We start from the raw sequence: 72089 nt of genomic DNA on the forward strand, positions 1-72089 counted from the left end.
AGTTACAACCTTCCCAATGAAGAATAGTCCCTCACAAAGTACACATGGTGCCTTATTTGAGAAACAGTGTACCAGATGCCTGTGGGATAAGGGCAACTGTATCTGTTTATTACTGAGCTGGGTATTTTATTTTATTTTAAGATTTTATTTATTTATTTGAGAGAGAGCAAAAGTGATCACAGAGGGAGAGGGATCACAGAGGCAGAAGGAGAACCAGACTGCTGCTGAGTGGAGAGCCCAGTTTGGGGTTTGATCTCAGGATCCCGAGATCACAATCTTTGAGTCAAAGGTAGATGCTGAGCTGGGTATTTTATATTGGATAGAAATTGTTGTCTGCCTCCTCACTTTGACTGTGTATGGTCCTGTGCCACACACAAAAGCGGAATGGTAAAATTATGGGATAACAAGTTAAAGAATAAGCAAAAATCACTTCAACTCGGTTGCCATCATTCCAAGGACAAGCAAAAAATTCCCATTACTCAATACTCATAGTTTTTTGAGAGAAAGTTCCTCTTTTGTTCAGAATTTGTTCAGAAAAGACAATGGACAAATGCATGTTATTTCTCTACCTTCTTATTATTGTTTTATATATATATATATATATATATATAGAGAGAGAGAGAGAGAGAGAGAGAGAAAGTACTATAGCCTTGCAGCATTGTATGCTGCAAATAGCATGAAAGGAGGGAAAATAAGAGGATTCTTGTCTTATGTCTGCTCTGGAACCATTGATTATTCCATAAACAGAATAAAAACCACACACTTTTGGTCTGCCTGAATCTTTGGTGGGTATCTTATTAGCTCATACTAAAAATGTTCCCTTCCCCTCCTAAATGCATTATCAACCTCAATATTGTAGCTCTGAGTCTGGTTATACATTGGGCCAACATAGAGGGACAAAGGATAATAAGAGCAAAATAGAATGTCATATAAGGCAGTGATGCTTTGACATCAGACACCTGAGTTCAAATTCTGGCTCTACCATTTACCAGCTCTGTCAACTTAGAAAGTTATTTAATCTCTTTGTGCCTGTTACCTCATCTGTAAAATGAGGGTAGAAACACATACCTCGAGGAGTTACAAGGATCAGGGAAATAATGTTAGGCAGAGAACAAGTGCTCAATAAGTATTGGTTGTAATAATAAATACAGTGATCCTCTCAGAGAAGTGTCCCTTCTTTTTTTTTTTTAAGATTTCATTTATTTATTTGACAGGGAGAAATGCAGTGAGAGAGGGAACACAAGCAGGGGGAGTGGGAAAGGGAGAAGCAGGCTTCCGAGAAGCAGGGAGAAGCAGGGGAGTGGGAAAGGGAGAAGCAGGCCTGCCGAGCAGGGAGCCCAAGGCAGGACTCAATCCCAGGACCCTGAGATCATGACCTGAGCCGAAGGAAGATGCTTAACCAACTGAGCCCCCAGGCGCCCCCGAGAGGTATCCTTTCTGATACCAAGCCAACGCAAACACAGACAGGCTAAGTCAGCCTTGGATAACCCATGTCTGGATAATCAGGGGGAATTGCCAGCCTATCTTCTAGCTCAGTAGAACCTTCCAGAAAGCACACGGGTGTGCACACACACACGCACACCCACACTCACACACATGCCAAGCAAAATAATGGGAAGGCAGTTCACATATAACTCAGAGTCAATCACATACATTCTTAAAGAAAATGTTTTTCATAAACAGCTTATTATTTGGGGGAAAATGTGATTCATAAATTTTCAGTTGAAGATATTTGGCTCAGATGCCAGTGCCGATAACAAATGCCATTTGGGGGACAGAGTCTAATATAGAGTGTCTTCCATAAAAAGGAAAAAATTAATTCCATTTTAGCCTGTGTCTAGAAAGACTATCTCACTCAGCTTTACAAGCGGATGGCAGTATCTCCAGTTCTGTGACTCTCAGGCCCTTCCCTAAGCCTGTTAGATCCCGCTGGTTAGCACTTTTGACTCATGATTGTGTTTGACAGCATCCCTTGATGGGTTCCATTCCTGCCTTCTTCCATGTACCTGCCAATAAACCACAGAGATGGAAAAACTAGAAAGTCAATTTCCCAGGCTCTCTTACAGCTACAATTCTGGATGTGCATTCCACACAGCCAACGAGATGCACTTGCACCTTCCAAATTTTGGAAGGTGCAAGTGCAACAAAGGCCATCTTCCTGCTGCTGTTTGCTGGTCGAGGGTCAGTGAGAGGGCGAGGAGGCAGCAGCTCTGTTGGCGGGGGTTGGAGAGCAGCTTCCAACCGTCTGGGTCCCAGTTACAGAGCTGCCTCCTGATCCCCAAGCTTCTAGTCCTTCCAAGATTTTATAAGCACTGAACCCTGACTGATAAAATTCCCTAGATGCTTTAAAAGCTGTTCCATCAAAGGCTTGAATAGTAGTGAGGCATGAACTCTATCTCCTCAGGGTCTGGAAATACAGCCGCAAATGAACCCTTTCAGACATTAAATGTCTAAGGCTCATGTTTTATTTCAGAAATTAATGCAAATCTTGAATTCTGATTCATAATTCATCTGTTTGTTTTCATGGAAAAAATGTTTTTAATTTTTTGCCTGCAAACAAAATATATGTTAGAGGAAAACATGCTATGCTTATTGTGTATCATAGATCAATGGTTCCCAAACCAGGATCAGAATATGCACAGAACATCCATAACTCTAGGCTCTTGGGTCCAGCACCAGACCTTCAGAATTAAAATCTGAATTAGAATCTCTGAAGATGCATGGTAGACCATGGAATCTGAATTTCTAAAAATTCCTTAGTTGGTTTGAAAATGATTTGTTTGGATCATCAGGAAAATATGTTCCTGGACTTGGTTCCCTCAGTTTCCCCAAAGACAATTTTTCAGTGATTGAGTTGTGATCTGATATTTTGCCTGCATTTCTATAGAGGGTAAATGGAGAAATATGCAAAGATTTCTGTGTCTTCTCTATACAATATAATAAAAAACATTGTCCAATATGTCACTCGGTGTTGCTTATACAAGATATCATATGATAAGTTTTTTTTTAATATTCCTCCTTTAATATAAATACAAACACAAATACAAACAACAGAGCTGACCTACTTGTCTTTTTTGTTTAGGAAGCAGAAAGCTCAGAGCTGAACTCTGCTCTCTGCAGTAGAGAAGTCATTCAATATTCCTGGTACAGTTATCTCAATCCTTCTAAATGGTTATCTCATTTCTTCCAAACAATTTGTTTTTTTCAATTTATACATTTATTTTTATTGTTCCATTTCAGGTCTTTTAATATTGCAAACAGCTTTGAATGTAGAAAGGATATAATTTATAATTTAATTAATTGGCATTCTTTGGTTTTAGTCTGTTCAAGATGAATGACAGAACTGATTATACTGAACAACAATTACATTCAGCATATGAAGGTCTCGGAGGATTGTGCCAACATATGCTCCCCTTGTATCATTATTTATTCAGACTACATTCTCATAAAAAAAATCCTTGAAGATGCAGGGGGAGAAGTTAAGGGTTCCTTTCTAAAGACATGCCTATTTTACTGTTTAGTCTGTCACTTGTAGTCATATTGCTAACTACTGGTAGCTCATCATCCTCAATAAGGAATTCTCCAACACTAATGATGTTTAGAAAGCAAAAAAAGAAAAGAAATGGTAAGAATTCAGTAAATGATACTTTAAACCAACTACAAACTGCTAACGCATCTTAAATGGACATTTTATTCTCCCTTGGTTGATTCTAATATGTGAGCCTTTAAAAAAAATCCATACCACACCGATAGCCAGATCGAGGCACTTAGCAGGGATTTTCTTTTGCAATCAAGTCAATATACAAGTTTTTAAGACATCCGTCTTCCAGGTTGTTTTCAATTCCTCAGAAAACAAAGCCAGCTCTTTGGTTAGTGAATCAAAAAGAGAGGAGTGTTAAGTGGTTTGGCTCTCAATTTGCAATATGAACAGCTTGCAGGAAGACTGGGAGCAAACCAACAGGCACAGGTGCCATGCACAACACAGTAGAAGTTTTCTGAAATCACAAGAAGCTTGGCTCATGTCACCATAAAAAATTTGAACTCTTTGGATAAATATTAATGAAGAGAAAGCTTTATATGGCTAGCATCTCCATTGACCAATAAACTATTTTTCTTTGGGAAGGGAAACAATAAACAGATGCAAACAACTGATTCTGCTTGGTAGGGAATTGCTTTATGTGACCACAAATATTTTGCTAAATACATTTGATCTCGGTGTGTGGGTTTGGGGAATAAGGTAGGGAGGAGGGACACGTTATGCCCCAGTCATACCTATGTCTTTTGACTCCCATCCATCTACATCCATGCATTCGTACATCAATCCACTTAACAAATACTCATTGCCAGGGCACTGTACTAAACTCACTTTCAGAGAACTTATTAAAGGAAAATGGTTTAAACTATTACCGACCCTGATGTCGTTAAGACATTGACCTAGTGCCACTTTCTTGAACCCCTCAACCTTCTCATTTGGAGGGTGATAACTGACTACTTTGAGACATGGTGAAAGTTGTGGATATTCTCACCAGAAAACTTGCTCCCACACACAACGTTTTAGATAGAGTTTAAGAGTTTTTTGGACCAAATTTGACAAAATGGTGCTTCAATCAAAGCAATCCATAGAATGAGACAGCCAAACAGCATTTTGTGCTCATACTTTTGTATAACTTTTCATATAAATGTATTCACAAAGCAAAAACATTCTTTTTGTTGGATTTCACATACTGCTTCTGAAATCAGAAAATAAGGTCACCTTAACAGAAGGCTGCAGAGAAACACATTCTAAGAGTGTTCCTCTTCTGCCATCTTGTGGATTTTTGTTGAAAAATATAGTAAAAAGCTGCAAGGGTATTTTTTCCTTCTCATTTTCAACACCGAAATACCCCTCACCTATGTTCACCAGCTGTTAACATCTAGCTACAACCAGTCCATATGGCTACACACCCACAAGCCCACTCTTCCTTTTTTTTCAAATCGTAGAAAAGTAGGCTACTTTCATCGTGACACTTCACCATGAAATGTTTCAGTATCTATTTCCCAATAAGATCCCCCTATTTAACTACATTAGCACACTCTGCGAAAAATCATAATAAATTCAATATCCAGCATCCAGTCTATACTACAGTTTCTTCTATTGTCTCCAAAATATCCTTCGTGACTTCTGTTTTTCCAATCCATGATCCATTCAAGACTCAGAGCATTTGGCTGTGTCTCTTTAGGGTCCTACAATCCAGAGCAATCCCAACTCCTTCTGTCCTTCATGACATCAAATCCTTTGAACAGTCCAGGTCAGTTGTCCTTCATCGTTCCTCACATTATAGAATTGCCCGTTTCCTCATGATGAAATTCAGGTAAAACATTTCCAGCAAGAACATCACATTTTTCTCATTACATAAATGTCACATAAATGACATTGTGTACCTCACACTGGATCTTAGTGGAAGCACTCAGTCAAATCACTACAGGCATTTGCAGGCTTGAGCACTTGGTTAAGGTGGTGGCCACTAGACTTTCCCATTGTAAGAGCACATTTACCCCCTCTATTAAAAGTAATCTGTGAAGTGATTGTTTGAGACACGTTCCCAAGAACGTTTTACTCAGTCATATTTGCATCAACTGAAGATCCTTACCTCAACCAATTATTCCTTCAAGGGTTACAAGACAGGATCTTTCTAACTAAACCATTCCTTTTATATTTAATAGCTGGCATTCTTCTGTAAAAATAAAAACAAAAACAGAGCTTTTCTCTTTTACTCTCTTCTTCTTTAATTTTAAGTGTCACCGTGGATTTCTGGATTTTACATAAGTCAATGTATTACACACTATGACCAACAGTGTTTTTTAAGTTTATTTATTTAAGTAATCTCTACCCTCAATGTGGGGCTCAAACCCATTGTCCCCGAGACCAAGAGTCACATGATCTACTGACTGAGATAGTCAGGAGCCCCTACCATTATTATTATTTTTTTAAGCTATCTTAATTTTTTCTTCAAATTTTTATTTAAATTCTAGTTAGTTAATATATAGTGTAATATTGATTTCTAGAGTAGAATTCAGTGGTTCATCACTTACATAAAACACCCAGTGTTCATCACAAGTGTTCTCCTTAATAGCCATCATCCATCTAGCCCATCCCCCACCTACCTACCCTCCAGCAACCCTCAGTTTGTTCTCTATCTTTGAAAGGTTTGTTTCTCTCTCTCTCTTTTTCCCCTTCATGTATGTTCATCTGTTTTGTTTCTTAAATTCCACATATGAGTGAAATCATATGGTGTTTGTCTTTCTCTGATTGACTTATTTCAATTAGCATAATATACTCTAGCTCTATCCACATCATTGCAAATGGCAAGATTTCATTCTTTTTGATGGCTGAATAACATTCCATTGTATATCTATACCACATCCTTTTTATCCATTCATCAGTCAATGGACATCGGGGCTCTCTCCATAATTAAGCTATTTATAATGCTGCTATAAACATCAGGGTGCTGCGCCCCCTTAAATCTGTATTCTTGTACTTTTGGGTAAATATGTAGTACTGTACTTGCTGGATTGTAAGGTAGTTCTTTGTTTAACTTTTTTGAGGAACCTCTGTACTGTTTTCCAGAGTGGCTACACCAGTTTGCATTCCTATCAGAAATACAAGAGAATTCCCTTTCTCTACATTCTCACCAACACCTGTTGATTCTTGTGTTGTTAATTTTAGCCATTCTGACAGGTGAAGATGGTATCTTATCATGGTTTTGATTTGTATTTCTCTAATGATGAGTGATATTGAACATCTTTCCATGTGTTTGTTGGCCATCTGAACGTCTTTTTTGGAAAAATATCTATTCCTGTATTCTGCCCATTTTTAATTGGATTATTTGGTTTTGGGGTGTTGAATTTGATAAGTTCTTTGTAGATTTTGGATACTAACTCTTTATCCCAGATCCCACTCTCTGATCTTTTTCTTAATTTGTGATCCAGCAAGACACTCAGGCTCATCTTGTACTTTCCTTAAAATCAGCTACTTCTTTAAGGAAACCTGATTCATCTTCGTGGGAAATGGTGTATAGAAACAAAGATCTGAGTGCTAGGCGTGTTCACTGCTACTGGAGAGTTTTTCTTCTTATATCCTTTTGATCAATGTACAGAGATAAGGGGAAATACATGCCTAAACATACACATACATTTTAATCATGAGTTCAGAAGACTTCTGTGATAGAGTAGCCTTCTAGCAGACCAATATTCTAACAAGAAAACTAGAAAAGTCAGGTTTTAAAAAATATCTTTTGTGAAGGAATCAAAGGACCACTGAGGCAGCCAAGATTTGAGAGAGCAAATCCAGAAAGAAGAGAAGCTCATTAAGGTAAGCCTTACTTTCTGCATACTATTTTCCCCTCAGGCTCTTTTTGGCATAGGGCATAAGACAAGCCAGAAGATCAGCTTTAGTTTGCCTCATGGGGCTCAGAAGTCTAAAAAAGTAAAGTTTGGAGTTGTCAAGGTAGCTAACAGTTGAGGGACCGAGATCCTAGAGAGAAAAAGAGGACACAAAATAGAACATAATTCATGGAACCAGTTTTCTTCTAGAGGTATTTACGGTTTAAGCTGCACAGAAAATAAGGGCAGAAAGCATCAGCAAAGCAGAGCAGTTTTGTGACAGGCTTACAGTGCTGAGAGAGCAAAAGAGGTTATAAAGTGCTACGTAGAAGAAGCCCTATCAAACAATCCTGATTTTTATTTGGAACTCCTAGAGGGCTACCCCCTAGAAATGGGGGTGAACCGGAGGCAAACCTGGACATTTAAAGAATGCAAACTACCCTAGAGTCAGCAAAGTCTATAGTTGAAATAAGGTGATCAGAATCTCTGCTTCCTGACAGAAGGGAGGGGTAAACCTCTCTGGAGGAAGATAACATGATCTGGAGCCCTTATAATTTTCCCACATAATATTGGGCATTTGATCAAAATTTACTGGCATACAAATAAACAAGACCAAGAGCAATAGAGAGAGGATAGAAACAGAAACATAGGTGATACTGAAGTTATCAGACACAGACTCTGGAATAATTGTGATGAATAGGTTCAAGAAAATAGATGGCAAGAGAGAAATTTTCACCAGAGAACTGGAAACTGTAATAAAAAGCCAAATGGAAAATCTGGAACAGAAAATAAAATAACTAAAACTAAGACCTCAACAGATGGATTTAACAGTAAATTGAACAAAGTTGAAAACATGATTTGTGAACTAAAAGGTCAATAGATAATATCTAGAAAGAAGAATGGGGAGCAAAAGGGATGGAAATGAGACATATGAGAGACATATGAGATATGGTAAAGAGTGCATTTGGGAGACCCAGAAAAGTGAGAGAATGGGTCAGAAGCAGCCCTTGAAAAAGCAGACAAATTCCTTGAGAAACACAATTCAATAAAACTGACACAAGAAGAAAAGAGTCTTGAAATGAAACTTGTTATTAAAAAGTTAAACTGCAGACCTAAATGGCTTCACTGGTAAGTTCTTTCAAACACTTAAAGAAGAAATAACACTGATCTTTAACAAACACTTCCAAAGCTCAGAAAAAAAGGGGATATTTGTTATCTTATTTTATGAAGCCAGCATAACCAAAACCTGAAAGAAATTATAAGAAATGAAAATCACATAATAATAATAATAAAAGGGGCAGGAAGGAAATTTGGGAGGTGATGGATATGTCTTTGGTCTTGATGGTGGTGATTGTTTCACAGGTATATACTTATCCCCAAACTCATCAAATTATATACATTAAATATGTACAGCTTTTAACATGTAAGCCATAACTTAATAAAGTAGCTTAAAAAGAAATGAAAATTATAAACAATGATATATATGTTTGAATCTAATCCAGTGATATTTAACAATGATTATACATCTCAACAAAGTGGGTTTATGGGAAGATCAATTAGTGTAATTAGGCATATTAACAAGAAAAGCTAGAAAATTATAGATGCAGAAAAGGCATTTAATAAATTGTACTCCTACTTGATGTTAAAAAAAAAACTCATAGCCAGAAACAAACAAACAAACAAAAACAAAACAAAAAAACAAACTCATAGATAACTTGGAAGCAAAGGCAACTTTCTTAGTCTGAGTAAATAGTGGCTCCAAAAAAAATCATTAATTTTTTATTTAAATCATTATTTTTTAATTTCCCCTGAGATCATGAATAAGACAAGGATATCAGCTAGCAATGCATCTATTTAATGCTGTCCTGGAAGCCCTAGACAGTGTAATCAAGCAAGGAAAACATAGAAAAGGCAAAAGGAGTAAAAATTAAGAAAGAATAACTATCATTTACAAAAGACATGATTACACATAAGAAATCCAAAAGAACCTACAAATAATGTGAACTAATAACTGTACTTAACAATATTGATATAAAGTTAAAATGTAAAAATCAATTTATATAGATCAGGACGAGTAAGTAAGAAAAATTTTTAATTTATAATACTACCTTAAAGACATCAAATAGTTAAGAAAAAATTTAACAAAAGATCTGTAAGATATTCACACTGAAAACTAGAAAATATTATTGAGAGAAATTAAAGAAAACCTAAATAAATATAGGGATATACCATGTTCATAGGCTAGAATCTCAATATTGTTAATACTGTTTTTTTTTTATAGGAAGTAGGATTTATTGGTGGGCATGAATAGGGAGAGGGCAGTGCCAAAGTTCTCAAGAGTGCAGAACCCGCCATTTGTCCAAAGGGACATGATTTGACCCCATAACCATCTTGGATGAACCAATTTAAAAATTGTGTACTTCAATATCTTCAAATTCATCCACATCAAACTTAGTAAAGCCTCAATTCCTGGAAGTGTGGATCTTCTGGTGGCCAGGGAATTTGAACGTGGTCCTGCATAGGGCCTCAATCACATGCTCTTTGTTCTGTAGCTTGGTACTGACAGACATGAAGACTTGGCCAATATGGACCCTGGCCACTGTGCCTTGGGCTTTGCAAAGGTATACTGCATACCTGTCTGGAGCCTAGTTTGGAGATAGCATAAGATCAGACATCAATGTCCACTGGAAAGGGCTATCTCCAAGGGCAACCCATACAATCAACAGGCTGCATACACGATCAAGGAGGGTACTGTTTGCTGCCATTGTACACTGGGACCCCATTGGGTACACTGTTAATATGCCAATTCCTCCTTGATTTATGGAGTCAATGAAATCCAAATAAAAACTGTAACTGGTTTGTTATGAAAACTGACAAGCCAATATTGAAATTTATATGGCTACATAAAAGGTCAAGAATAGCCAAGGCAATTTTAAAGAATAAAGCTGAAGGAATTACACAACCAGGTATCAAGACCTACTATACAGCTTTAACAAGACAGTGTGCTTTTGGGGTCAGCATAGATAAATACATCAGTGAAACAAAATAAAAAGTATAGGAACAAACCACAATTATATAATCTCCTTATTTTTGTATCTTTTTAAAACAGATTTTATTTATTTATTTGGCAGAGAGAGAGAGAGAGGGCACAAGCAGGGGGAGAAGCAGGCAGAGGAAGAGGGAGAAGCAGGCTCCCCACTAAGTGGGGAGCCCAATGTGAGGCTTGATCCCAGGACCCTGGGATCATGACCTGAGCCAAAGGCAGACACTTAACCAACTGAGCCACCCAGGTGCCCCTGATTTTTGCATATTTAGGTTATATCCTACTGAGATTATTCAGAGTCAAAATTTACTTGAATTCTTTCTCTGTGATCAAGTTATCAATCTGATACACAAGATCATTTGTTTTTGTATGCATTCAACTTAAGATTTGCTTTTCTTAAATCTTTTTTGGATATGTCAGATATGTACATGATTCAAAAGTCAAAACTATATTAAAAGAGTAGAAATTATTATTTTTTAAAGATTTTATTTATTTTAGAGTGAGATAGAGAGCATGAGTTGAAGGAGGGGCAGAGGGAGAGGGAGAGAGAGAATTCCAAGAAACACACTCTCTGCCTTCTTACCTATTACCATAGGTGAGTTTTCCCTGCTCCTGTCTAATGCCAGTTACATATCAGATCCCTCCATTCTCACCCACTGAAGCACATGATTCCAAAAAGTTTGCCTCTCTCTTCTGTATCATCAGTGTTTTATTCTGCATCAGGTCTTTCCCATCAGCATAAAAACATGCTGTTATTTCTCCCACGAGAGATACAGAGACTCCTTTAGGATGAAGATACTTGAGCAACATAGAGATGGGAAGGGAGATGGGGGAAAAAAATACACCTTCTCCTCTTAACGAAGAAATGGAGATATTCTCTGTTGATTATTTTGAAGTACACTCACCTGATAATGGTGCTTTCACCAGTGGTTCTCAAATTTTGGTGTGCAGCAGAACCACCTGAGGGCTTGTTAAAGTAAAGATTTCTGATTCTGTAGGTCTTGGAGTTGTATGTAGGTGCCAAGTTCTGCATTCCAACATATCCCCCAAGTGATACTAATCTTGCTGTCCCAGGAACTTCACTTTCAAAACTGCTGCTTAACTCCGTCTTTTTCCATTTGATATACCATGTCTTAACTCAACACAATCTGCATTAATTGAGCATTTGTCAGTAAACTTCAAATAGGAAAATGATCTCTTTCTTTTCCCATTATGAAATACACTATCTTAAGAAAACCACACTTCTCTTTATCTCAGTCCCCACCACCTACCAACTACTGCTTGATTTCTTTATTCCTCTCTGAAACAAAATCTCTTAAGAGTTGCCTATATCTGCTGTCTCTAATTCCTCTACTTAGTCTTCCTTAAACTCATGTGAAACAGACTTTGACTCCATCCACTCCACCACACTGCTCTCATCAAAGTCTACAATGACCTCAGTATTGATAAGCCTTCAAGTGTAAGCTCTCATCTTATTGACCTATTGGCAGTGTTTAGCCATGGATCACATCATCTTCTTTTCCTCCAGATTTCCAGAACATCATACACTTTGGGTTTCCCTCCTACCTCACTTGACATTAGCTGTCTCCCTTGCTGGTTCTCTTTTTCCCTACATCAATTTTGGTATGCCCCCAAAGATTACTCCATGGTCTTCTTCTTTATCTTATTCATTCTATCCTGTAGTTTTCAATACCATCTATAGCTGACAATTCCCAAATCTTTATCTTGCAGCCCTGGATTCCTGACCCCTATATCCAATGACATAGTCAACATCTCCATTGAGCATCTAATAATTATGTCAAATTCAACATGGCTAATTCGTGTTCATCCCTTCAAATCTGCTCCTCCTGCAGCCTTCCCTAGATCACTACTGAGAAAAATTCTATCCTTCCAGCTCTTCCTGGATTCCCTCTTTCTTTTATACCTCGTATCCAATCTGTTAGGATATCCTATCAACACTTCCTTCAAAATATCTGCAGAATCAGACCTTCTTTTATTTTTAAGATTTATTTATTTATTTGACAGAGATCACAAGTAGGCAGAGAGCCAGGCAGGGGGTGGGGAGCAGATGCCCCATTAAGCAGAGAGCCCAAAGCAGGGCTCAATCCCAGGACTCTGAGATCATGACCTAAGCCGAAGGCAGAGGCTTAACCCACTGAGCCACCCAGGTGCCCCAGAATCAGACCTTCTTAACATCACTTCTCACCTGATTCCACTCTGGTTTGACCTACCTACATTGCTGCAACAGGCTCATCACTGGTGTCACCGCTCCTCCTCTTGCCATTCTAAAGTTTATTCTCAACACAACAACCTAAGTGATTCTATTAAAACACAAGCCAGGTCCCACCTCTCTTCTGCTCAAAACCCCACACCAGCTCCCATCTCATACAGAGAAAGCCCAAGTCCTCACCATGGCCTAGAAGACCCTATCTATCCTCTGGCCCTGCCCACCCCTCTCACTCCTCACCTCCTACCCTTCCCCCTTGCTCTCTGAATCAGCCACCCAGGCCTCTTTGCTGTTCCACAAACATCAGGCACATTACTATCTTATGACCTTTGTTGTAGCTGTCCCCTCTGCTGGAATGCACTTCCCATGGATATCAGCTCAGCTAATGCCTTCACATCATTCCTCAAACCGTCCTTGCTTAATGAATTCTATCTTGACTATTCAGCAAGTGCAATCCCTTCAGAGCCACCCTGAACTGCTCTCCTTCTGCTCTACTTTTTAGTTTTTTCCATAGTATTTATGACATCCTAACATACCACATTATTTATTACGCCTATTGTTTCTTCTCTGTTTTATCCTTAACACATACTACATTCCAAGGAGAAATAGAAAGAAAGCTCTTCTCTCCATAAGACTCTGCCTGGTCTATGGGGCCAATCACAGGAATAGGCACTCTACTCACTTATCCATCACTAAGATTCTGCCCCTAGCAGCCAGACTCAAACCTAACCAGGCCCCATGCCAGATGTAATGAACCTATGAAAATGGATGCCTAGTTATGTCTAAATCTTAGTTTTTACTCAGATACTAACTTCTACTACATATAAAAATGTTCCATGCTCATGGATTGGAAGAATAAATATTGTGAAAATGTCTATGCTACCTAAAGCAATCTACACATCTAATGCAATCCCTATCAAAATCCCATCCATTTTTTTTAAAGAAATGGAACAAATAATCCTAAAATTTATATGGAACAAGAAAATACCTCGAATAGCCAAAGGAATATTGAAAAAGAAAGCCGAAGTTGGTGGCATCACAATTCCGGACGTCAAGTTCTATTACAAAGCTGTCATCATCAAGACAGTATGGTACTGGCACAAAAACAGACACATAGATCAATGGAACAGAATAGAGAGCCTAGAAATGGACTCTCAACTCTATGGTCAACTAATCTTCAACAAAGCAGGTAAGAATGTCCAATGGAAAAAAAGACAGCCTCTTCAACAAATAGTGGTGGGAAAATTGGACAGCCACATGCAGAAAAATGAAATTGGACCATTTCCTTACACGACACACAAAAATAGACTCAAAATGGATGAAGGACCTCAATGTGAGAAAGGAATCCATCAAAATCCTTGAGGAGAACACAGGCAGCAACCTCTCCGACCTCAGCCGCAGCAAATTCTTCCTAGGAATATTGCCAAAGCAAAGGAAACAAGGGCAAAAATGAATTATTGGGACTTCATCAAGATCAAAAGCTTTTGCACAGCAAAGGAAACAGTTAACAAAACCAAAAGACAACTGACAGAATGGGAGAAGATATTTGCAAACGACATATCAGATAAAGGGCTAGTATCCAAAATCTATAAAGAGCTTAGCAAACTCAACACCCAAAGAACAAATAATCCAATCAAGAAATGGGCAGAGGACATGAACAGACATTTCTGCAAAGAAGACATCCAGATGGCCAACAGAAACATGAAAAAGTTCTCCACATCACTCGGCATCAGGGAAATACAAATCAAAACCACAGTTAAATACCACCTCACACAGGTCAGAATGGCTAAAATGAACAAGTCAGGAAATGACAGACGCTGGCGAGGATGCAGAGAAAGGGGAACCCTCCTACACTGTTGGTGGGAATGCAAGGTGGTGCAACCACTCTGGAAAACAGCATGGAGGTTCCTCAATAAGTTGAAAATAGAGCTACCTTATGACCCAGCAATTGCACTACTGGGTATTTACCCTAAGGATACGAACGTAGTGATCTAAAGGGGCACCCAAATGTTTATAGCAGAATGTCCACAATAGCCAAACTATGGAAAGAACCTAGATGTCCATCAACAGATGAATGGATAAAGAAGAAGTGGTATATATATACAATGGAATACTATGCAGCCATCAAAAGAAATGAATTCTTTCCATTTGCGACAACGTGGATGGAACTAGAGGGTATCATGCTTAGCGAAATAAGTCAATCAGAGAAAGACAACTATCATATGATCTCCCTGATATGAGAAAGTGGAGATGCAACGTGGGGGGTTTTGGGGGTAGGAAGGGAGGTAGATAAACCAAAAGAGACTCTTAATCTCACACAAAAAAACTGAGGGTTGCCAGGGGTAGGGGGGTAGGGAGAGGGTGGTGGGGTTATGGACACTGGGGAGGGTATGTGCTATGGTGAGTGCTGTGAAGTGTGTAAACCTGGCAATTCACAGACCTGTACCCCTGGGGCTAATAATACATTATATGTTTATAAAAAAATAAAATAAGGTGATTGGATTAGACAACTTTTGGTCTTTTCCAATTCTAAATATTCTTATTACATTTACATTTAGCTCAGATGGTTAAAGTCCATTTTCCAATGCACTAGTTATTGCTAATGCTTTTTCCAAGTATGACCCTCTACTTAAAAAAATTGTAAGTCAAATTGTCTAAAAGCTATTCTGTAAGCTATTTTATCATGAACATGCATCCCAAGTCTGTCTATACTTGAGTGAAGGACTTAACATTCTGACTGAAAAATCATTCAGTTCATTGGGTGATTTTTTCACCCTCCAGTGAATCAACTGGTCATTTGACTAAATAGTCTAAATAAACCAAATATGGAAGAATGTTCTGGAAGGTCATCTCCTAACTGCAGCAAGACACTGTGGCCTACATAAAAGTGAAAATGAACAAGTATTTTCAGGCTATATTTACCTATCCATTGTCTAACACATTACTTGGCAAGGCATACAAATGTCAGTCAGCCCAAAACTCTTTTCCCAGACTTGGTGCTCAACTAAATCAAAGTAGACCGAATATTTGGGAGTTACAATGCTTTCCCTAGGTGCTGCTAGTCTACATGACCTAATTTTTGGTGTTATTTTTTTAAAAACTTTTATTTTGAAATAATTATAGATTCATAGGAAGTTGTAAAGATAGAACAGAGGGGTCCTACATATCCATCACCTAGTTTTACCCAATGGTTACATCTCACATACCCATAGTTCAATATCAAAACCAGGAAATTCACATCAGTACAATGTGTGTGCATAGTTCTGTCATTTTATCACATGTGTAGGTTCACTGTTACCATTACAGCAGTCCAGATACAGAACTACTCCCTCACCCCAAAGATCTCTTAGTGCTACTCCTTTATGGTTATAGTCGCCCCCTCCTCTCTACATTACCTGTGTTCAATTCTTGAAAGAATAAACTGTCCCAGGGGCACCCAAGTGCCTCAGTCGGTTAAGGTTAAGTGTCTGCCTTCAGCTCAGGTCATGATCCTGGGGTCCTGAGATGGAGACCTGTGTCAGACTCCCTGGTCAGCAAGGGGTTTCCTTCTCCCTCTCCCTCTGCTCTTCCTCTCTGCTTGTGTTCTCTCTCACACACATGTTCTCTCTTTCTCTCAAATAAATAAATAAAATCTTAAAAAAAAGAAGAAACTGCTGCAGATGGAATTTCCCTACTGTGACACACATATCTCTAAAAATTCCAAGAACAGATCTCCTTCATTTTCATAACCAAGAAACCCCTGACAACTCATCAAAGCTGCTTTGAACCTGAGCTCACAGCTATCAATCTGTTTTATTGCCATTTAAAACAACAACAACAACAACCGAAGATGTATCAGAGCCTTTCTAGGAATATTTAACATTCAAATATATCTTAATTAACTTATTATATTCTTGTTCTGGTTGAAGCATGGATTTTACAAAATCCCCTTAGTAAGTGATTGTTTAAAATGCCTGCTCCAATGACCTAGTTACATGCTCAATAAGACAATGCAACCTGGATCCAGGGCTCTGAGGAATAACATTTGATCCCTTTTTCTCTCCAATGTGAAAGAAGAGTCATACAGTGTAAAAAAAGAGAAAGAGCTATGGGTCATAAGTATCTAAAATACAAACCATCTCATTACAATGAGAACATTCCCTCTGGGTTATATCTCCCAATCTCCACCAGTTTTCTTCTCTTCCCCTACTCTACATCCTTCCACTTTTCCAACCTATCAGATTTCTTTTCTCCCTTACCCACAATAATCTCCCCCACTAAAGACATTAAAGTTAATTCTATCCACAGAAATTCTATTAGCTATCTCAAACATTTCAAAGATATGCATATATGATATTTATTTATAATAAAAATGATACTCAAGTATACATAGAGTTGTATCATCTTTTTCACACTACACGTGAATATTTTCCCATGTCATTAAACATTTCATTATTCTTTTTTTTTTTTTTTTTTTTTTTGGTCAGAGAGAGAGGGAGAGAGAGCGAGCACAAGCAGACAGAATGGCAGGCAGAGGCAGAGGGAGAAGCAGGCTCCCCGCCAAGCAAGGAGCCCAATGTGGGACTCGATCCCAGGACGCCGGGATCATGACCTGAGCCGAAGGCAGCTGCTCAACCAACTGAGCCACCCAGGCGTCCCAAACATTTCATTATTCTTAAAGATTTAATATGGAAAAATCTGTCAAAAGAGTAGATTGAGCTGAAGTAGACCCATGCCTTATGCTAAAAATATATAGGAATATTGGATAAAATACAATACTCAAATTTTAATACATAGATTAGTTTGAAAGGAAAGTAAATTTCCAGGGGTTATAAGGGAAGAAAGAAATCAGATCCAGAGTTAGGGTGACTGCTTGGGTTTAGCAAGTCCTGCATCCCAGAAAACCCCTCTGTTCTGGACAACCAGGACAGTGGTTTTCCTTGCCTAGAGCAGTAAAGTTAAGGGAAGCTGATATACAATAGACTTGTTATAGACTCTAAGTGCTGGATATAACACTCTTAACTGTCTTATTAGTCCCAATAGTTTGTTAATTCCCTTGTATTTTCTATGCAAATGAAAATACTGTTTGCAAATGATAGATTTCCTCTTTTAGTCTTTAAAAGATATTTGTTTCTCTTAAATGATTTCCTTGGCTAGGTGCTCCAGTATTATGTTAAACAGCTGTGGGAGTGTCTGGTTGGCTCAGTTGATGGAGCATGCTACTCTTGATCTTGGGGTCTTGGGTTTGAGCCCCACATTGGGGATAGAGTTTACTTAAACAAAACAAAACAAAAAATATATAGTAGCTGCCGTACCAGCCTTCATTTCCCTGTTCCTGACCTTAAAGGGAACACCTCTAAGTTGTCTTCATTAATACTTACTCTTTATTTTCTTTTAAACGGTTAAGGGAGTTTCTGTCTATTTCTAGTTTGCTAAGATTTCTTTAAATCATAAATTGGTGACAGGCATCTGGGTGGCTCAGTGTGTTAAGCATCTGCCTTCAGCTCAGGTCATGATCCCAGGGGTCTTGAGATGGAGCCCCAGGTTGGACTCCCTGCTCAGCGGGGAGTCTGCTTCTCCCTCGCCCTCTGCCTGCCATTCATTATCCCCTGCTTGTTCTCTCCCTCTGTCTCTCTCTCTCTGTCAAATAAACAAATAAATAAATGAAATCATATATGGATATTGATATTTATCAATTGCTTTCTTCTGAAAATCATGTAATTTTTCTCCTTCAGTTCATTAATGTAATTATATTCTTATGCATTCCAGCATTGAAACATCCTTGTACTGCTGGAACAAAGCCTACTTAATACATAGTTGGCTTCAGTACACACACACACACACACACACATGTGTGTAGGATTTTTGTCTCTATGCCCTAAGTTAAATTGGCTTCTAATATTCTTAATATTGTTGCATTATCTTCTGGTTGTGATCTCTATAGCACACCAACCTCATAAAGATGGGCAGCTTTTCCTGTTATTCTACTTTCTGAAACAATTTGTGTAAGATTTGGATTATCTGTTCCTGAAATTTTGGTAATACTCACCTTTTGAAAATGGGGCCTGACTCTGGGGGCAATAAGGGGAAAGTAAAGAGTGCAACTAGAAACCCTTACCCTAACCATCTGTAGGCCCTGGCCAACGTCTGCATTTCCCTTCGTGTATTAACCTTGCCCTAAGGCTTTTGAAGATTTGACACTGAGTTCCATTAATTTCTCCATCACTTTGTCGGCATTGGCAGTGAGTAAGGGACAGGGGGGACTAGGTAGGTAGAGATAGAGGGGCTATGTGATCACGCTCACAGAAATCCCAAAAATGCAGAGGTAGGTGTAAGGAAACCAGAGATAAGGGAACATACCAGACCACCTTGCCCCAGGTGTCTGAGAAGGGGAGTCTTATTTATGATGGTCTCCTGTGGTCAACAGAAAATAACCAGACTCTAAAAAAGAAGTAAGCCATCAAAAATGTTATCACTAGTCCTCAATCAATGGTGCAGCCAGTGGAGAAGTTAAAAAGATTTGAGTTTCCTGGTTAGCTTTCAATAAAAGACCAACACTACAAGTCCTCAGTGGCAACCCCGTTGGGACCCCTCTCACTCCTAACTTTTTCTGTAACCTTACTTAATAAAATTCTATCATTTTATTCACTCCCTTTGGTCTGCAAGTTTCATTCTTCAACTACATGAGACAAGAACCTTGCTCTCCCTGCTTCATTTTGGAGCCAAAACCAAGGATCACTCCCACTGAAGGGTGAGTAAAAGCAGCCTCTTTCCTCAAAAGAAGGAAATGTTGGCCTAACCCTACCCAGTTCTCTTTTCTGTTCATTTGCTTTTCTTAAATGGCTCTCTCCTACCTCAGGGACTTTGCCTATAGTAGGGCCCTTCCAACCTTTGAGGATCAGTATTCCCTTTTAATCAGGGATTCATTTCAGGATTTAGAATCACTTTTTATCCTCCACAGTTTCTTTTCAAAGCACCTGGGAATTTTGTGGGATCAATAGTTCAATAGGTCCTGCCAACTTTGTTATCTGGGAGAAGAATGTTGCCTAAGTAGATAAGACTTTTTCATTTAAAAGTGTCTTTGGCAAAAACTTAGTTGAAGAGGAAAATCTTTTCCTCGTTTAGGTGGACTGGTAAGACATATGTTTTTCTGTTAAGTATAACTTAGGTTTAGTCACTACCAGGAATTATAACCCAAGTTATCAGCAAGCAGGATTAGAGCTCTTTATATGATCAATTGGAGGCATCCCAATATTTCCTGGGCATTTACTATCCTTGGAATACTTTGGGCAGTAAGGAAGGAATTAGAAACCCCCGCCAATATTTTGATTGGTTGTATTAGCAGCTGGGGCTTTAATGGGTCATATAGATGAGTTTTTCTTGTTTCAACAACAAAAATATCAAAGTATGATGATGCTAAATCTCAGGGTCTGCACCCCTCAAACAGGGTCATGCTTACAAATGGGATCTCAGGTATAAGGACAGGAAAAGCCCTCGAGGGGTAAGGCAAGGACTCATAATTGAAATTGGCTTATAATTGGCCTGACTGCTGAGGTACCATCAAGCAAATTTACATGACCAAACAGTGAGAACTCAATCACAGAGCTCTTTTTTTATTTATTTTTTAAATTTCTTTTCAGTGTTCCATATGCACCACACCCAGTGCTCCATGCAATATGTGCCCTCCATAATACCCACCACCAGGCTCACCCAACCTCCTACCCCCATCCTCTCCAAAACCCTCAGTTTGTTTCTCAGAGTCCACAGTCTCTCATGGTTCGTTTCCCCCTCCACAAAGCTCTTAAGGAAAAGGTCTTTAAAAGGATTCCCTGCTTTGTGTTAAGGTTCACTGTTGGGGGGTGGCACACAGAAGGACTGGCATTCTAGCACTCTGAACCTGCTCTTTGGTTACCATTGGTGGCCTTGGGTGTCTCAGAGACACATAAAAGGATAGAGACCAGCTCTGGGGGTGGGGGTGTCACACCCCAGGGAAGCCGCATCCATAAATAGCACATGCCTCCCACTGAGAGAACCTAGCTGTCTCATTCGCATTCTTAGCCTTCTAAAGAGATATTAAAGTTTAATCTCACGCCAAGCCCCTGGGGCAGAATCCTCAGGAGACAAGAAGGATCAGCTGACTGACCGGTAAGAGTGGCTATTCCCCAAAGATACAGATGTAGTGAAAAGAAGGGCCATCTGTACCCCAATGTTTATAGCAGCAATGGCCACAGTCGCCAAACTATGGAAAGAACCAAGATGCCCTTCAACGGACGAATGGATAAGGAAGATGTGGTCCATATACACTATGGTGTATTATGCCTCCATCAGAAAGGATGAATACCCAACTTTTGTAGCAACATGGACGGGACTGGAAGAGATTATGCTGAGTGAAATCAGTCAAGCAGAGAGAGTCAATTATATGGTTTCACTTATTTGTGGAGCATAACAAATAGCATGGAGGACAAGGGGAAATGGAGAGGAGAAGGGAGTTGAGGGAAATTGGAAGAGGAGGTGAACCATGAGAGACTATGGACTCTGAAAAACAATCTGACGGTTTTGAAGGGGCGGGGGGTGGGAGGTTGGGGGAACCAGGTGGTGGGTATTAGAGAGGGCACGGATTGCATGGAGCACTGGGTGTGGTGCAAAAATAATGAATACTGTTATGCTGAAAATAAATTTAAAAAATTTTTTAAAAAGTGGCTATTCCCGCTGTTCCGATCCCTCCTCAACCCAAGACGTTAGGCCAGTCTTTCACCTTGGGTAGGCAAACCAGGGGATGACTTGGTTCACAGGGGAGAGCTAATATGTAGGGACACCTTCATAGTCACCTCTCTATAACAGGTACGGGGTAACACCTACCAGGGTCACAAGATGGGAAGCCATTCTACATGGGGATTCCTCTTTATTGGGTAGGGCAAAATTGGGGAATTTCCCCTTGTAAAACTTTTCTAGTGTTTTCCAGGGATTAAATACCACGGGTTCTTCAAGGCAAGGTAAAATAAAGTGTGACCTCCATGGCAAGGCATTGTCTCTTCTTCAATTCCCAAAGACTCTCCCTTGGGGTGCCTTTTAATCCACTGGAAACAATCTGGACTGCAAACTTTAGGAAAGGACCAAGCTCCTGTAACACTCACTGCATGGCCTTAATGGGATCTATCAGATCTCTTCTGTAGGAAAACAGGGTCACCAGATGGAGGTAACCTAAGTCCACCCAGGCTTTCAGGGCTCTAAATCAGGACCCAGACCTAGGGACCTCTTGCAGAACATGTTTGGTCATAACCAGACCAGTAAACTCCCTCCTGATGTATTGGATGATAATTACCTAAACAGGCCTTCTCTGAATAAACCCAGGTTGCTGGAGGAAACACAGGCTCTCCCTGGCAAAGGGGATGCCGACACTCTCTCACTGATCCTCCTAATAGATGTGGGGGCTTTTCCCTCATTCATTTACCAGGTTAATGGCTATAATTGGAGCCAACTGTGGTTAGTCTACCTCAGGATGGGGAATTTAAGGAATATTCCCAAGCAGTCATTTAAACTCTCTTTGTTTCGGGGAAGTTCTCTGTCTTCTCTGGCCTGACATGGACTGCCTAATCCCACTTGTTGGTGAAAAAAACATGGCTTTTGCTCATCTGTCCAAGTGGATGAGATTTAGAACCGGGAACACTTTTTCTCTGCCTTCTGGCTGCATTTTGCCTTCTCTGTCTCCCCCACCCCCTCCTGTTTCTGTACCACCTTGGATAAGGCCTGCATACACCACTCACCTCAGATTTCCCCACCAGTGTCTCAGATAAAAATTGACAATGGGGAACAAACTGACTTTTAAAAGTGGACCCAGGTGAAACATATTCAGTATTTAAATTAAGTTTGTTGGTTTAATTACGATAGACTTGTCTTTAAAGTTATCAGCATTAAATATGAAATTTTTATTCTATTGAGGTTTGCAAAAAGTCAAATAAGCAATATCTGTTGCAATGTGTTAGCAAAAAGATGACTTAAAATAATGGTTAATTGGCTGACTCAAAGTTCATGGTTAATTGTTAAGATAACTTTCAAAGTCTTTAGTAACCTGAAACCTAAAAGTTCTGTTTGGATGATAAGTGGGATTAAAGTCACTGGACATCTAGGTCTTTTCCAAATAGGATAAAGTGCTAAAGCATTGATTGTTGGATGTAGGTTTGTGCTTTTGACTTCTTTTTGCAGAGAAACTAAGGATATTTGAGTCTGTTGGTAAACATGCTTTCTGCTTAACTGAATAAATTTGCCATCTAAAAATTCTGGTGTAATGCTCTGGTTTCTCTTCAGATTGCATAAATCTTTTGCCTTTTAAAAATTCTGGTGTGGGGCCCCTGGGTGGCTCAGTGGGTTAAAGCCTCTGCCTTCAGCTCAGGTCATGATCCCAGAGTCCTGGGATCGAGCCCCACATCAAGCCCCACATCGGGCTCTCTGCTCCGCGAGGAGCCTGCTTTCTCCTCTCTCTCTCTGCCTGCCTCTCTGCCTGCCTCTCTGCCTACTTGTGGTATCTGTCTGTCAAATAAATAAATAAAATCTTTAAAAAAATTCTGGTGTAACAGTTCACAATTGGTTACTACTTAGCCTTCTTCACTGATGACTAAATTTTCGAAGAGTTAAAATTCTGCTAAATGAAATTAATACTGATGGAAATAAGCAACACTACATGTAAGAAGATTAAGGAGTGGGAATGACTTTTTGTTAAAGGTAAAAGGAAGTAACTTTGTCCTAAATAAGACTGATTGTTTGGAGAGACATGGCTTGGGACAAATCTTAATGTAAAGAAAGTTATAGAAGGTTTGTTTTAGGGACATTTTTGGAAAGGAATTTTACGTGTGGTCAGGACAGACTAAGATTAAAATGAAGGGATTTTAAAAGTACACAGGTATAAGATTGAAAGTCTGCTTTCTCTCAGTCAAAAAGATAAAGTTTTCTTAAATGGTTGGTCTGTTTGGTCTGCTCTTGATAAGAAAATGTAAACACTTGTTTTCTCTTTGCCCAAAAAACCCAGTTTCTATGTTTTGCCTTCATCAGGCGTTTAATGATCCTAATCCTATTTAGGCATGTGCTTTAAAACTTTCTTTTTTTTTTAAATTTTTATTGTGTTACGTTAGTCAGCATAAAATACATCATTAGTTTTTGATGCAGTGTTCCAAGATTCATTCTTTATGTATAACACCCAGTGCTCCTTACAATGCTTTCTAAGGTTTTCTTTAAACTATTATTATTTTTTATTTTATTTTTTTATTAACATGTAATGTATTATTTGTTTCAGGGGTACAGGCCTGTGATTCATCAGTGTTACACAATTCACAATGCTCAGCAGGGCACAACCCTCCCCAATGTCCATCACCCAGCCACCCCTAAGGTTTTAACAGAATTCCCAAGATTTGAATTATAAATGAAGTCTCTTTGACTCACTAGGCCTTTTATTTCCTATGGTGAGTTACTTGGAAAGCACTGTCAAATAATGATAAGCCTTGGGTTATGTTTGGGTAAATGGTATTAATTTCTAGGTATACAATTCCTAAAGTTTTAGTATGTTTTAATATAAGGTCATCACTTGATATTTTGATTATTGAAGTGTTATGTGTCACAGAAATAACCAGATTTCCTTGACAGCTATATTGTAACCTCTCATCAGATCGTTGGTCATGTCCATTTTTAAGTCTTTTGTCGTTTCTAATTGTTCTTATTCTCTTGCAAAATGAGTTTCATTTTCAAGGAGGCTCATAAAGAGGACTTTAGGACAAATACAGGTATTTAATATCTTTAAGATCAAAACTAAAATGGGTAAGAATTTTCAGAACTAACTAAAGTTGCATTCAAATTAAACAAGAATAGTAACATGGGACTAAATGAACTAAAAAGATGATTACAGTTCTGTGACTCTTGTTTGAAACATTGCTGGTTCTCTAATGTTTGCTCTCCCAGATAAAGGAAACTTCCTCTTAAGATATCTATGACTTACAGAAATATGATAAAGCATTCATTAGTGAACAAATTGAAGCATTTAATTTTTCTCTCTACCTGAACCCTCTGAAATTCATAGGGTCTCAGTAAGTATTCTTTCTTCCATGGCAGTCACAGTCATTTGCATAAGTTCATTAAGAATCTGTTCTCCTTGTAACAGGACACTATTGGAAACATGGGTTATTTTACCAAGGCTTTTGAGAGAGACATGAATAGACTCAGATATGACCAAACAGCTTTGAGGAACTAGGGTTGACTTTATGAAACCAGGAACCATAAAGCCCCTTGGAAATGTTGGCCTGATACCTTGCTTAGATTCCCAGCAGCCTCACCAGGTGATAAAGAATGCCAAATCCTGGCAGGTGAAGCACCTCAGGATATATTGGGGACCTAATGAGGAGGAATCTGCCCACATCTACAGGTATTGCAGGCATGTCTGATGGCAAGCACTTGGCTTGGCTTCTGGCCTGGAGGGACTACTAGGAGTTCAACCTAAAGATTCCTTATAAAAGTTGCAGCAAAGCAGATTCTGAAAGATTTATATGATCCATCATTATTCTTGCTGAGCTTATATAAATAATTAGGCCAAGTTTGTTAAAATTGGACTTGTTTGGTAAAACAAATTGGTCTTGATTTGACTATCTCTGGAAAAAAAGGTGATTTTAGGGAGAAAAATTATGTTTCAATAACACTCCTTTGTGGATGTTAAATCCTAGTTCTGATGGTCTTTGAATGATGTTTGCCTAAGCTAGACAACCTGAGGTAAACTTCGGAGAAATTGCCACAATAGCTCATGTATAGGCAATCTTCTTGCTTATTATTCTGTGGGTATAATAACAGAACCCCATGGGCATATGGTTATTTAAACAACTAGAAAAATGGGGTTGATTCCCGAACAATTGTATAATTCAACTAGCACCTTGACCAGTTCTGTGTGGCTGGGATGACAAATTCTTCCCTTTAAACCCAGAGCATACTCACCCCACTGCATGGTGTTGACTATAGACTTATGGAGATAATGGGTGACCCCACTTACTTTATGATTGGATTGGATGATGCACTTGGGGATGACCTTATCTCTTGAGACCAGTTTTCTCCCACTTGCCAATGATTCATTGTAATTAGGATATTGTTAAGGCTAGACCTCAAAGAAGACTTCTTGATGGTTTTATTCCTTAGTCATATTTATCCTAGAAGCCATTTCTACTGAGGTACAATTACAAATGAAGGCTTTAGCCAAGCACACAACAGCACTCCTGGAAAAAAAAAAAAAAAAAGAAAGTCTGAAAGCTCACTATGGGTCTTCCAGGACTTAGCAAATAAGCAAAACAGTATGCTCGCTCAGCAGAACTCTAAAATGATACTTCCCAGGCACTAGATACACTAAGCCAAGAATTGAGTGAAGTCAAGGGACTTCTCAAGAACTGTGCCACAATTGACTGTCTACTATTGCTACACCATTTGAGGTGTGATGAGTTTCCTCACATGTATTGTATTAACATCATAGTTAATTCCTGCAAGGTGTCTCAATAGGGGACCTTTGTGATCAATTACATAAGATCAAGATATTCACTGGTCTGTTTGACAGAATTGGTAACTGGGGATATTATCTGAGGGATGTGATCATAATTTTGGGCCCAATATTTGTTTTATATTTATCCTTATTCATGTGCTGATGTATGCACCATTTACTGTCCATCATGGCCCCCTTGAGCCATACCACAGGCCCTTGGACTGAGCCCTGGATAGATTCTAACTGCCACACAGCCCACCGCCCCATTTTAGCAGGGAGCAGCCAATGCGGTCATCATCTCATTCCCTAATGCCGGTTAGGGTTACTATTCCAGGTGGAGGGATGAGTAAGGGACAGGCAGGACTAGGTAGGGACAGATGATAGGGCACTATGTGATCAGGCTTACAGAAATCCCCAAAATGCAGAGGTGTAAAGAAACCAGAGATAAGGGAACACACTAGGCCACCCTGCCCTAGGTGTCCGAGGTAGGGGGTCTTATTTATGACAGTCTCCTGTGGGCTAGTTTCATGGGCATGTAACTTATGCACTCATAAACAGGCCCAGCTATTCTCGTACAGAAGGGCCCTGTGCTTGGTTTAATGTTCTGCTGTCACCATCTTGAAATTCTTAACAATTGTAAAAATGCAGACCATATTTCCATTGTGTACTAGGCCCCATACATTATATAGCTAGTCTTGCTATTCCAAAATAATTTTCTATTTGAGTTTCACCTTCTTCTGTTCTTTCTACCCTGAAGTTAGAACCCATATACAAGCACATTTTTTTGCCTGAGATCCGGGACAGGCAGCAGCTAACCCACATATTACAGCTTGGTCTGAGGCTTTAAATTCAGCCTGGCAATCCTATAGTAGGTATTATCAGTTTTCCTAGTCCTCCCAAGGGAAAGTTGTGCATCATTTAGATGATAGACAAGAAATATTTACAAAATGCCATAATGAATAAAATGTGTCTTCTTACACTAAAGAGAAGCCCTTATTTTATGGAACATTTCCATTGTCCATGATGCTGATATCTAAGAGAGATCTTGTCCTCATTTTTAAACAACTGAACTTTACATCTATCCAGATTCTCTACCAGTGTCTGGTTGCCCATGGGCTAATGTGGAAGAGCTTTGTTTTTGACCAATTGGTCATTCTTGGCTTATTTTTCTTTAAAGATTGTATTTGTTTGAGAGAGAGAAAGCACAACTGGGGAGAAGAGGCAGAGGGAGAGGGAAAAGCAGACTCTCTACTGAGCAGGGAGCCTGATGTATGTGGGACTCAATCCCAGGACCCCAGGACCATGACCTTAGCCAAAGGCAGATGCTTAACTGACTGAACCATCCCGGTGCCCTGTTTGTTTTTGGTTTAATGTCTCAATGTCTGTGTAGTTGGGGAGAATGCTCATAACCTCTGGTTTTAAAACAGTCACCTTAATCAGTTTAAGTTCAGGCTCCGCATCAGAGGTACTTCTTGTTTAGTGTCTTTTTATTTGGAACAGATACAGTAATGGCTTGAGGGAAATGACTCTGTGACTGTTAAAGTTTGCATTTTAGTGACACACTTATGATCTACCAATTTATCTCTTGCAGGACTTGGTCAGCCATATCAGACATGATTTAGTAGTGTATTAGGCACTGCTGTCGGGAACAGCTCTCTAAAAACACTTGTTTCCTTCCCAGTCTTGTGAGGGTCTGTTTGGTTTTTAATCGTTAATAATAATAACCTTCAATTGCTTCACCTTTTCATCTCTGTCCTAACATTTGTTCTGCATCTCTAGTTGTTTGACTACCACTCCAAACTCACATTCTTTCCCCTCACACTATCACCTAATAGTAATCTCTGTCAGTGTCCCCTGCAACTTAGTTTCTAATCTGCTAGAGAACCTTTGCAGATGTTCCTATCTATTGCTTTCAAAGTACTGCATCAACCATACTTATAACCATAGACTGCCACAGTTTTTGATAAATTTCAATTTTAGTATATGTGCTGCCGAAGCGAGCACAATAAATTTCAATTTTATACTCTAAAATATCTGTTTCTTTCTGTAGTTGTTTTATTACTTATTTCTACCCAGAGAGCTTTTTTGTTTGCTTTTTTTCATTTAGTTTTGCCTGAATGCAGTTCTTAAAATTTAGAGCAGCAGTATCAGATTCTTGGTGAATAGCTTTGAAAGCAACCACTTGTTTACTGAACTGGTGATCGTCTGTTGTACAGTTTGGCTTTTTTTCTAAGACTTCATTTTGCCTTGGAAGTGCCCATTAATCATAGAAAAAGTGAAGAATACCACAAAAATGTCTTTGTTTCCAATCTAAGCATCCAATAGTTATTTTATTTGTTGAGCACCTTCTCTGTGCCAGACAGTGTCCGAGGCACTTGGGATGTATCCCTGAACTGAACACAAAAAACTCCCTCTGCTCTAGGAGAGCTTACATTCTGGCAGGGGAAGGCAAATAATAAATAAGCATAGTATGTTCACAAATAATAAATGCTATGAAATAAGCAGAACAAGGTAAGCTGGGGATCAGTAGGGCAGGCTGAAACTTCCCCACACCTCCAGCCTTTACACTCAATGCTCCTTCTATTCCCTATCTTTAAAAAATTCTCCCCATTCTAAACTACCAATCAATTACTATACCTCTTCAGAGCCAAACTTCTTCAACAAGCTTTCCACACTGATTTCGCTTTCTCACTTGCAAGTCACTCTGTAACTCAAGTTATCTAGTTTCTGCTCCCACATCATCACAAACTGTTACAGCCAAAGTCACCCTTTACTTCCATGTTACCAAACCCAATGGATTTGGTAACAGAATTTTGATGCTGTTGATCATTCCCTCCTCTTTGAAACATGCCATCCTTTTGGATTTTATTACATTGCTCCATAGGAGAACAAAACTTGCCACCCCAAAATGTGTCTCTTTGTCATGTGGATTATTTCAGGCTGATTCTTTTTAAGAAACAGAAAACTGAAGAAGGTTTTTTTGTGTTGGCTTTATTTTTGCTTTTTGTTTTTCATTTTTTGCCTTCCTCCTAACCGCCGAAAAGAATTCAGATAGAGGTCCTACTCCAGGAAGGGAATAATTTGCTTAGATAACTACTGTATAATATGAACTAGGTATGGCAAACAGGAAGGAACCTAGCAAAGTTTGTTTGTTAAAATTTCTCTCTGTATCCCATTGTTTCTGTATGGCCCAGGAAACATTTGCTTACCAAAAATTTACTTTTTTTCATCTACCAGTGAATTTTCTTCCCTTTGAAGTCCCAGACCCTTATCCCTTTTTTCCTTAGCTCTGAATGGTATGTAAGCCTCAATTGCCTGACTGCCTATAGGCCTCAAATTCTTTACAGAACATCTGTATGAACATAATTAAATTTGATTTTCTCCTGTTCGTTTGTCAAAAGAATTTTGAAAGGTCTAGAAAAATTTTTCCTCCCCAATTCTCTCCTGCTTATTCTCATACTTCTCAGTCTCCACTGACAGCTACACCATTTCTGACCATCCCTTAAATGCTTGTGTTCTTCTGGATTCTATTCTAGAAGATTCTATTCCCTTCTTTTTTTCTGATTCTTCCTGGTTGATATCAGTCATTCACTAGGACTTCAATTATCATCTGTATATTGATGATTCCTAAGCTTTTAAACATAACCAGACCTTTCCCCTGAGCTCCAAACCCATACATCTAACTGTCTACTGGTCATTTCAACCTGGATGTTCCACAGGCACTTCAAACAGCCTATCCAAAAATGACTCATCTTCACCTGCCACACCTGTCGTTCTTCTCATTGTCCCATCTCACTGAATAGGAATAGGACCACTATCTTTCCAGTTGGTTCATCACTTAGAAACCTGAAATTTAAGGGCACCTGGGTGGCTCAGTGGGTTAAAGCCTCTGCCCTCATCTCAGGTCATGGTCCCAGGGTCCTGGGATCGAGCCCCACATCGGGCTCTCTGCTCAGCGGGGAGCCTGCTTCCTCCTCTCTCTGCCTGCCTCTCCCTCTACTTGTGATCTCTTCTTAAAAAAAAAAAAGAAACCTGAAATTTATACTGTCCTTTCAACCTCCTCATTCCTTCCCCACACAAATGAATAACCAAGTCCTATTAATGCTACATGCCAAACAGCTCTTAGATCTATTTACTTTTATCCACAGTCTCACTACCCTTGCCCAGGACACTGTATTTTCTCATCTATGTTAATACAACAGCCTCATAAGTGATTCTCTTGACCCCAGTACTGCTCACTTCCAATTCTCCACACAATAGTTAGAGTGGCCTCTAAGGATACAGAGCTTACCATACCCTTCTTGTGCTTAATGCTCTTCATTAGTTCCCTTCTGTCTAAAAGATAAAGCCCATTTTTAAAATGTGGGTTATAATATAAAAGAGGAAACCAACTAAAAAACAGACTCTTAACTATAGATAACTGGTGGTTATCAGAAGGGATGGGTGAAATAGGTGAAGGGGATTAAGTGAACACTTACCTTTGGAGCACAGAGTAATATATGGAAATGTTAAATCACTATATTATACACATGAAACTAATTTAACATTGTACATTAACTATACCGGAATTAAAATTTTAAAAAGGGCCTAAAAAATAAATAAATGTAGGTTATAAAGTTCTCATCAGAGCCACCTGGGTGACTCAGTCAGTTAAGCATCCTACTCTTGATTTCAGCTCAGGTCATGATCTCTGGCTCTGGACTCAGTATGGAGTCTACTTGTCCCTCTCCCAAAACTCCTCCCCCCACTTGTGCGCTTTCTCTTTCTCTCTTAAATAAATAAATAAATCTTTAAAAAATAAAGTTCTTTTAATCTAACATCTAAATTGAAGTTGCTGCCATCCTGAACTATTTGCCATATTCCAAATATTCCATGTACTTGGGCCTTCATATATGAAATGGTCCTCCCACCACACACTGATTGCATGGGAAACACCTGTTTGTCCTTCTTACCTTCCATTTTATGCCTCTTCCTGAAGTCTGGGCTAAGTGCCCCCTGCTAAATGCTCCCATAGAACTTGGTACGCCTTCTCTCATAGCCTTGTCATTACTTCTTTACCTGGCTTCCTCTCTAGCAGGTTTGTGAGCTCCATGAGGGAAAGGCTAGCTTTATCTTGCTTGTGACTACATCCCTAGCACATAGAAAGTGCATTGCCCATAGCAGGGGCTTAATTAATGCTTGTTGAATGAATGAGTAACAAGCCAACGTAAACTTGAGCCCCATACATTTCAAAAAAGGAAAGTGAATAAGAAAGCCACTGATTTCTGTACGTTGACTTTGTATCCTGCCATGTTACTGAATTGCTGTATGAGTTCTAGTAGTTTGGGGGTGGAGTCTTTTGGGTTTTCCATATAAAGAATCATGTCATCTGCGAAGAGAGAGAGTTTGACTTCTTCATTGCCAATTTGGATACCTTTTATTTCTCTTTGTTGTCTGATTGCTATTGCTAGGACTTCTAATACTATGTTAAACAAGAGTGGTGAGAGTGGGCATCCTTGTCGTGGTCCTGATCTCAACGGGAAATAAGTCAAGCAGAGAAAGTCAATTATATGGTTTCACTTATTTGTGGAGCATAACAAATAGCATGGAGGACAAGGGGAGATGGAAAAGAGAAGGGAGTTGAGGGAAATTGGAAGGAGAGGTGAACCATGAGAGACTATGGACTCTGAAAAACAATCTGACGGTTTTGAAGGGGCAGGGGGTGGGAGGTTGGGGGATCCAGGTGGTGGGTATTGGAGAGGGCACGGATTGCATGGAGCACTGGGTGTGGTGCAAAAATAATGAATACTGTTACGCTGAAAAAATAAAAAATTTAAAAAAATAATAAAAATTTTTAAAAAAGGAAAGTGAATAATAAAGACAACTTTTAAAAACTCAGTTAATGGGGGTGCCTGGGTGGCTCAGTGGGTTAAAGCCTCTGCTTTTGGCTCAGGTCCTGATCCCAGAATCCTGGGATCCAGCCCCACATCAGGTTCTCTGCTCATCGGGAAGCCTGCTTCCTCCTCTCTCTCTCTGCCTGCCTCTCTGCCTACTTGTGATCTCTCTGTCAAATAAATTGGTTTTAAATAAATTAAATAAATAAGTAAATTAATTAATTAATTAAATTTTATTTATTTATTTGACAGAGAGATCACAAGCAGGCAGAGAGGCAGGCAGAGAGAGAGGAGGAAGCAGGCTCCCTGCTGAGCAGAGAGCCCGATGCGGGGCTCGATCCCAGGACTCTGAGATCATGACCTGAGCCGAAGGCAGCGGCTTAACCTACTGAGCCACCCAGGTGCCCCAAAATCTTTAAAAAAATAATAAAAAAATAAAAATCAGTTAATGTATGTCATAGAACACAGAACATAATTTTAAAAAAAACTAACAACAGTGTTCAGCTCTTGGTAGTAGGATTATGGATAATTTTTCCTTTCTTCTACATAACTTTATATATGAAATTTTCTATAATGAGTGTGCCTTTTATGGTAGAAAAATAATGTTATATGTTATAAAATAAGAAGAAAAACCAATTACAAAATATTTTTATGTCTTTTCTTCAAAATAAAGATAGTATCAAATACAGTGAAATATGATCACTGGGTTCCCCCATCCCCAACCACATTGCTGGAAGGTGAATAACACCATGAAATCTCTGCCTTATTTCACCCCAACAGAAGTATTATGCTGATAACATAACCGAAGTTGCAAAAATCACATTAGTACCTAAGACCTGAATTGTCACCAGTGTTTTTCATATATATTTTTTAATTCTGTAGAAACTATTTTTAATAAGAAGAACTCAGATCCTGATTTGATGCACAGAAACATAACTATCAACTTTATTTTATATTTGGAAGTAAACATGACAAAAATAAGAGCTCCATCAGGTTTAGATGACTGGAACAGGCTCTCCTCTGCTCTGAATGGTTTGTGTTCTTTTCAGCGGGAAAATAATGCTACAGGAGAAAAGTAAAATAGAGTAAAACAACTTGAAAGGACTAGTATACATACATCACACTACTTTGTTAGAAGAGGAAATGATTGCAACAAAGTTCTCAAACTCTGCATATTCAGTGTTATGTTTAACTTACGTATTTTCAGTTTGCCAGTGTATCATCTTATGTTACTGTGAGGCTAAGACAAAATACACTGTGGCAAATACAATGACAATTTCTGAATAACAAGGTGAACTTCCATGCCCCAGTAAATGGCCCACAGAAATCGTATTGTTAGCCTATTTATAAAGTCATATATGTGTGTCTGTGTGTGAATGCATAAGCACATGTATATATTGCATTAAACTTATATAAAGCAATGATATATAGGCATGTATATACATGTATGATCATAATATATATTTATGTATTACCTTAGATAGTATTTTATATATATATATATATATATAAAATACCTTATATAAGAATTTTGTTTCTTCTGAGATAAGTCACATTTCTTATTCATCTAGTCCAAACTTCTTATTTTGCAGCTTGGTGAACTGAAGCCCAGGGAAATTAAGGGAATTGCCCAAGTTACCACTGTACATAATGGCAGAACTGAGACTAAAGCCAGAGTCTCCTGACACTAAGATCAATGGTCTGTTATTCCACTCCTCTGCTTCTCTGTAACTGAGGCTAGAACTTAACAATTTAAATGTGAGTATTGCGGGGCGCCTGAGTGGCTCAGTGGGTTAAGCCTCTGCCTTCGACTCAGGTCATGATCTCGGGGTCCTCTGCTCAGCAGGGAGCCGCTTCCTCCCCTCTCTCTGCCTGCCTCTCTGCCTGCTTGTGATCTCCCTCTCTCTGTCAAATAAATAAATTTAAAAAATCTTTAAAAAAAATAAAAAAATAAATGTGAGTATTGCACTGCAATTTTCAAAGCATTTTCACTTACATTATATTGTTTAAGTGATATAAAAAAATTTCAGCTTATGGTATCAAGTTGCTGAAAGGTTAACTTGTCTGTGAAAATGCTATAAGATAATGGCCTGAGTGTCTTGACCATCCCCCAGTCCAATACTCTATTCCCTGATACCTCTCTTCTAACTGACCATTTTATTCTTAGTTGGCTCTTCCTAATTATTATGGAAGCAGGAATCTCCAAGCCTAGGAGATCTGTAAGCCTGAGGTCCAGGTAGTCCCTGCTGTATGATTCTGGGATCCCTCAACTACTCATAATACTAAATTATTTAAGTTTGGGGAGCAGGTAGCTGAAACTAACAGCTAGGATCCAGGATTGGATTGCAGATCTGTCAGATTCCTGAAGCTACCCTCTTTCGCCTGCCTATCTGGCATGGTCAGTACATATGGGGAACTACAGCCATTAGTATTTAGCGAAGGTGTCTTTCATGGAGCTGCAGAGTCAGAGCAGACAGATTCCACTTATTTCTTCTAAAGGGCTGAACTATGGATACCAAACAGCGTGGTACCCAAACAACTTGGCACCTTTCTTGTCCACCTTCCTAGAACCCAAATATCCCCAGTGATAATACTGTTTCAGAAGCTCATATCCTGTGGTCCAAACATTTGTGGGATTAAAACAAAAACAAAAACAAACAAATAAAACCAACCAACCAATGAAGCACATCAATTGAACCAAGATAGTGGTAAAACAATCAAACATTAAATACTTCAATTTTATACCCTACTGCTAATTACCTTTGGTCTCCTGCTCTTTTTCATCACCTAAACCTTCCTCCTCTTCTGCCGCTGTCCGTAACATTTCAGCATCCCTCTTTATTTTCTTTCTTTGTTTCTTCAAACCCTTTAAAATTCTGTTGACTCTCCTTCGTAAAGGATTGGCCCATTTGCTGTAATGTTAAAAATTCAAAGTGAAACCTTATTTTTCAACAGTGATAGAACAATAACAATTAGGGTTATAAAAAATGATGGGTTATAAGGAAAAGGCTATTTACCCACATAACGCTTTATACATTCCCACCTGATTATTTAACTCACCATATTTAGCAAATCTGATAGAAAATATTGCACTTGGCTCATCCATATTTATCATTGTAACCACTACTATTACTCTACATAGTGTCATTTTGATAACTTGATCCTCTTCCACAATAGTAATGCTGTCGTACCCCCCTCTGCTGACATCAATGTTACTCACACTTCAAGACCCAGCTTATGTATTATTTGCCTTGGAAACCTTCCCTTTTACTCCTAGCCTATAGAGATTCTTCTTTCCTATTAATTTAAAAACTAAATGGTAATAGTTCACATTACATTATCATCTTTAATTTTACAAGCTTACACTTTCACTGACTATTGCTATCATTTGGAATTCAGGTGCCCCAAGATCTCTCACTTTCTAAAGATCTAAGCACAAGCCAAGGAGAAAAACTAGAAATGCTCAAAGCAAAAGTAAGGATGGAAACCCAAAAGAGAAAGGAAGATTTCCATATGATGTTATGAAGAAATAATGACAGATACATAATCCTAGCCTCAGCTCAAAGCAAGGTAGTGTACAGAAGAGGACACCTGGCTCCTGACAGTGCTACTTAGGTATACAGAGCAACCAGGTTCTTAGCATGTGGGGCCCAGAGATTGACAAGCCTGCCCTTGAAATGATGACTTTGAAGGTAATATTCACTTTTCTCCCCTCAAACTGCATTACTGAGTTGTCACTGAGCTCCACCAAGTAAGACATATATGGAGCAAATAAATACTTTTTCCTCAGTTAATCATAAAAAAGTCTCCAGGCATAAATGAAATAGTGGGTGAAGGCCAAAAATGTATTTATGATTTACCTATGGCCTCTTTATGTTTTAGTGCTATTAACTTCAGTCTCAAAAAAAATAATAACTGAAACAACTATATCGTTCTCAGTCTCTTGGGGCCAGATGTGGTCCAGAGTGCAGAATATTTTGGGTTTTAGAAAGGTAATATGACATGATATACTGAATATTACATGGCACTTCCATAAGGTCTGAAGCAACATCTCATGATCAAACACAATAATATTTCTATGACAAAATATATGATTGTTCATTTTAAGCATTAACTAATGACTAGAAAATGTCTCAGGTCAGGTCAGCTCAGGTTTTGTTGCCAAATGAGTTTAAAAAAAGTTTTAGCTTTGTAGAACTTTTTGAACTTCAGAATTTTAGATAAGAAATTGGGGATTTATTCTGTTTTTCTAATATGACTTCAGTATATTTTATTTTACATAATTAAAATGACTATTTTTTTATCCATAGATTTTACTTTAAATTTAATGGAGTACATTTCACCTTAGTTGACAAAGAAAAATGCAACATGGCCTTATTATTTTGAAATGCACTGCACTAGTCTAGTCTGCAGAGAACTAGGTTTTAGGTTCAGCCTTAACATTCATTACTGAGATCCAAAGTTAGATATTCTACCCAATATCTACTGAGAATGCCCAAGAGGGAAAGTAGGGGTGAAATGATTTGTCCAAAATCCTAGAGGTGATTTTCTTCTTTTTATGTAAAATATCATATTGTGACCAGCATACTCACACTTGAAACGTACAGATCAACTTGTCTCATACTCATTCACTCGCTGACACATTTGCTCATTTATGAAATAAATACCATTCTAAATACTAGAGACATAAGATGAATAATATATGTGTCTTGCCCTCAAGAAGCTTAAAATTTAGAAGGGAAGACAGCTATATAAGCTGAATTATATCACATGGAGACAATCCAAACAGCAGTAAGCAGAGATTGGTAGGAGACAAAAAGGAAGAAGCCTGAACCAGTCTAGGTTGGTGGTCTGGGGTAAGCTTCCTAGAGGAGGTAACATCTAAGCTGAGGCCTGCATCCAGGGTAGGGAGAGCCAGATAAAGAAGAGTGTTGATGGGAAGATGTACAAGAGCTTTTCAATCAGTGGGTGGTACATTGTGTGAAAAGATCAGAGTGGCAAAGAAGTATGTTGTTTGTAAACATCAAGTAGAGTGGTGTGGGTGGAAACACTAATTGGCTCACTGGGAATTTCTTGTTATACTGATCTATACAGTTGTGAGATTATTTTTCTCTAAGAATTCCCAGGAACCTATAGATCTAGGAGCAGAGAAGTAGTGTGGATTCTATTTCAAAGAAACAAAGGAGCTGGAAAGAATGGACTCATGTATCAGACGATAGGATCCAGGCTAGATAAAGAAATCAGATAATATTAAAAGATAGAAAACAGAAGATAGGGGAAAACAGAGTTAAAGACCCTAGAGGTCCCAATGAGAATAGGTGTAGCAAGAGTAAAAGAAAAGAAAAACCTAGAGGACAAAGCACCTATAGTCAAAGAGTAGTTTGACGTTCGAAGTTTAAGATTTCAGAGACTCAGAGTTCAATTTGTGATGAATGACAAGATTTAGGATATGAGCATGAAAGTGGGTGGCCAATACAGAATACAAGAGAGATTCCTCAGAATTGAGTGCATCAGGGAACTCTGAAGCTATGGGCTTAGATGGCTCATAACATAGACAGTGAAGCTTCCCAGGTAGATGACCAGATGGAGAAGAACACAACACCTAGCAACTGCCCAGACCAAAGTAAGAGCTCGATAAATAAGGAATAAAAATAAATAATAAATAAATAATTAATAATAAATAAAAGGTCTGGAATTCAGATATTCTTTTTTTTAAGATTTGTATTTATTTATTTGACAGAGAGACAGACAGAAAGAGAGGAAATACAAGCAGGGGAAGTAGGAGAGGGAGAAGCAGGCTTCCGCTGAGCAGGGAGCCTGATGCTGGAGTTGATCCCAGGACCCTGGAATCATGACCTGAGCCCAAAGCAGATGCTTAACGACTGAGCCACCCAGGTGCCCCTGGAATCCAGATATTCTTGAATGCTTTAGAAGATCTTGAATAATATAATAAAATGAAATAATACTATCTTTGGAAGATTAATCTGGCAGGACATTACAGGATGGAATAGAAGGAGCATAGATTAGGAACCCAGGTATATGTCCAAATTGGCTTGGTAAGCATCCTTAATAACTCCCTCCTTCTTAAGGGCACAGCCATATATTCCTATCAAAGTGCCAGGAACCTTCTCCAGGACTCAACTCCTAGCCATCTTCCAAACCCCACTTACAGTTCCAACCTAGTTATATTCTCTTGTGTATAAACTCTTTGGATTAAACACCTTATTCCAGTGCCCTCTGCAGTTCTCAATCCTTTCTTTGCCCTTGGATGCTAACTAGCCTTTTGTTGTAGGACTGAATGCTTGTGTCCTTAAAACTCATATATTAAGCCCTAACTTCCAGTATGGTTATATTTGCAGACTGGGGTCTCTAAGTAATTAAGCTTAAATGAGGTCATAAGGGTGGGGCCCCAATCAGTAAAACGAATATCATTATAAAAACTAATTTTTCAGTTATTTATTTATTTATATTTTTAAAAGATTTTATTTATTTATTTGAGAAAGAGAGAGAGAGAGCACACAAGCAGGGGGAAGAACAGAGGGTGAGGAAGAAGCAGACTCCCCACTGAGCAGGGAGCCAGCCCAGGGCTGGATCCCAGGACCGTGAGATCATGACCTGAACCAAAGTCAGACACTTAACCAACTGAGCCACCCGGGTGCCACAATTTTTCATTTTTTTAAACTAAAAACCAGAGATTTTGTTTTTTTCTCTCTCTTCCCCTTCTCTCATGCATCAAGGAAAGGCCATCTGAGTACACAGTGAGAAGATGGCCATGTGCAGGAAGAGAGCCCTCGCCAGAAATCAAATCCTCTGGCATCATGATCATGGACTTCTAGCCTGCAGAATTGTGAGAAAATAAATGTCCGTTGGTTAAATCCTCTGGTCTCTGGTGTTTTGTTATGGTAGCCCTAAAGACTAATACACCTTGGCTCCTTTTTGTTCCTCTCCAGAAACCACGTAACCAGGACAGAAGTTGACAGCATACAAGACCTGGACCAAGCTGTATAAATAGGTAAATTTGAGAAGAGGCAAATCTCAGACTCATTCCAAAGGAAAGCAAAAAAAAAAAAAAAAAAAAAAAAAAAAAAAAAAAATGACAATGGATTAAGAGAATAGATTACATATTGCAAATAAAGGAAAGTAGTCACAGATGACTCTAAGGTTTCTAGTTTGGGAGACTAAAGAAATTATTGATAGAAATGGACAGATGTCAAGGGGAGATGATTTGAGAGAAAAAAAAAGATAAGTTCAGTTTTCCACAGGTTGCTTAAGGTACTAACAGAACACCTAATTCATGAAGGCAATTAGAAATTTGGAAGAGGTAGAGGTAAGGATTTCAGGATTCAGATTTTTTTTAAGATTTTTATTTATTTATTTGACAGAGAGAGAGATCACAAGTAGGCAGAGAGGCAGGCAGAGAGAGGGAGAAAGCAGGCTCCCCACTGAGCAGAGAGCCCGATGCGGTCCTGGATCCCAGGACCCTGAGACCATGACCTAAGTCCGAAGGCAGAGGCTTAACCCACTGAGCCACCCAGGCACCCCAGGATTCAGATTAAAAAAAAAAAAAAAAAAAAGATTTATTTAATTGTTTATTTATTTGGGGGGAGGAGAGAGCATGAGAAGGGGGAGGGGTAAAAGGAGAGAGGGAAGCAGACAGCCCACTGAGCAGGGAGCCAGATGTGGGGGCTTGATCCCAGGACCCTGGAATTAGGACCTGAGCCAAAGAAAGATGCTTAACTGATCAAACCACTCAGTCATCCTCCCCAGGATTCAGATTTAAAAGAGTTAATCACCCAGAGAAAACCAGAATATTACTATCAGAAAGGACCTTGGGAATTATCTAACTCAATTCTCTACTCTAACTTCAAGAGAAAACCAGTACCAAAAGAAGTTAAACTCACTATAAGACTGGTAGAGAAGACAGAACTAGAATACAGATCTTTTCAAATGTTCTTTCTGATACATACTTGTATTATTCTCTGGTAGATAAGAATAAGACTTTGGAAAACAACCACGGCTAGGAGAACAAAGAAAAGCAAACTGCGATGGATCAGAATGTAAGGGGAACAATGAAATCCAAGGAAGGAAATTTTCAAGAAAGGAGCAGTCAATAATGTACTACTATGTGACAAAAAGTTCAAGTTGGATGGGAATTGAGAAAAGGCCACTGCATTTTGCAATGAGGTTATTAGTTACTTGGCAACAAAATGTTCTTTTTAATAGTACCTACTATTCCAGAATTCTCTAAAATGCTGCCCTTGGAGTCTTTGCAATGGGAACACCTCAGACATATAATCTGCATATAATGAGATTCTCTTATTATTTCAGTAACTAAATTACTTTGAACAGGGTCCAAGAAGAACTGGCTTTATGTGAGTTTCAAATCTATAGTGACTCATGTCAGAGCAGGGTTCCAGTTTGCTCGCATTCTCATCTGATCATGTTTTATCAAAGTTCTTAGAGACTAGCCATACTTTTAAATTTTATAGACTTTATTTCCTTTCTCTGAATTCATATGTACATAATCCAGGAACTTCAAACCTTTCAGCAGTTGGTTAATTACTACATAAAGCTTTTCAAAATAACATTACTAATTATATTGTACAGTATAATGAAACACACAAACACGGGGATTTGAAAATGTAAATGCCTATTTTTAAAATTCAATGGGTGATGATTTTTAGGCAATTTTTGACACATTTATTCCCAATTCTTTACCTCCCTTTCTAAGAAACTAAGCGGTATTAAGACTATCTGCATAATGAAAACCACATTATAAATACAGAGAATCACGCAGCAGGATTTGTCTAAATGTAGAAATTTTCAGTAACAGCCATCTGGCAAGAAGCAACATTGAAAGTGTATGGGGGATGTTCTATTTACATCATCTGTGTATCAGATGATCTACAATCTTTAAAAAAATGGCTTTTTATTAGTTGAGAGAAAACATAGTTTTGTCATTTGCAGACTGAGTTCTGAATTTTTTCTTAATTCAAAGTTGCAAAAAAAAAAAAAGAAAACAAGAAAATGCACTCCATCTGAGTTTAATAGGCATGGTATTATAATATTTGAATTTTCCACCTTACCAAAGCTATGTACATACTCAAGTATCATATCACTATATAATACACAGATGTTTAACTGGCCTATGCATAGAGATTAAACTTTATCTAAAAACAGATAAAGATTAGAAACTTAATTTGACACTTGAGACTACTATTATTGGCATTCTATTACTGTAACAGGAACAATTCAGACACCGCTCTTCTCCTCTCTCCACTAGAGCCCTCCTCCCCTGCTTTCTTTTGTCCTCATCCACCTGATCTTTTCCTTTCTTCATCTCATATATAAGTCTTAAGCCAGCCAGTAACACTTAAACCTAATGAGGCTTCTGATCCCTATTAATGAGAATAAAAATGTATCTTACATAACCTTGAAGATGTAATGAATTTCAAAACTCATCTTATATGCAAGTTTAATAAGGTTATTAGTAGCAAATTCTTAGAAAGTGTTTCACTAATGCTTTCTGCTCCCTTTTGTATATGTGCAACCAGCTCAAGCGGTCTCAAGTTCTCTGTGTACCTGGTTCGTACCACACCTGAACTCAAGTCAAGTAGAAGTAAACTAGAGATTCCATTATAGATTACTCCAGGGGCAAATTTCAGCCACCTGTGCTTACAAGTGATGAGCAGTTAAGGGGGAGACTCCATCTGGATGTACTGGATTCTGTGGGAGCACCCTTCAACCTAAATCTTGTCCTCCCTTCAAAACTCAGCTCAAATAGCACCTCCACTGGTGGAGAGCTCTGCTCTCTCCCACTTATCCTGATCCCCACTGCCTCAGAACTTCGACAAGTTATTGCCACCACTCTTTTAGTCCTTAATTATATTCCGTCTTGTACTGTTATTTAATATATCATGCTTGGGACTTATTTTAAGGTAGATTTAAACTTCTTGAAAGTCGGGCCTATGTCTTGGACATTTCTGTATCCTCCCTAGCACAAGCAGTGACTAAATACGGTCAATTATGGAAAGCATGAATTAGGCACCAAAAGAATGAAATACATTGGCTCTGGAAAGTGATTATCGTCTTCCCTTAAACTGCTTTCATTTCTCCCACCTGCTCATATTACTTCTCATTTTTACTTCCTCCAACTCTTGCCTGAGGCAATCTGTAAATAAAACTCACTGTCCAAATTGCAGGAGCTGGGGAATGTCAAGACATCACTTGTTGGCTTGCAACTAATGGCTAAGAGGGGAGACGTACAACATCTGAAGGTGTGTATATTTAATGTAGAGGACAGGATCCAGCAGGAGGAGGAGCTTAAGAGTATCTTTCAGTGTCTCAAGAGTTCTTCTAACAAATAGGTCCAGATCATGTTACTGCAGATCTGCTTTTGGCTTTTAGCCCCTCTGATTTAGACAAACAACTGTGTTTGGCTACTTTCTTCTCTTTTTAAAACCACTACATATTGATTTTACTGCTGCATCTACTTCCCTTTTATGTGGTCATTTATTTTACCTACTGCAATATTTTATCTATCTCTTTATTCTTTGAAATGAACAGGAAGTGAGTTAAGGAGATAGTTCTAAAGAGATATCTTGACCCCCAAAAGGCAGAGGGATGGTTAGCAGGCTTTGGCTTCCATTTAAGCTCCTTGTTTGGTATCAAGGATAGGATCTTTATTCTATCACAATTACTAACCTTGCCTCTAACATCAGCTTACCAGGAAAAGCTTGACAGTGCCACATCCACCCTTGAACATCCATTGTTCCTGGAAATTAAGCTAAGTGGCAAGCTGCCCCCACATAATCCAGGGTCGCAACAAACCACGCAGGACGTCTGAAGGAACATGCCAGTCTTACACAAAATTGTAAAAAAAATTTAAAAAATAAACAAATAAATAAATCATAGTGAACCAAAATTTTTGGTGTTCAATAAACATACTATTCACATTGTTCAAGTCTCAAGAAGAAAATATATTCTTATCAAGGAATAATTCTTTGAATTTCATTTTAAAGAAAAATCCAGTGTACCTGAATATCCCCACAAAACTCCTTGGCAGAGACACAATACAGAGGCTATAATTAAATTATTGTACTGGGCCTGTTACACCAGGCTCCAGATTGCATGGCATAATCCTAGCCACAATTTTCTAGTAAATATTATTTCATTTTTATTCAGAGTTATCTTTTATCTGAAATCAAACTTGGAAGAAGGAAAGGTCACAAATTCCACTCCTATTCCCAATCATCTGTGGAAAGAAAGAAAATGAGAGAGGCCTAGGGATTACACACTCAGTACTGGAAACTAAGTAAAAATCGAAAGAATTGTCAGCAAACTGGAGGAGTTGAAATGCTGTGACTCCATGTGTCTTCAAAATGGTCCGAGAAAATGATATAAGCGATGAGAAACTTTAAATTACTGTAAGACTGTCTTCCAGGCTATCCAATGCCAGCTACTATATTTCTTTATTCATTCAACCACTCATTTATTCAACAAAAATATATTAAGTGCCTTAATATATATAATATATATATTAATATATATTAATATTAATATATATAATATATAATAATATATATAATATAGCACCCTGCTATGGACTGAAAATACGGTGTTGAACATGACACACTCATCAAACACAAGCAAAATGTACAAAAAAGAAAAAAAACACTTAATGACCTTTATGGAAAATAAGGTAACTTGTGTATAGTATAGTGTCGATCTTCCAGTGAAATCTAAACAAATTTTGGTAACTCAAATACCACTTTCTCATTAACTTGAATAAACACATCAGAGAAGCTTAATCTTCAATAGGTGACTTTGCTTTTTCTTTTCTTTTCTTTTTTTTAAGATTTATCCAGTCATTTGAGAGAGAGAGAGCACACATGCATGGTGCAGGAGTGAGGTGGGGGTGGGAGGTGGTGAAGGAGAGGGAGAGAAGCAGACTCCCTACTGAGCATGGAGGCTGAGGCCGAACTCCATCTCAGGACCCCGAGATCCTGACCTGAGCCGAAATCAAGAGGCGGACAACCAGCCGAGCCACCCAGGCACCCCAGGTACCTTTTCTTTCCCTGAGAACTGAAGAAAATACCTACGTGCATGGTCATGCTAGTGCCCTTATACAAACCTGAGAGTGAGTGCCTCTTTAAATTTTGTGCTCCAGGGGGCGCCTGGGTGGCTCAGTGGGTTAAAGGTCATGATCCCAGGGTCCTGGGATCGAGCCCCGCATCGGGCTCTCTGCTCTGCAGGGAGCCTGCTTCCTCCTCTCTCTCTCTCTGCCTGCCTCTCTGCCTACTTGTGATCTCTGTCAAATAAATAGGTGAAATCTTAAAAAAAAAAAAAAAATTTGTGCTCCAACTGTCTCACTCATCCTGGCCCTGCTCTTTATCTCCACATCCACTGTTCCAGTAGGTAGAGAGGCATTTTTTAAAGCCTTAGAAACATCATACCAATAGGCCACTGGGATTTTTTATAAGATGGTAAGAAGAAATCTGATACAAATTGGCTTGAAGACAGACCAAGGCTTTTAAGACCCAATAGTAGATGACCAGCTACTAGATGGAGACAACACTTCTGGGAACTCTTCTGGCTTACAGTTAATAACCACTTCCACTCACACACTCCCAGCTCACTGATGTATTTTTCCTTCCAATTGTCTGATGAGGGAAGGTACAGACTATGCAAGAGAATGTCTAAATTTATGGAAAAATAAAATAACATGCATTTAAGAATATTATGGGAACTCTATTTTGGGTTTTTCTTAAGCTACCTTCTTTTAAACAAAAGGGACCCAAACATAATCCTTGTGTTTCTAGTGCATACGAATAAATGTGTCTACACAGAAATATCCAAATACACTCAGCAATCAGCAAATAAAAGTTTATGTTTGCCTACCTCCTCCGGCAAAGAGTGCAGCAATAAATGGGCAGACATCCCAGGATGATCATGCTGATCACACCAAGCCCAAACATCCGGAACATCTGTGTAGGCTCTGTTGGTTTAATTATATCCTGTTACTTTTATGACTTAAGCAAGAGAAGCAAATCTGAGCTCTTTCATAAAGTTTTTATTTAAAAAACTACCAGTGAATAAAGCAAAATAAGGAGGTATTCTTATATGACAGGTAAACATCTTTGCTACTCTATCAGAAGCAGGAGTTTATGAAATGTTCTTGAAATACAATTAAACACTACACTTGAAATACATGCTTCCCAAAGGAAGCCTTAGCAAAATGATCCTACTGTTTTTGCTAACAAACTAGTAAGACTCATACTATATATTTCTTCCTATAGCTTAAGCGTGTTTTTTCCCTTGGCCATGTTATACATTCTCAAGCAGTCAAGGAGTGAATTAATCTATGAATAGTTAATTTGTTAAAGGAATGGCTTCTTAAATGTTTACTTCAAATTATAAAACATTGAACAAGAAATTAAGAATTTGCAGGTGAATAAGCATATTTTATTCATTTTTAAGATTTTATTTATTTATCTATTTATTTGCTTTAGAGAGAGACTAGAGGGAAGGACACAGGGAATGGGACAAGCAGACTCCACGCTGAATACAGAACCTGCTGAGAGCTTGATCTCACACCCCTGAGATTAGGACCTGAGCTGAAACCAAGAGTCAGACACTCAACCAACTGAGCCAGCTAGGTGCCCCCAGCATATTTTATTCTTATATTCATTTGGAAATGCATTCTAATGTGATTGGGGAATTATAAGTCACGGTTCAATTTTCCCCTCTATAAAGACCAAATGTCTCTTCACACATAATATAAAAACTAAACTGATGAATGAATTATAAACAACATATGACAGTGTTGAAATTGTAATACTATATTCATGATCAGGTTTCAGTTTCCATTATTAATACTAAATATTCAACAAAGAGCTGTAAATTGAATAGGGACTATATTAATCTAAGACATTGTTTTGCATGCATCCTTTTTGTAGTATTTGTTAGTGTTTAATCATATCTAATATGCCCTCATGGGACCAACTGGTAATATGTCCCTACTGTCCAAATGCAGGAGCAAAAACAGATGGTCTAGTTCTTAAAACTTTGTAAAGAGAAAAAAAAAAAAACCTTAAGAACCTGATTCAAAAATAATAGAACAAAAAGAAACTAATAAACAAACCTTAACAAGGAACATTTGAGTCTATTGTTACATACCGAGATGTTGAAGAAAAGATAAATGGGAAGAATTCTACTCAAGTAGGAAGAGAAGTTAAGATGAGAAAAATAAGCTAAGGCATGCCTGATTGGTATCTTCTCCCAGGCACTGAGGGTCATGTATCATAAAGTCTGAAATCTTTTGAAGAAGACAGAGAGTGGCCAAAGCAAAAGAAAAGATAAGACTAATTCTGAACTGCCAAAGTCACATCCAAGGGCTAAGCAGAAACTCTTCATGAATAGATGCCGAACGACCTCAGGGCTTTCACAGAGTGTTGCTCTAGGGCTGGGAGCCCCCTTTAGGTGTGAAGCAGGGAGATCGAAATTTAAATTTATGCCATTGTGACCTATTTACTTGATATTTTTTAAAAAGAAATAAAATAAATGTAAGAGGATGAACTTACTGTCTTTTAATGGGGTAAAACAGCTGAAGTTACTGGTCCTGAAGGATGTATAACAGCATTTGTATCCCAAACATTCACTCCTGTCATAATCTTGCAGCTCATTGCAAGCCTTCACCACCTGATTCACCTTTGGAATGCACGCTTTCAGAAACAAAATCCAAGAAAAAGAACTCAGTATGGTTAATAAGCATTTTCCCTAATTAAATAATGACTGCAAAACAAAAAAAATCATTCAAACTGGTGCATTTAAAGACTGGATAACATATGCAAAGTGATGAATGCTGAAAAGAATAAGAGTTAAGCTAAAAATTATCACAAAGTTATTAACATCACATTTCAATTCTAGATGAACTGCAGAAAAATATAAATTGTTAACAGGTCATTGGTAAGGCAGTTTTAAAAGGACTATAGATTATAAACTATAGTAGGATATGTAGTGGGATACATATATAAAACAGAAGGGGCTAAATAACAAGAAATATCAAATGTCTTTAAAACCGACACCTTGTTAAAATAATACCATTGATATCCTCTCATTCAATTCTTCTAAGCTACAGAAATTCATTAAATATGTCAATGAAAATGAATATAAGTAAAATTCACAGTTTATTGCTAGAGTATAAGGTAAGTGGTACTACTGATATTGACCTACTTTCTATGAACACTTACCATATTAGCACTACAGTATGTTTTAAGATTCTTCCTTTTGGCCTTAAATTATGTCTCTATAATTTTGAATAGGCAATGATTTATAGCATGAACACCAAGGTTCATGCAACTGCAATAAATCCATACATACCTAAATCTATAAGATTTGCAAGCTCATGAATAGATAAATAAATAAAGATGCACAAGCTCAAATACCTGATTTTAAAAAATCCTGTTTTATAAGCAAATGACGTATAAACAAATGACAACCAAATAGACAGACATCATGTTTTATATTCAAAAAGAAAACTTCCACAGTATGGCTTAAGGCCAACATAAATTCAGTTCACTCTCCAATACGATCAACAACTACGGACTTAGAAAAGTAATAACTGATATTTCATGATCGCTCCAAAGAACTTTAATGTCAACAAAGAACAATATCATGGTTACAGGCATACATAATTTTTTATCTCTTAGTATATATATATACTATTTTATTTTATAAAAAATATATATATATAAAATATATATATATTTTTTGTTTACACACTTCATATACTATATATATACTAAAAGATAAAAAATTATAAAAAATGAATATATGTGTGTGTGTGTGTGTATATATATATACACATATATATACATATATATGTGTATATATATATACACACACACACACATACATATATTCATTCTCCTTTTTAAAGTTTGGCAATTCCTAAAACTAAAGTAAAAGTAATAATAGCTACCATTCACTAGGTATCTATTTGGGCCAGGTTCCTTGCTTTATACACATTTCTAATTTTCACAACAAACTCTCAAAATGAGTTTCAAAACCCCCATTCTAGAAATAAAGAATCAAAGTAATCTGCAAGGCCATAAATTTAATGCATTTCTAGCTGACTTGGATATTCATTTCCCACACATTTTATACATGTGAGAGTTTGGTCTACTTTCTTTTTATCTGATAGAGAGAGAGAGAGATCACAAGTAGGCAGAAAGGCAGGCACAGAGAGCGGAAGCAGGCTCCCCACTGAGTAGAGAGTCCGATGTGGGCCTCGATCCCAGGACCCTGAGACCATGACATGAGCCAAAAGCAGAGGCTTAACCCACTGAGCCACCCAGGCACCTGGTCTACTTTCTTGTTATATACACTGGGCAATCTATTCTCCAATTCTGCCAGGCCCACAGTGATTTCCTCCCCCAGGCTGGACTGCATTGGGAATACCATGTTCATTCCTAGGCACCAGACACTCAAAAAAGGGTGACTAGAGTCAGGGCCTGGTCAAAGATGGTATGAACTTACTGCGTGTTGAATTTACTATTGGCATTGCTCAAAGACCAATTTCCAGGAATGGAAGTCAAAGAAGAGATTTTAAATCACAGAAGAGACTGGACTGTATGATCTCTAAGATCCCATCTAATGTTGAACTTCTGTTATTTTATACTGAAATTGCATCTGATGGACTTTATGCCAGATACTAAAATTAGCTTTCAGACTTAAATTACCAAGACACCTGTATTTTGAAGAATAAAAAGGGTAGACTAATTTTTATCAGGTTTCTGTATATAATTTTGTCCAAAGAGAGAACAATCATGTGACCTCTCGAGCTTCCCTGCCAGTCTCAAGGTTATCACTTTAATGAGCAAGAGATAAATCTTTGATGAACAACAGCCTGATGACAAAACGGCAGGCTTTTTTTTTTTTTTTTTTTTAGTGCTTATGTGGGGAGAGTGTTCCTTTTCAATTATACACGGGAGGAAATAAATTGGTTAAAAGTACTTCACATCTTATGAACTCGTAGTTATTCTTTTCAAAGAGAAAGCATATACATTTTCATAAATATTTAATCCCTGTTTTTGAAAGATTTGAATCAACCTGGGCCCAAAGTTTCTTTTAAAATGAACAGTCTGATTTTGTTGGGCGTTTCATACCAGGTTGAAGGAATATTTTGGAATGCAGATATTCATATTTAAGCTATTTTTAAAGGTGGCTTCAGTGTTTGTATAATGTTACTAGAGGTAATTATGGGACAGTGTATGCCTGTTATCTCCATAAGCTCTAAAGCTTAAATCATCATCTGTTGTTGTTTATGAACAACTTTGGCACTCAGTAACCATTTTTTAAGTTTCACAATATACCACCTTCTCAAATTTCTTTCTTTTTTTTAAAAGTTTTTATTTCTATTTTTTAAAGATTTATTTATTTGTTTTAGAGAGAGTGTGTGTGAGCTGGGATGCAGGGCAGGGCAGAGAGAGAGGGAGAGAAGCAAACTCCTGGCTGAGTGTGGAGCACCATGAAAGGCTCAATCTCATGACCCTGAGATCATAACCTGAGTTGAAATCAAGAATTGGATGCTTAACTGACTGAGCCACTGAGGCACCCTGATTTTTATTTTTATTTTTTTACAGTAAACTCTATGCCCAACATGGGGCTTAAACTTACAACCCCAAGATTGAGATGCTCTACCGACTGAGCCAGCCAGGCAACCCCTCAAATTTCTCTTTGTTCACTCAACTTGACCATGACCATTTTTAAAGTTTATTTAAGGTCCTCATTTATTTTGTTATTCTCATTAGTAGTAGGTGTTATAATGCCTGTTTTGTACTGGATGAAACCAATATAGAGAACTGTTAAGAGATTTATGCAAGATCACAGAAAAATTAAGTGGTAGACCCTGAAATTAAACAATGGATACAATTTTGTGCTTATATATGTACATCAAATTTTGTTAGAATAAATTCTCATGATTTTTAATAAAAGCTTCATCCTTGTAATTCACGTATCAATTTATTTGAAGATTCTCCTTGAAAGGGCACCACATGCTGTAGAAAATGACACATGTTTATTTGTGGTTAATAATTCTCAGGGGTCATCATGTGCTTGATAAACACATTATATACAGAATCACAAAAATATGATGTGACTTGAAACCTGAACTTTTTATCATTAAAACAGATGGGAGAACATCTGGTATAATCCATAACATCAGAGCCACACAGTTCCCTGATTAGTGCTAAAGAAGATATTGATTTCACAATATTGTGTCAGTGACGAAATTTCAGGCAATGCCAGTAAGATAAATTATGAAAGGTTTAGATATTTGTGAAGGAGAAGCATTTCCATAAAGAGTTAACATTTATGGAATGTCTTAAAAGTACATTTTCAGGTCATCCTCACAATTCTTTGTGGTATTTTCATTTTAAAGATGAGGACACTGAAGTTCAGAGATATTACCTCGCCTAAGGCAAAGGGCAGAATCAGCATTAAAACTCAGGTCTGGCTCTCCCCGGTGCCAATAGCCCACACTGCCTCCTAAACATGTAATTACTCTTCAAAAAGAGAACAGTGGGAGGAAAAAAAAAAAAAAAAAAAAAAACAAAGAACTTACTTGTTGGAAAGAAAAACTTTAACAGAGCTTCCCGAATGGAAGTTTTTTCCAGAGACCGTCCATTAGCATTTTCACCGCTCCACAGAATACGTTCACTTGGAGACACAGAATTCGAGAACCCTTAAGAAACAGTGAAATTATTAATCCCAAAGTATAAAGCATTGATCACTTTTTATGACCCTTTAGTAGTAATTACCTTTTGCTTAGTTAAATTAATTATGGAAAGTCTAAGGACTAACAGGTATTATACTTACATCTCATAACAGCTTAGGTACTATTAATCAGAATGTGATTCTGCTGAAAACTGAAAAACTAAGTATTAATATTTTAAAATTTTTTAATTAAAAATAATTAATTTTAAAATGCTTAAGCCATGGGCTAACACATCTTATTATTGTGCTATAAACTGAATTAAAATACTGAATTTGCCTCTGACAAACAACATTAACATTCAGAGGCCCAACCAATTAAAAACTTGGAAACAGTATGTATCCCAACTAAATCAGACCCCATCACAGAAACTCTTGGCATATATTGATGGCTTCTTTATTTACTGATAAAAATGAAGCCCTTAGACATTGTAAAACTCTCCTTATCCTTCTTCCTCAACACTTTAAACAGACTGCTGTTAGTTTTATTTGCATCATTCCCTCTGATACAAGAGGAAAGTATATCTGTCTTTGTTCCTGTAGCATGGATTTGTCCATATCATTCAATATTTTTCAAGACAATCTTTAATAATTTCACAGTATTCCATTATATGGCCCTATTACAACTAAGTTAACCATTCCCCCATAGAAAGACATTTAAGTTATTCACAATATATTGATATTATAAAGAATACTGCATAGAACTCATAGATACAAAAACAAAACAAAACTCATAGACAAGGAAGAGATTGGTGGTTGCCAGAGACAGGTGGTAGGGGTAGGTGAAATGGGTTAAAGGAATCAAAAGGTACAAAATTCCAGGTATAAAATAAATAAGTTCTGGGGATGTAATGTACAACACCTTGACTGTAGTTAATAATACTGTATTGCATATTTAAAGTTGCTAATAATACTGTATTGCATATTTAAAGTTGCTAAGAGAGTAGATCTCAAAAGTTTCCATCACAAGAAAAAATCATTTGTAACTATGTACGATAATAGATGTCAACTAGAATTATTGTGATCATTTTGCAATATATACAAATATCTAATCATTATGTTGTACACCTGAAACTAATATCATGTTATATGTCAATTATACGTCAGTGAGAAAAAAAGAAAGAACACTGTAATGATAACCACTGGAACTATATATTTGCCAATAGCTATGAAAAATACCTTAGGATAAATTAGTAAAGAATGGCTCTTGATTTTGGTGACACTACCTTCTAGCAAGCCTGCCCAAAAGTACACTTCTACCAGTAGTGCAGGTAAATACCAGTTTTCTCGCACCCTAGACTTTTTGTTGCTGTTTGCCAGTTTGATGGCGAAATTAATGGTATTTCTTTTGTTTTAATTGCACCTTCAGTCATCAGTGAGCTTACATCTTTCATACATTTGTTGTATAATAGAGAACTTAAGCTTTAGTCCGTCACATATGTTACAAATATTTTTCAAGGTAGTCAGCTATCTTTATAATTTGTATGATGTTTTGGGAAGTTCAAAAGTTTCAAGTGTTTTATGTAATCAAATGTATCAATCTCTTCCTTTACTATTTCTGCCTTTTGGGTCATGTTTAGAAAGATATTCTAAATTCCAATATTTCCTTCTACCACTTTTTTTAAAGATTTTATTTATTTATTTGAATGACAGAGAGTGAGTGAGAGAGAGCACAAGCCAGGGGAGGCACAGAGAGAGAGGGAGGAGCAGACTCCTTGCTGAGCAGGGAGCCAGATGTGGGACTCCATCCCAGTACCCTGGGATCATGACCTGAGCTAAAGGCAGGCACTTAACTGACTGAGTCACCCAGGTGCCTTCCTCCTAACACTTTTGAAATTCATATCTTTAATCCACCTGGAATATATTATGAAGTAGGGATGCTTTTTTTCTAGTTGTCCAAATACATAAAGTCCATCCTTTCCTACTTATGATACTGCCATCATATTCTAGGTCATTAAAGAGTTATAAATCTGATTCTTGAATTTTCTACTCTGTTCCATGACTGTATGTGTTCATGAACCAATAGCACCACTGTTATAATTTATCTTACACTGTTATATGTTTTAATAACTGATCTGGCAATCCTTTCATTAGTCTTCATTATCAAAATTTTATTCTTAACTCTGAAGAATTTTTTAGATGAAGCTTAGAATCATTTTATCAAGTCAAAAAAATTAATAATATTTTTATTGCAATTATGTTCACTTATTTAAAATTCATTAAAAATATTTATTGTGTGTCTCATGTGCTTGGCACGAATTCAGTTATATGTCAGCTCATTTGAAATGAAGTGATAACTGTACAGTATTTTTTCACCCAATAATAGGTTTGTTTTCTCCACTCATTCAACTCTCTTCTTCTCTCCCTGAGTAAGGTTTATTGTTAGATTCATGCAGGTCCCATGCCTTATTCTTACTATGTTTACTCCCTAATATCATATATATTTTGCTATGTGAATATAATCTATTTCATTACATTTTCTAGTTGATTTATTGCTGGTATGTAAGAAAGCTATTGATTTGGGTTCATGTATATTCTGATTTACTACCTTATTTGACGCTCTTTAGCTCTCCACTGTTCTCCAGTTTCATTCCAGATCTATACAATCATATTATCACTAAATATAGATGGTTTTGCCTCCTTTCTTTCCAATACTAACAGCTCATTTCTTTTTCTTCTCTCACTTCATTGCTAGAACTTCTGAAACTATGGTGAAAAACAGCTTGGATAATGGGCATACTATAGTCGATCCTGACTCTAATGAGAATGCACTAGTGTTTCAACATTAAGTATAACTGGCTGCTGACTTGATGTGTGTGTGTGTATGTGTGTATATATATATATATATATATATATATATATATATGATAGGATATCAAAATTACCAACGACACCAAAAAAAGTTGACATAACTCACCATACAGCAAACCTTTATAAAATCCCCCTTAACATCTCTATTCTTTCATCCCAGGGAGCAGTTAAACTGTCCTTTCCTCTCTCCAAAATCTCCCATCATCCCTCATCTAAGTCTTCTCAGATCTTCCTCTTCACCCTATTAGGCTCCAGACTCTTTCTCCTCTGGCATTGTATTTCATAGGCAGAATAACTCCATCCTCTCTGCCTCTAATTTGCATGTGTACACTCATTATGCTCAGCAAACAAAAGATTAGGCACCAGCGTCCTTAAAAGGCAGGAAGAAATGGTATAAAAAAAAAAAAACAATTATGTTTCCCCGTCACAAAGAATTTTATTTTTTAATTTCCCTGTTACAAAAAAAAGACTGAAAATCTAACTACATTTAAAAAAGAAAAAAACAGACTCAAAGCTGCAGGATCCATGGGTATGAGACCTGTGCAATCTACAGAGTCTGGCTCTTAGAAGGACCCTACTCTTGGGGTCCTAGTTCTGCTATCATCTTGAAATGTGTAATAAATTTTGAACAAGGGACCTTGTATTTTCATTATGCAAATTATGTTGCCAACCCTACTCAGCAGGAAAGTCTCTCAGATGAGGAACTGTATTAAAGAGTGAGGAGACAGAATGGGAGTAGTGGCTAATGGTATCACATTGGAGAAGATTCGGTTGGGACTTTCTGGGCTTTGGTCTCAAATAGACCTGAATTTGCATTCTGGCTCTGCTACATAATCGTTGGTGAACTTCAAATCAGTAAACTTCTCTTTGCCTCAATTTATTCATCTGTAAAATGGAGATAATGTTTATTTTGAAGGATTGTAAGGAGTAAATGAAGTAAAAAATGAAGTGCTTAGTACAATGTAAAACAGGTAAATATTTTGTCATACATCCTCCATTGTTTATTTTAATTTTATTGCTTATAATTTTGAATTTAATAACATTACTTTGTTTTCAGGATATTTATTTTTATAAATAATTGTCATAGTAGCAAATGTGACCAGTTTTCAATTTATAATTGTGCTACAGTTTCCTTTTAAAATATATATATTTATGTTAAAAAAGTGGGGCAGTTCAACAAAAGATGAAAAACTGGTAACATTAAGATAATCAAGAACTATGCAGGTGTTATACAAATGACTGAGGCAGGAGAAACACTTATCTAGTGAAATCTCAATTTTTAGACAAGATAACAGAAACCTAAAGAGGTAAGGTGACTCATCAAAGGTCACACAGCATGTCAGTGGCAGAATCAAGATAACTTAGGTCTCCTAACTCCTAATTCAGAGCTCCTCCAAACACACCACATGCACAAATGGTTAAAACAAGAGCAAGCATGGTGCTTAATGAGGTACATGGCAAGCAGCCAGACCTTCTTTTAATATGCACTGCCTCGTTCATTCCCCATGGAGAGCAGGTAAGTGAAGTATTCTAATATAATAATACAGAAACTAGTCACATGGTTTTGTCAATGGAGCTGAAGTATTTTGAAAATACTACCTATTAGTAAATCTTTATTTCTTGTTTTATGTTTTAAATCTCCCTGAAAAAGATGTGCAATGAAGACTGATTCAATAGGTTACAGAAAATTGGTAAAATAGGTGGGATCAAATTCTCAGTCCCCAATCTGCTAGCGTCCTCATCCTGTATGTCACCAGTCTTTATGTCTTCTACATAAATATAACCTGAAAAGCAAAGTGGCTTGGGGACCCAAATGAAAATATGAAACTAGAAATATCCCGGAGCTACCTCAAGTCCTTCAACTTCAAATTCCATTGGTGACAAGTCTAAAAGAACTCAGAAGTGTCTGTCTAGGAAAGAGAAGGGGAAATTTAGCTCTAGGACCATGTAACTTGCTTTCACCATAATCCTCCAGGCCATGGAGGCCACTTACTCTTCAGTGTGTATTAGTTTGCTAAGGTTGCTGAAACAAAGAACCATAAACTGGGTGACTTAAACAATAGAAACTGATTGTCTTACAATTCTGGAGGCTAGAAGTCCCAAAATCAAGATGTCAATAGGATTGGTTCCTTCTGAGGGCTGGGAAGAAAACCTCTCTCCTTGGCTTATATACAGCAGTCTTCTTCCTGTGTCTATTCATTTGGTCTTTTCTCTATGAATGTCTAACTCTGTGTCCAAATTCCCCCTTTCTATAAGGACACCAGTCCTATTGGATTAGGGCTCACTTCATTTTAATTTGATTACCTCTATAAAAACCTTTTCCCCAAATAAAGTCACATTCTGAGGTACTTTGGTTTAAAATTCTAACTTTTTTTCTGGAAGGGACACAATTCAACCCATAACACACTGCATTTAGTTAAATTAATTAAGTTAAATCATTTAAAATGCAAAAAATTACTTAATCCATCCAGTCACATATCACCTCCTGGGAATCTGGGAAATCTGACAATATAAAGAATGAATCATGGATTATTTTAGGAGAAAACATGTTAAACCTATATTGGAAAAAGTCCCCAAGGAAATAAAGAAATCACACTGAATAACAGTATTCTTTTTTTGTAAGAGTTCCACTCAAAATAGAAATAGAAAATGAAGAAATCATGGACTAAGAAAAAAATGATGTACAATTTATAGTTTTGTTTTTTAACTTACTTTTTCAGAGAATGAAAAAGCTCTCAGTTTGTAAGGCTCTGAAATGTATTTGTAACTAACATTTACAAATACAGTAAAAGTAATTCAGAAATACTTTGGTATTTTAGATGAATAGAAGAAAAAATAAATATGAATAATTTGAAGTAATATGATTTGCAAGCAATCATTTAAAAAGTATCTTAAGATATTTGTGAAAGAGCAAAAATTATATTTTCCCAACTTATGTAAAATAGCTGATAGAAGAATGAACAGCATATACTTTATTTAACTTTGAATTTCATCCCCCACCAAAAGTTACAAACCCACAAAGTTATGACATAGTATACAGAGGTCTGTTCCATTTACTTACAATGCCTCTGCTCAATTTTTGCCTCCTTCTTTGACTGTAAGAGGACCTTGGTTGGGGGGATGGAAGGTCCTGGAGCAGGCAGGGAAAGAGAAGTCCTTGAGCTTAGAGGTGGAGGGATAAGGTTGGAGCTTGAGTGAGGGAGAAAGACTGTGGGAAAGCCAAGGCCTTTATGCAGATGAGGAGACAGAATACCATTGAGAGGGAGCTGTGAGGGAGGGCAGGCCAGGGGTTAAGGTAGAGAAGGTACTTTTGAGAAGGCCAACTTGGAGCTAAGGAGAGAAGGCTGTGGGGAAAGGAAAAGTATTTGAGTGAGGGACAAGAAATATTTGAAGAAGGAGGTGGGAAAGACTTTGAGGAAAATGAGGCAGCAAGACCAATGAGTAGACGGAAAAGAAGGCTCTGGGGCAGAAGGAGAGAGTACTTCTGAGCAGTGAGGGAGGAAAAACTTAAGGGTAGGGAGAAGGAGGGCCTTTGGCGGGCTGAAAGAGGCCTCTAAAAGGATAGTGAGCAAAGAAGGCCTGAAGGAGGGTAAATAAGGAGGTAAGAAGGATTTTGAGCAAGGGGAGGAGGGACTTCGTGACATTAAGTTAGAGAGAGGACGGCATGAAGTTAGTGAATGAAGGCATTTTTCCAAGGGAGGTCTGGAGTGAAGACCTGGAGCGAGGGGAATCAAGGGCTTTGTGAGATAAAGAAGAAAGGCTTTTGAGGAAGGGGAGAGGAGGCCTGTAAGGTGAGCAAAGGAAAGTCATCCTGGGGAGGTGAAGAATGAAAAGACCTTGATTGAAAGTTTGAGCGGTGAAGGAGGGAATACATCTACCAGGTAAGGTGACAGAGAGAAGGCCTTTAGGAGTATAAGTAAAGAACACGTTTTTAAGAAAAGGAGGAAATTGCAATTCTGCTCCTAGGTATATGCCCAAGAGGGCTGAAATCACATTGACACAAACACTGTACACAAATATTCACAGCAATATTACTCATAATAACCGACAATCAGAAATAACCCAAATGCCCAGAACATAATCAGTCTATACACAAAATGCAGGATATTCATGCAATGGAATATTATTCATCCATTAAGATGAAATGAAGTACTGATATGTACTACAACAGGTGTATATCTCAAAAAACGTCATGCTAAGTAAAAGAAGCTGGATTTTCACTTGGGTGGATGAAAACATTTTAGAACCAGGTAACGGCAGTGGCTTTGCAACAGTGAAATATACTAAATGCCACCAACTCATTCGCTATAAAACGGGCCATTTTCTGGGAGGGAAATTCACCTCCGTTTTTCAAAAAAAAAAAAAGGCAGGGGGCTGAGGGAGATTAGAATTTGAGAATTTTGTAGGTTGGAAGTCGGCAAAGGGAGGTCACGATGAAAGGCCCCGGGAGGAAAGGGCTTTGAGAGGGGCTCTGAGGGGCTCGAAAGGGGAGAGATTAGGGGATTAGAGGGAGGAGAAGCGGGGAGGTGGAGAGGAGCGGGGGGGGGGGGGGGGGGGGCGGGGTGGAGCAGGGGCGGGAGGTAGAGACGCAACTGCGTGGCTCGGCAGAGGCTGGCCACGGCCACTCACCAGCGTTCAGGTAGTAGCACAGCAAAAGCAGCATCCAGACGGTAAGCAAGAGCAGCCCAAAGCACTTGTGGACCCACATCTTCAGCAGAGAATGGCGCGTCTCCGCCCGCAGGCCTCGCAGAGACGCTTGCCAGCCGGGCTGAGGCGTGGCTGCCATGAGGGCCTGGTGCCCGGGGATGCTGCCCCCTGGGTGCGACCCGATGGCTGCATTATCCGCACTACACCCCGCCTCACAACCTAGCAGCCTGGAGCGAGGCCCTCGCAGGACCCTGGGCGTTGATCTAGTCCTCCCCCGAATCAACCTCCCCTCGGAAGCCATGGCTCTGGGTCGCTGCCTTACCGAAGTGACGCATCAGTGCCACGGACCCATGACCCAAAAGCCCCCACGGTGATGACGTAGACGTGGCCCCCCTCAGTCTCACGTGCCAGGCCCCGCCTCTTTTTAACGGCCGTCCTATTTTCTTGTGCCCCCTCCCCCACCCAAGGCCTGGCCCTTCTGCTGCTTTGCTTGTGAAATGCCCTTGAATGAATGACTGCAGCCCGGAGCCTGGTCCTGTGACGTGACTGCTTGTCATGGATCCACCAGATATTTCAAGGGACTTCAGACCCCAGCCTTGGCTGCTCATTCTTCCCCAGAATCAGCCCTGTGACGCATGCCATACTCTGCGGCCACTACCATTAAGTTAGTCCCCACAGTAGCCACTAGGCAAATATGGCGGTTTAAATGGCAATTTTAACTAATTAAAATTAAACAGAGTTAAGGAACCAGTTCCTCGGTCACAACAGCCATGTATCAAGTGCTCAGTGGCCAGACATATCTCGTAGTGACCGTATAGGTCGGTGCCAGTTTGGAACGTTTCCATCATGGTGGAAAGCTGGATTGGGCAGCGCTGGATTGCATAGTGACTAGCGAATATGGTAGATAATTTAGTATGTTGTTACCCCATAGGAGGAGCTTTTAAGTGGAACGACATGATATTTGCCTTCAGAGATTTTAAGGTTTAGTTACCAATAAATGAAACAAGACAACATGAGGACAAAGAATGTGTGAGGAACACTAAAGAGTGGCTCAGAGCGCTTAGATTTTATTACCGTCATTTGCCACCAACGAATGGGGTAGCCCTAAGTGTCTTCCTACTTGGCCTCAGTGCAGCAATGTGTAAATAGAAAGTTAGCATCGTCTGTAAGCCCCCTTTTGACTCTAAAGTCTGACCTGTGGGCAAAATCCCAGTAGCTTGCATGGTTTGGGCGTGTCTGCAAAAGGAACATGTAGTTGAGACTGGCTTACCTATAGCCTACCTCATCCCAGTTTTCAAAGGATGTGAAAACTGCCCCTTGCAACTGCATTTCCATCCTTGTTTTTATAGCATTTTACTCTGGCTTTCCAAATAGTTTTCTACTGATTTTATTCTATTGTTCTTATTGTTCTTTCCAATGTTAATAGGCATTCCATAAGGGGAAGGAGGGAGGAAGGTTTCTATGCAAATAATTCTTGACACTTAGCCCACTAGACCCCACCCCCACATCCAGCAGCAATTCATAAAGCTCTTTAGTTTCTTAAAGGATATGACAAGAAAAGAACCCACTTCCCTCTCTTTGTATTTTTTTTTAAGATTTTATTTATTTATTTGTCAGAGAGATAGAGAGAGTACAGGCAGGCAGAGTGGCAGGTAGAGGCGGAGGGAGAAGCAGGCTCCCTGCGGAGCAAGGAGCCCGACGTGGGACTTGATCCCAGAACCCTGAGATCATGACCTGAGCCAAAGGCAGCCGTTTAACCGACTGAGTCACCCAGGCATCCCTCTTTGTATTTTATATATATATTTTTTTTGCCTCAACTTTTCCCAAACTAATTTAACCAGAGGACACCGGTCACACTTAACAACTTCTGAAACCGCTGCTTGCAACTCTGAGAAACTGAATTTACCTGACTTTACCCCACTTGCGAGTAACAAGATAAGCTACTGCAGTTTCAAGGATGCTGGCAGAAGATGCAAGACAACTGGGGCACAGGCAAAAGATGAAAGCTCCCCTGAGACATGCAGAAACTTGAGAGACCCATGAACAATTGCCTACCAACAGCAACCTTGTTCATGTCATAGCACACATGGAAAATGATCCTGTGACCAGGCACCATGCAACCACCCAGAGGGCTCAGGGGATTAAGCTAGAGCACATGGGTTAGGCACTCCGCTCTTTACCACTTCACAGTTTATGCTCTCTGAGACTTAGTTTCCCCTTCTGCAAATTATGGGCTATGGGCAGCCTGATTATGAAGATCCCTTCCTCCTCTGCTTGCTGTGACTTGTCCTGGACAGTAGCATTTGGGGTTGCTGTAAACAGGCAAGGCATGGCAGTTCTCCAACAATGCAGTACTCCTAAGCAAGCCACATTCTGCCATTTGAAACCCAAATTACTAACTGGAACTCAGAGGGACAAAAATCCCTAAGATTATGCCTGAGCAATCCCTGGATTACATAATGCTAATTCAAGATTGGAGACACAAAAAGCCATGTGAACTGTCCATTTTGAAGATTATCAGATGGTGATTTAAAATTCTGCACTGGCGTTCCTCTTTCATTCTATATTCTCGGGGTAGCTAAATTTGATACTAGACCCAGACCTAATTAGGGAGGAAAATCTGTTGTATGGGCATGAATCCAAGAACTGCCTCATGAGGTGGTACATACCACTGCTCAGAATGCCACTACTGTTCTTGTGGAAAATTGAGAATTGATACTATTTTTTAAATATTGCCATAGACAGACAGGAAAAGATGCTCAACCTCTGGTAATCAAGGGAATGCAAATTAATCAACAATGAGATCATTTTATGCTCATCAGATTGGCAAAAATTAAATATTCATAAGAATATGCAAAAATAGAAATTCAATCATTGCTGGTGGAGATGTAAGTGGGTACAACCATGTTGGAGTGCAATTTGACAACACTTTGTAAAGTTAAATATCCATGTAGTTTGTGATGCAGATGCAGAAATTCTACTTTAGAGATCTATCCTGTCATCCATGTGTAAAAGGAGACATGTACAAAGACATTCATTGTTTTAGTGAAAGCAGTGTAAAGGATGTCTCAGTAGGGAAATGGAAACACAGTGTAGTCCCATCATATAACGTAGTATACTACTAGTATATAGTACTTAATGGCAATCAAGATCAATCACCCTAGCCAACATACCAACATGGTCATTCTCTCTCTCTCTCTTTCTTTTTTTTTTTTTTTTTTTTGTTGTTGCTTTGCCTAGTGGCATGAAGTGGCAGTCTCAGCTTCTAGTTCAGTGGAAGCATTGTTGTGTTCCCTGAAAGAAATTGTCCTCTCCTAGATAATAAACTTCCAAAAGAACAGAAGCCAGAGTTGTGGGAATGAGAAGCAAAGTGCAAAATTTTTGCAAGTGGGTCATTAGGTATTTCTCACCACTACCCCTTAATTCTTAGCCTCATGGGTCCTGTTATGGGAGAAACCACGATGTATGTTGATGGGCCCTAGTTCAAAATGTTGAGAGAGAGCACCTCAAACTCATGGAGTGCTTTCTCCTGGGTGGTGTCATACTAGGTTTTCAAGAGGTGATTTCATTTTTCTATTAGGCCAACCTCTTTTTGTCAGCTTTATTAAGGTATAATTGCTAAAAAAAAAGTGTAAGATATTTAAAATCTACACATAGTGGTTTGATACACATATACACTGTGAAAGGATTCCCTCTATCTAGTTAATTAAGACAGCCATTACCTCACATATTTAGCTCTATCTTTTGCTTTTGCTCTCTTTTTCCTTTTCTTTCTTTCTTTCTTTCTTTCTTTTTGGTGAGAACACTTAATTTCTCAGCAAATTTAAATGATATAATGCAGTGTTATCAACTATGGGCACCATGTGTCACATTAGATCCTCAGACTTTATTCATCTTATAGCTGAAAGTCTATACCCTTTTTACCAACCTCTATTTCCCCCACCTTCCAGCTCCTGACAATCACTTTCCTTTCTTTCTTTTTTTAAAATTAACATATAATGTATTATTTGCTTCAGGGATGCAGGTCTGTGAATCATCAATCTTACACAATTCACAACCCTTACCGTAGCACATACCCTCCCATTGTCCATCACCCAGCCACCCTCTCCCTGCCCCCCACCCCAGCAGCTCTCAGTTTGTTTCATGAGATTTAGAGTCTCTGTGGTTTGTCTCCCTCCCTGGTCCCATCTTGTTTCATTTTTTTTCCCTCCCTACCCCCACAACCCCCCCCATCCTGCCTCTCAAATTCCCCATATCAGAGAGATCATATGATAATTGTCTTTGTCTGATTGACTTATTTCGCTAAGCATAATACCCTCTAGTTCCATCCACGTCATTGTAAATGGCAAGATTTCGGGGGTTTTTTGGTGGCTACATAGTATTCCATTGTATATATATACCACATCTTCTTTATCCATTCATCTGTTGATGGACATCTAGGCTCTTTCCATATTTTGGTATTGTGGACATTGCTGCTATAAACATTCAGGTGCACATCTGGCCGTCACTTTTCTAATCTCTGTTTCTATTTCTATGAATTTGACTTTTTTAAAAAGTTAAGATTCCACATATAAAAGATACCACAAAGTATGTGATTTCTCTGCCTAGCTTATATTCTGAAAAAAAAAAAATTCATTGGACTATGTTCTAACAAATTGCTGTGACTATTGTTGAGTTGTAATAATACATATATAAGCTTCAATTCAGAACATTTTAATTGCATATTCTTTAATCCACACTGTATTTACATGGAAGTTAAGTTGGAGTAATTCCAGTTTTAGAAAACTTCCAGTTGAGCAATGCCTAGCACCTGTTGGATCCAACAACATATGGTCATTTTGTTTTTGTTTTTTTTAAAGATTTGATTTGATTTCAGTGTTCTGAGTTTCATTGTTTGTGCACCACACCCAGTGCTCCATGCAATACATGCCCTCCATAATACCCACCACCAGGCTCACCCATCTCCCCACCCTCCTCCCCTCCAAAACCCTCAGTTTGTTTCTCAGTGTCCACAGTCTCTCATGCTTTGTCTCCCCCTCTGATTTACTCCCACTCACTTCTCCTCTCCATCTCCCAATGTCTTCCATGTTATTCCTTATGCTCCACAAGTAAGTGAAACCATATGATAATTGACTCTCTCTGCTTGACTTATTTCACTCGGCATAATCTCCTCCAGTCCCGTCCATGTTGATACAAAACTTGGGTATTCATCCTTTCTGATGGAGGCATAATACTCCATTGTATATATGGGCCATGTCTTCTTTATCCATGCGTATAGACCAACTTTTGAACGACCTGCACTTTGAACTGTCTACTGCACATATAAATCAGACCAGCAATTTTAAACTATGTATCTAAAAATAAATTTGTACTTGATTGGATCCTGTTTTAAAAACCAGCTGTAGATAAGTCACTAGTTGTCAGTAAACACCTTAGATCCCTTTGCCCCAGGCCATAGTTTCACTGCCTGTGGTGGATGTCTTCTGTTTGGGAACTCACATTATCTGATTATACCATCTGTTTCATTTTTCTACATCCCAAGGGCCTACTATTACTAAATTCTATTCTCTACTTCTCTTCTACTTCTTCTTCTTTACATCTCAATTCTAGGCCATTATCCTTGCAATGAAACTGGCTACATGGCTCTTTCACCTTCCAATTTTCAAATCAGAAGGGCACTGAAGTATCTATCCTCCTCAAACACTTTGCTGCATTTGAAACCGTTAACTTTCCTCCTTCTGTGAGGGAAGCTGTGTCCGTCCCTACAGTGTGGTAAGTTCTATGGGAGCAGGGATCTTGCTTATTTATTGATGTATTTTTAGTGCCTACACAGTGAGTGGCACATAGTAGCCACTGAATATATTTTAATGGTAATTGCTATGACAGAGCACAATTCTCACATCCTTCTAATCCCTAGCTCATCGGCTAAATGTGGGTATTCCCTGAGATTTAGCCCTCTGCTACCTATTTGTGCTGTCTTTTTTTTTTTTTTCCCTGAGTGACATACTTATTTTCTTTTCTTTGGTGATCACTCTGTGTCAGCCATGCTTTCATTTTTATATATCTAGCCTCACTCCTGTCCTGAGCTCCAAACTGGAGATCAACAAAGCAAGTTCAATGATGTTGCTTCTGGGAGAAGCAGATGGAATAAGTCAGAGGCCCTGGGCTCTGGGAGTTGCACTCTAGTGTGGGAAGCAGGCATGTAAAATGCAATTATAACAGAGTATGATGAATGCTCTTAAAAACAATGGTATGAACAGAGTGTTGTAGGAACACAGAGGAGAGGGCAAATAATTCAGCTTAGAGTTGTCAGTGAAAGCTACTGAAAAGTGACATTTAATTTAAGTTTTGAAGACTGAATAGAAAATGTTCAGGCCAACAAGATGGGAAAGATTTTTTTTCATGGAGGAGGCCAAACAGAGACCCAGAGGAATGGAAGGACATGATAGATATGGTATGTTTGGGAGTCAGGGATATTCTGCCATACTTCAAAGTATGTACAAACCTGAGCTTTTGAACTTTTTTTCCTCAAACCAATATCTGCTCCTGACTTCTTTTTTTCCTGTGGATGTTCCCATCCTTCTGATCCCTTTGATTGACAACCTCATGTCCAATTAGATGCCTGTTGATTTTGCTTCAAAGTACTCCTCAGTTCCATTCCTCCTTTCTAGTTCTACCTAAAGAGTCCTAGCTTAGACCTACATTACTTCTTCCCTTGACTAGCAAAGGTTTCCTGAGAGATCTCTACAAGTAGGGTCTCACAGTTCTAATGCATCCTACTCACTGCAGTCAAACAATTCTTCCTACTAAAATAACCTCTGCCGGATCCCTAAAGGCTACAGTATAAATCATAACAATAAATCTGCTCCCTCCTTCAGGAAGCAGTCTCTCTCTTTGGCGCTGGGCCCGCTGTTAGGCCCTTCTTCTCTTTGCTTCCTCACTCTACCCTGTCCCTGCAAAGGATCACATACACTCCTGCAGCTGACTTGCCATTATGTCCTGATTATTCACAAAACTGCAGTTCAGATCTCTCTCCTGAGCCCCACTGAAGCATCATTTCTGCTTGGCTGACTCACAGCACTTCAATCTGCTCATATCCCAAATTGAATGATTATCTACCACAAATCTGCCCTTCCTCCGCTGTTCACTATCTCAGTTGGAGGTACTACCTTTTGTCCAGTGGCTCAAGTGGGAAATCTGGGAGTCCTCACTGAGTCCTCCATAGTTTTCAATCCCTATCAGTCAATCAACAAAAGCTCTCTATTCTAACTCTGAAATTAAGTGTGATGGTTAGTTTTCTGTGTGAACTCGGCCAGGCTATAGAACCTAGTCATTCTATCAAACACTAGTCTAGGTGTCACTGTGGAAGTATTTTATAGCTGTGGCTTAGCATTTACAATCAGTTGACTTTAAGTAAGGGATGTTTCCCTCAGTAATCTGGGCAGACCTTATCGAATTAGTTGAGAGACCCCAAGAGCAAAATTGAAATGTCCCCGAAGAAGAAATTGTGCCTCAAAATGGCAGTATCAGTTTTGGCCTGCATTTTCATCCTGCCCGCCTGCTCTAGGAATTCTGAACTTGCTGGCTTCCACAGTTGCACAAACCAGCTCCTCAAATTAAATCAGTATCTATTTTGTAAATTTTGTGGGTTCTGTTTCTCTGGAGAACCTTGACTGATACACAATGTCTCTATTCCAACCACTGCTCTTGTTTCCAGGTCACTCTCCTTTTCTGTAAACCTCGAAGACAGCTGGTTATGGCCCAAATGCCTTTCCTTGGTTCATGGCTCATGAGCACTCAGCTGCTCTGCATTTGTCTTAACCCCCTGGCTTCAGCTCTTGTCCATCTTCCATGATGGCCGCACATGACTTGCCCAGACTCGTGCTTGAATGTGAAAAGTCGAATTCATAGTGAATTCAGAGAAAGAAAGATCTGCCCTGTATTTATCACCTCCTCCACTCATTGTTGGGGTTTTTTGCAAGACAGGATGACTTTTCTTTGTTTACACTGATTTGTTTACACTGAGTTTGAATTCCTCTGTTAAACACACATACTTCTAAATCTTCCATCCATTTTTTTTTTTTTTATCACCCTATCAACAAGGTGGGAGACTGAAGAATGCCTATTTTCCCCAGCTGGAACTGGCATGAGACACCAAAGTGTCTAAAAAAGTCTCCGATTCTTCAGGGTTTATAAGGGTGAGCTAAAGATGATAAAATGCCAAAGTCTTAGCACCTTAACACAATAAAAGTTTATCGTTTGCTCATGCTACATGCCCCACACAGGTGGGCAGGGACACTCTGCTCATCGTTGTCCCTGTTACCCAGATAGATGGAGGTGACGCTGTCTTATGATGCTGCCATCTCAACTTGAGCTTCCAAATTGCTGTGTCCGCATTATAGAGTGTGGAGAATCACAGCATCCTGGCTTGTCATCTCGTTGGCCCAGAAATGATGTGCATCCTTTCTTCTTTCACCTCATTGGCTACAGGAAATTACAGGGCCAGGCTTCAGTCAAGGGAGGCATGTGCCTGGGAGGAAAGAAGAATCAGGAACCATGGTGAGCCCTAGAAATATGTAACACTAGCATTAATACGAACAGCAATCCTTTAGGGGGGAGGAGCCATGTACGGCGCACTGTGCTAAACACATTACATTAATCCTTCTAACAGGCCTGAGGCAAGTGTTAATATCTCCATATTTGGGGGGACTGCTCACTCCCGACGCTGTACCCTCGTACTTAATGCCCTTTCCAGAACTCTGTGCTTTTGCGCCCATGATGCCCTGGGCCTGACCAAAGTAGGAAAAGTGCATTCTTGGCAAACTCCTGCTTACCTCTGCTGATCCATTTCAAATCGGAAGTCCTCTGTGAAACTTCTCCTGACTTCCTCCTGCAGAGCTCATTGCCCCAGGCTCAGCTGCACTCAGTTCAAATCCCTAGTAGAACCCTCATCATATGGTTTCGTTATTATCTGTTAACCTGATTTTTTTCCACTAGATGGTGGATCCTTGAACAAGGGAGCCATGTCCCATTTCTCTTTGTATTTCCAGGCCTGAGGCAGAAGAGCTGATATCCAGCCAGCGCTGGTTAAGCAGACATGCCAGACACGGGTCTAAGTGCTCTTTACACATGCCAGTTTCACTCTCATGCCATCTCGATGAGTTAGGTGCTGTTATTAGCATCATCCATTTTACCAGTGAGGAAACTTACACTAAAGAATGTTTAAATAACTTTCCCAAAGCCTCATAGGTAGTAAATAACTGTGCTGGGATTAGAACTCCCGCAGTCTAACCCCAGAGCCTAAGCATGCTTAGCCACTATGCTACTGCTAGAAAGTTCTTCCAGCTCCTATCTTAGCCCTTTCCTCCTAAATACTTGGTGTATTTCCTAAAATTGGGAATATTCTCTTATATAATCATAGTACAGTTATCAAAAATGGGAAATTAGCATTGTCCTATTATGTAATCTATAGACCATATTCATAGTCAAATTTTCCAGTAATGCCTACTGTAGTAGAAGACAACAATATTTTCTGGTTCAGGATCCAGGGCAGGGCCACATGTTGCATTTAACTGTCATGCCTTTTTAGTATGGTTCAACTGGCAACAGTTCCTCGGCGTTTCTTTGTCTTTTATGACCTCAATAATTGTGATGAATACAAGCCTTTAATTTTGTAAAATGTCCATCGATTTGAACTTGTCTGATGTTTCTGCATTATTAGATTAAGCTTATTAATTTTTCTAACAAGAACACTGCTGAGTGAGCTGTGCCCTTCTCAGTGCGTCATATGAAGAGACATAATTATCTCTTTGTCCCCGTAATTATCTATTATCTTATGTTAATTTTTCTGTTTCCCAGTGTCATTTTCTTCTGCATCTCCACATCAAATACACTGACTCATGGTGTATTTTTTTAAAGATTTTATTTTTTTTATTTGACAGAGAGAGAGAGAGAAAGGGAACACAAGCAGGGGGAGTGGGAGAGGGAGAAGAACCTGAAACGGGACTCCATCCCAGGAACCTGGGTCATGACCTGAGTCAAAGGCAGATGCTTAACAACTGAGCCACCCAGGCACTACATGGTGTATGTTTAATAAACATTAGTTGTATGAATAAATCCTCATTCCTCTAAAAGAAAACTATTAATCAAGCCCAAACTATGTGAATCATAACCCTAGTTTCTTCCCTTTTTCTGTCCCCACATAATAATCACCAAGTCCCACTGATTCTCTCTCCTAAATATCATAGTGATCCCACCATCCATTCTCAATGCCATTGCATTGGCTCGTTATTCAAACAACCTGGCCTCCCTGCCTCTAGTCTTGCTCCCTTTAATGTATCTCTGGAAGGTGAGTGAAATAAAACACCAGTCCTGTATAATGGACACAAGAATAGGTTTAATTGTTAAGTGTTAGTAAGATGAGGCACACGGTCTCATGTTCTGTCATTATCCCACAGTGAAACCTGTCTTCTCATTGGGACCAGAAATTAATTGGATTTGTCAGTGGGATTTATACAAGTGGTGACAATGGCAAAGAAGGCATTATAAAATGAAGAGGATCCCAAATGAGATACAAAGTTCATCATGAAAACTGTAGGGCTTCGGTACAAGGTGGTTGAGAGCCATGATCTGTAGCTCTATAGGCTAACTCCTATAGTTGATGTTAGATAGTGCCTCTTGCAGTGAGGTATTCAAACAGAAACAGCAGGAGCTGTTGGCCACAGTGCATACTGCCTAGTCAGTAAATGAGCCAAAGCTATGCAGTTATCCAACAAAGCAGAGGTAGGGAATCAAGAATATCTTTGGTAGTGAGACCCTAACTATCTCATTGGTAATCTTGTGGAGTCAGCCTTAGAAACATCTCCTGATGGGAGGAAAACCCATATAAAATGGTGATAAACTGTGTCCCTCATGCCCTCAGGTAGATCTTGCTAATGGGACCAGAATCTGGGGATATATAGTCTGTGCCCACTGGCTCTTTGGCTACGAAAGAGTTGTATGGCTGTTCTTAGGAAGCGGGTAACCTTATATCTAAGTAGGAGGCAGGGGAGACAAGGGAGGTGGTCCCACTACATAGAAAAACCTGCCCTGGAAGTGGGTGAGAAGAGCACAAATGCTGCTTTGAATTGGGTCCAAGGTGAATCTCTGTACCCATCTGGCATGGACATCACAGGTGATGGATCCATGAATGTAGAAAATCAAGGCAGAGTGGTTGAGTCCCCTGCCTGGTAGAAGCAATATCAGAGGTCTTGTATGATAGTGCAGTGCTGATAAGATTCCCCCGTAGCCAAATCAATTGGGGGTGACACAGCTAGCTTTCTGATAGTTATTAGTATGGTCACTGCCCCAGACAGGTACAGTCTATCCATATCTGGACAAGGAAAAGAGACGTTATTTGCCCCTTGATCCTCCACTTGCTTCTCAGAGTTGGAGCTGTCCATGCCCAATCAGTTGGGGTCCATAAACTCCCCTCAGTAATGAACCAGGCCGTATTTTATATGCTGGAGTGAAAAGCTCCACAGAGACCAGGGGCTCACAATTCCATTACCAAAGGGAGTCAGTCCCTTGACATCAAGGAAGATGGCTACAGTGTAAAGGTGACTTACTGCATGGGCAAGAGTGTCCTCAACCTGCAGAGGAGGGGTATGAAAAACCCAGTGTCAGAGTTGTCTGCCTGGTGGGGAAGGACACAAGATGCCATTTTAAATTTGTGTTCATCCACATTTCCGTGATCTATGTAGTAAAAATTCTCCAGTTACTCACTATGGTCAGTGCAGGTCCAAAGAGAGGGGGAAGTAGTATTACATAGTGTGGTGCCTGTGCAGCTGTGCCTGAGAGCCCCACTTGCTACCCTTCTGAACTCAGGACTGTGTTTGTGCCAAGGTCACATTTCATGTAGACCACTTCCAGCCCTTAATTGAGCAACAGTGGGGGTACAAATGTAGATCCATTCTTAGGAGGAGGAGAACCCCTATAACAGCTAACTTTGGTTTAAGAACTCCCCATCAGCCGGGTTGAAACTTGCTTGGACTGTAACATAGCCTGAGATCCTTCCTACCCCATCCTTCTTCAGGCCCGTGAAGTATGTTTGCCAGTATGAGCCAGTCCTATCTTCCGTAGTATGACAAAGCTCACCCTGAATTACAGTTTAGGATGCTGCCTGTGAGTGTAGCTTCTTTGTATGTCAAATGACAGCCCTTCATGGTGGTTTTGTCACTGTGCTGGGTCTGGACATAGATCTAGTAGGCCACCACGGATCTGGATATGACTGATGTCTCACGGGCTCAGTTGACTTACTTCTTGCAGATGCTTTGCTTTTCTGAGGATGTGGAGACAAATACATACGTGACTTATTGAGCTTGGGGGTGAGTCGTATTTGCTTTCATGATGTTATGACTTGACTAGTCTCAGCCTGGGTTGCTTAAAAGTCTGACTGGAGTGAGACTATTCGTAGTAGCCCATGAGTCCATGAAAATGTGTATTTCATCCATTGAGGAGCAGAATGCTTTATTACCGAAAGCAGCTCTTTTCAGGTCGCCCCATTGTGTAGAGCAAATAATGCCACGGGTTGTCAGCACTTACCATCTTCATAACAGAGGGCCTGGTATTCTACGGAACTTGTTCACCTATCAGTGAAACAAGTTTCCTTGTACGGTACCGAGTCTCAAAATGGAGGCCCCTGTTAAGCCAGTCACTCAGGGCAAGCAGCCAGTGGGGACATCTCGGTTTCTGCTGAGTGGGTAGCCACCTATTCTTTTGGGTGGCTTAACCCCCAATTGGAGGTACTTCCATTTCACATTTTCTCAGTTCGTGGCACGTTGTCAATGATTAAGCAATTGTCTCTCAGTTGCAGACCATCCTTCCGTGTTCTTCTCTGCTCTGTCACCAGTGCTGCCTATTAGGTTCTGCCCCTAAGATTCTCTAGAGGGATACTGGAAAACTGTGGTCCATGGTTCTTCACTCTGGCAGGAATGGTTTGCTCTGGTAGCAGCAGATGAATCCAATTTCTGATTTCCTTCCCCCAACTTCCCTGACGGAGAACAAGCATCATCATGTCTGCTTGGAGACGCCAGCATCAACCAGTTGGCAGGTGCTCCCTCTCAGTGCTCTAAGTCCCAGCCCCATGGGGGTCTTCCCATGAGTTACTAAGGTACCAGTACCAACCAACAGCATCCCTTTCCTGGAGGTCTGGGTTTGAATTCTGTGGGTCTCTCCTTTGAGCCTTATCTCTTTGTTCCCGAAGGCCTCAGGATGGCAGATGCTTCCTGTGGACCCCACCTCTGTGTTACCTTAATGTTCCTGTTCTGAATTTTCAATCCTTAAATGTATGTCTAGCCAATCTCTATATTAAATTCTCTGTTAAAAGCACTAGTGTGATTTTCAGTTTCCCAACAGGACCATTACTGATACCCTGATGTGATGGAATTTGGTTTAGTGACAACGACCCATCACAGGATGGGAATGTTGGAATTGAGAATCACACTTTTTTTCTATAGTGAGACAATGTTTCCCCACCAGGACAAATAACTGTCATTCAAAAGGCAGGTATCATTCAGTGGTGTAGCTAGTATTTGCAAGGCCAACAGTTTTTCCTGATTAGGCTGTGGAATAGCTCTTTGGGCAGTTGCTTATATAGCCCCCAAGCCGGGCACTCAAGTGACCTGGTCCTGGTCTCTATCCTAATTCAAGGTCTTGCCACCTGTGCAGGTTGAGGGCATGCATAGAGAGCTGTGAGGGCCAGAAAATTAACATCAAGAGAGGGGCACCTGGATGGCTCAGTCAGATAAGTGTCTGACTCTTGATTTCAGCTCAGGTCTTCATCTCAGGGTGGTGAGTTCAAGCCCTTCATTAGGCTCCACCCTGGGCGCAGTCTAC

The 72089-nt window shown here is 39.0% G+C and overlaps 1 protein-coding gene and 1 pseudogene across 1 annotated transcript; both read right to left on the reverse strand.

The window, feature by feature from the left end:
* Positions 1 to 10054: 10054 nt before the first annotated feature.
* Positions 10055 to 10154, reverse strand: LOC125092541 (uncharacterized; annotated as a pseudogene).
* Positions 10155 to 32913: 22759 nt separating this feature from the next.
* Positions 32914 to 58573, reverse strand: FMR1NB (FMR1 neighbor). Its single transcript, XM_047716633.1, has 6 exons — positions 58197 to 58573; positions 50608 to 50727; positions 46565 to 46705; positions 44883 to 44979; positions 34743 to 34894; positions 32914 to 33044 (listed from the first exon to the last, which is right to left on the reverse strand). Exons 1-6 carry the CDS (start codon positions 58513 to 58515, stop codon positions 33028 to 33030), a joined length of 846 nt encoding a protein of 281 aa, XP_047572589.1. The 5' UTR covers positions 58516 to 58573; the 3' UTR covers positions 32914 to 33027.
* Positions 58574 to 72089: the final 13516 nt, after the last annotated feature.

Source organism: Lutra lutra, chromosome X (assembly GCF_902655055.1).
Source record: "Lutra lutra chromosome X, mLutLut1.2, whole genome shotgun sequence".
Classification (NCBI taxonomy): domain Eukaryota; kingdom Metazoa; phylum Chordata; class Mammalia; order Carnivora; family Mustelidae; genus Lutra; species Lutra lutra.

Bases quoted from the DNA above. Each gene is read 5' to 3' on its own strand.
- FMR1NB (XM_047716633.1), bottom strand. From the start codon at position 58,515: ATGGCTTCCGAGGGGAGGTTGATTCGGGGGAGGACTAGATCAACGCCC. The intron at 50,728-58,196 runs GTGAGTGGCCGT...CTGTTTCTTAAG, and splicing joins GTGCTACTACCTGAACGCTG to GGTTCTCGAATTCTGTGTCT. The intron at 34,895-44,882 runs GTAGGCAAACAT...TTAACATTACAG, and splicing joins TGCACTCTTTGCCGGAGGAG to CAAATGGGCCAATCCTTTAC.